The sequence below is a fragment of the Gastrolobium bilobum genome, unplaced genomic scaffold (genome assembly GCF_033153095.1).
Source record: "Gastrolobium bilobum isolate Gb01-03AN ecotype WA unplaced genomic scaffold, APGP_CSIRO_Gbil_v1 utg2122, whole genome shotgun sequence".
NCBI classification, from domain to species: domain Eukaryota; kingdom Viridiplantae; phylum Streptophyta; class Magnoliopsida; order Fabales; family Fabaceae; genus Gastrolobium; species Gastrolobium bilobum.
This window is the reverse complement of record NW_026897715.1, coordinates 809,895-881,983: the sequence shown is the minus strand read 5'-3', so window position 1 is coordinate 881,983 and position 72,089 is coordinate 809,895. Positions and strand designations below refer to the sequence as shown.

The 72,089-nt window shown below is 34.3% G+C and overlaps 6 protein-coding genes across 6 annotated transcripts; 1 reads left to right on the top strand and 5 right to left on the bottom strand.

Annotated features, from left to right (window-relative positions):
- Window positions 1-860: 860 nt before the first annotated feature.
- Window positions 861-3,444, bottom strand: LOC133309486 (uncharacterized). The gene is made up of 3 exons (XM_061510268.1): window positions 3,415-3,444; window positions 1,385-2,699; window positions 861-1,306 (listed from the first exon to the last, which is right to left on the bottom strand). Exons 1-3 carry the CDS (start codon window positions 3,442-3,444, stop codon window positions 861-863), a joined length of 1,791 nt encoding a protein of 596 aa, XP_061366252.1.
- Window positions 3,445-16,655: 13,211 nt separating this feature from the next.
- On the top strand, window positions 16,656-18,225 carry LOC133309455 (transcription factor MYB61-like). Its single transcript, XM_061510236.1, has 3 exons — window positions 16,656-16,788; window positions 16,926-17,055; window positions 17,160-18,225. Exons 1-3 carry the CDS (start codon window positions 16,656-16,658, stop codon window positions 18,181-18,183), a joined length of 1,287 nt encoding a protein of 428 aa, XP_061366220.1. The 3' UTR covers window positions 18,184-18,225.
- Window positions 18,226-31,707: 13,482 nt separating this feature from the next.
- LOC133309425 (pectin acetylesterase 10) lies at window positions 31,708-35,646 on the bottom strand. Its single transcript, XM_061510190.1, has 12 exons — window positions 35,445-35,646; window positions 34,836-34,918; window positions 34,415-34,544; window positions 34,228-34,301; window positions 33,724-33,810; window positions 33,513-33,637; window positions 33,348-33,408; window positions 32,898-32,951; window positions 32,685-32,762; window positions 32,455-32,560; window positions 32,212-32,357; window positions 31,708-31,863 (listed from the first exon to the last, which is right to left on the bottom strand). Exons 1-12 carry the CDS (start codon window positions 35,644-35,646, stop codon window positions 31,756-31,758), a joined length of 1,254 nt encoding a protein of 417 aa, XP_061366174.1. The 3' UTR covers window positions 31,708-31,755.
- Window positions 35,647-49,364: 13,718 nt separating this feature from the next.
- On the bottom strand, window positions 49,365-52,646 carry LOC133309517 (protein NRT1/ PTR FAMILY 4.6-like). Its single transcript, XM_061510301.1, has 6 exons — window positions 52,406-52,646; window positions 52,223-52,310; window positions 51,899-52,116; window positions 51,359-51,781; window positions 51,132-51,250; window positions 49,365-50,291 (listed from the first exon to the last, which is right to left on the bottom strand). Exons 1-6 carry the CDS (start codon window positions 52,406-52,408, stop codon window positions 49,391-49,393), a joined length of 1,752 nt encoding a protein of 583 aa, XP_061366285.1. The 5' UTR covers window positions 52,409-52,646; the 3' UTR covers window positions 49,365-49,390.
- Window positions 52,647-55,938: 3,292 nt separating this feature from the next.
- On the bottom strand, window positions 55,939-56,873 carry LOC133309519 (F-box/kelch-repeat protein At3g06240-like). Its single transcript, XM_061510304.1, has one exon. The coding sequence runs from the start codon at window positions 56,871-56,873 to the stop codon at window positions 56,340-56,342; it is 534 nt and encodes a 177-aa protein (XP_061366288.1). The 3' UTR covers window positions 55,939-56,339.
- Window positions 56,839-57,488, bottom strand: LOC133309518 (F-box/kelch-repeat protein At3g23880-like). Its single transcript, XM_061510303.1, has one exon. It carries the CDS (start codon window positions 57,469-57,471, stop codon window positions 56,839-56,841), a length of 633 nt encoding a protein of 210 aa, XP_061366287.1. The 5' UTR covers window positions 57,472-57,488.
- Window positions 57,489-72,089: the final 14,601 nt, after the last annotated feature.

Below are 72,089 nucleotides of genomic sequence, written 5' to 3'. Positions count from 1 at the left end.
TATGTATAGAAATTAGAAACCAATAAGTATGACATGCATCACGACAATGACAAGGAAAGCATCTAACTAAATTCTGCGAACTTATTCAGTCCATCTCATTACTTGACTTTAATATCACCTTTGGCTTCAGAGGAAATAGTTTTGGAGGTTGGAGATTTCCCAGTAATAGCTTTCTTTGCTCTCACTAGTGATTGTTTAACCTTCGATAAAATGTTATTTGATTGTTTTTGAGTTGGCTTGGCTGGAGTTTCCTTAGGAAGGTCCTTGGATGATTTTGTTGCATCACTTTCCTTGGCCGGTGGCTCTTGAGTTTTAACTTCAGTTTTCACAGTGTCCTCAATTTGTACTTTCTCCAGATTATCCACACCAATTTGAATAGATTCCTCTTCTTTTTCTTCCAATTTAGATGCCAATGTTTCTCTAACTTTTTCACTTACAGCTTTTGCACTTGCATCTTCACCCACCTTTGTCTCAGGTTGTCCTTGTTTCTTGTTATCATCTTTTACACTATCTGCCTAGACACCACCACCTTCTTCTATTGTAGCTGTCATTGCCTCATTCTGTTCATCAACTTTTTTTATTTCCACCTCTGCCTCTCTTGAGGATCCTTTAGCAGCATCAGGTCCGCTTGGTTGCTTCTTATCTTCTTCATTTGCAGCAACCTTTTCATCAATACTGATTGGAGCAGAATATTCTCTTTCTTCTTTGAGGTCAGTTTTAGCTTCTTGATTGATGAAAGATTGTTCGGGATATTTTAAAACGCCAACAACTTCTTTTGATACCCCATCAATTTCATTGGTGCTGCTTGATTCTTTCATGCTATCCCCTTCAACAACTTTCTTTGCAGCTGCAGGAGAAGATTAATCTAGATTTGCAGTGGCTGCTTGAGCTTCCTCATTTAATGAAACTTGTGCACTATTTCTTGTGATACTAGTTTCCTCTACTTTCTCAGTTTTATCTACCTTCAATGATGTTGTCTCCTTACTCTTATCAGTCTCACGTGCAATTTCAGCTGCTTCTAATTGTTCTCTTGGCTTTTCCTCCAATTCAGTAGACACATGTCCTGCCTTATCTGCATTCACAAGCACTGCTTCTAAGTTTGAGTTCACTACCTCAATATCTGAGTCTTGGGGAGGGTGAACTTCAACTATGTCACCTGGTTTCTCTTCTTTCTCAGATTCTGTTTGATGGATAATTGTCTTCAGCTGCTCCTCTTCCTCTTTTTCAAATGATTGCTTTTCTGGTTCACTTGGGTTTTCCTTAATTTCAGTAACCACATGTTCTACTCTCTCTGTTTCTATAGGCCCTGCTTCAGAGTTATTAGTCACCTAGCATAACTCTTCAACAAAATTTGGGTCCCTTTTTTTTTCCTCTCTGATATCACCCAGTTTCTCATTGGTTTCAACTGAGGAATCAGGAATTGCAACTGTTTTTGGTTGCTCAGAGTCTTGTGGTTTTTGTTGGGATTCTTTTTGTGTTTCTGCTGATTTTTCATCAAGTTCTGCAACATTGGGCTCAGGTTTCTCTATGGTATCACTCGGTTCCTCATTGGTTTCAGCTGATGGATCAGAAACTGTAATCGTTTGCTCAGCCTCTTGTGGCTTTTCTTGGGATTCTTTTTCTGTTTCTTCTGAATTTTCATTAACTTCTGTAACTATGGACTCAGGCTTCTCTATGGCATCACTTGTTTTCTCATTGGTTTCAACTGAGGGATCAGAAACTGCAACTGTATTTGATTGCTTAGCCTCTTGTAGTTTTTCTTGGGATTCCTTTACTAGTTCTTTTGGTTTTTCCTGCACTTCTGGAACCTCCGGCTCAGGATTCTCAATGGCATCACTGGCACTCGGTGTCTCATTGGTTTCAGTTGAGGGGTCAGAAATTGCAACTTTGTTTGGTTGCTCAACATACGGTTTCTCATTGGTTTCAACCGAGGGATCAGAAATTGCAACTGTGTTTGGTAACTCAATTTCTTGTGATTTGTCTTGAGATTCCTTCTTTGGTTCTTCTGATTTTTCCTGCACTTCAGTAACTGCAGGCTCAGGGTTAGGCTTGTCTACTTTTTGGGAACTTGTTTCCAAATATTCAGTTTCTTTCACTAACTTTGCTTCTGATTCTAATAGAGGAATAGCTTCAGTTGGATTGCTTATTTCTTCAATGGTTTCAGCAGATGCTTCAGGAATGTTGTCTGTCTTTGGCTGCTTCTCTTCATCTGATTCTATAGATTCAGTGGATTCTGTGGTTGGTGGTTCTTCTGTCTGGCTTTTGGCTGCATCAGGTGCTGGTTCAATGAAACTTTTCTCCTTCAGATTGTCTGCAACAGATGCTTCTGATGACAGAGAACCATCAATCTTTTCTACAAATAGAATACCAGCCTCAGCCTTCTTCTCATCTTCTTGTGCATCCTCAACCTTGTCATGTTTCGTATTATCTTCAGGAAAAGCCTTTAATACTGAAGAATCTTCAGACTTTTCAGCCTCCATCACATCATGCTCAGCCTTCTTTTCATATCCTTCTGTCTTGGACGAAGGGGCAGCTTGACCTTGTGGATCCTCGGCCTTGTCATGTTTTCCTTCATTTTCATTGGACAAAGAAACACTCTTTTGTCCTTTGGCTTCTTCATCTACCTTCTTTTGAAATCCCTTTAATAAAGACGTAAAAGCAATAATAGTTGAATCAACAGTGCAATCTGAAGATACGCACTAACAGTTTAGGCATGAACAAAAAGAATGGAAATAAGTACAAAAAAATGTAACAAGGAAGAATTTTTCCAACATGGTAAAAGTTGAAACCAGCGGAGAATGTAATAAAAGCACAAAGACAGAGTGCATTTGTTGAAGGATTATGGAAACAAAAACAACAAGAGTTCCAATATAGGAGAATTTTTTTTGGTGAATCTTTGGTCTACTGCAGTTCGTTTGTTGAATTCATTCACAATTTACTAGTTTGCAGAAATTCCACTCCACAACAAATATTGTTCATGCTAGAATTTTTCTTTTCTTTTTCCATACTACATAATTCTAACACTCCATCTACCTTGTACAAAAGGTACCTTGTACGGTTATCTCCTTACTTACATTACTATCTAACACAGGTATATCTATATGGAATCAAGAGTTCAGGACAGATATTGATCCTATATATTCTCCACTCATGTATACAGTAATTGAAGTTACATGTCTAACCAGGCCTTTGAAAGAAATAGAGAAAATGAAAATCATCAGCAAAGTTGTTTGATTGCTAGGCAAAAAAAATAATAGATATGTAAGCTTGATTCTCTTAAAAAGCTTTTTCTTTTCTTTAAAAAAAAAAAGATAAGTTAAAAAAAAAAAGTAACTCGAGCTTAAACTTGAGCACAGATAGTATTAAAAGAAGTTCAGGATCATATGATATCTAAAACTTAGAAAAGGAACGAACCTCGTCAGTAGAAGTAGTCTCAGGAAGCATGATGGGAAATTCAAGAGCAAAGGGAACCTTCTAAGTCATTGAGAATTTCAGGTGGAGAAACAAAGAAAGAAAGTTTTAAACGAATGATATGGTTGGTAACAACTCCAGGAAAAAGAAGGAAAGAGAGTTCAACTTTAGGAAGAAGAACACTCAGTTTTGCAAAGAGAAAAGGGAAGAAACCGTGTGCTGTTTGACAGACTGTACCACATAAGTTGGTATGGTCTCAAATCTCAATGATTTAGGATTGTGCTGCCACTAAAGGCTTTCCAATTAAAAACCAAAAACAAAAGTGTAAAAATAGAAAAAGCTGATCATAAATAGCTGTGTGCTGTGGCAAAGTGACAAGGTTAAGTGGAGGGACAACAAGAGAAGATACTCCTTCATTTAACGGTAAAAAATATGAGAGCCCTTTGTGCCAAACTTGATAAGTTGATATCCTTGTGGTTCATAGGATTCCTTTCATCATTAAACTACAACTCATGTTTGAAGTTTACCACTAAATTATGAATCGACAGAGTATATACTAATCCTTATATTCAGACAAAGACAAAAGGAAAATTCATGTAATGTTAAGTAATACGAGTCAACTCGTTTTTAATTAAAATGTTGATTTCTATTTTGTTGAACCGATTTGTTATATCTAATTCTCTCTACATGACATCACTATTGATGTTACTACCAACATCTCCAAAAGCGGCTATAATTAACAAGCGATAAATTTGCGAAAAAAATTCGTATTGAAATCACTTTTTTTATATAAGACTCGATTTCTATGTAAGGACCCACACCCATGTAAATTTTTTGGGCCAAGGATTAGACTAATAAGTTAAGTTGTCCCTGCATTATAAGGACATTTTAAATTTAGTATTTGTGAGTTTTCAAAAAAAATAAATTAGTATCTGTGATAATGATCTTTTTATTAAATAAATAAATATTTAATGAATACTATAATTAGGAGTTTAAAGATAAAATTATGATCAAAATATTTAAAATAAAATTTATAGTTAAAACAATTTTACTGTGAAATAAATCAAGATAAACATAAATATAATGTTATAAATTAAAATCTAAATATGTGGCAAGATATTCTTACACTGGTGTAAGAGTTAGAAGTCTTACACTCTATCTTGACCATTGATCCACTTGTATCCAATGGCTCACCTTACTAAAAAATTTGAGCTAACAGACAAGATTAAGAGTGTAACTTATACTAGTGTAAAATGATCCTGACCTTCTAAATATTCCTACTTTAAGTTTAATAAATAAATGACTTAATTCATGTTTGTAATAGTATTTAATTTTTTTTCAATTTATATATGTATAATTTTTATATTTATTTTAATATGTTATGTGAAATTTTTTTTGGTAAAAAGTTTTGAAACTGAATTAAATTGGTAAATATTTTCTAAAATTTTATTATTTTGATAAATCAGCCCAGTGTTATATGAAACTCACTTTTAAACTTTGATTGCCAAATAAACGTAAACATTTACGACTATTAATTTAATTATTTTTTAACACCCGAACTTTATTAATATTTAGTTGTTTTATTAAAAAATCTATTATTCCATCCAATAAAGTAATTCAACTTCTATTAAAATTTTGAAATTAAAAAAAAAACTTATCTCATCAAGTATTATATAATAAGACAACCTGTTATTATACATATATTTATAAAAATTTAGCGTCTAATATTGTTCGCATAAATAAAATTAAAATATATTATCAAAAAAATTGAAAAAAATAAAGTAAATAAGTATTATATAAATATTTTTCCATTAAAACTTAGAAGAATAGGATTACAGGATAATAGAATTTTTAAAAAAGTATAACACAATACTTAATGCTTACGCATTTTTTTTTCTAATAATATTGAAAAATTAATGGATATCATTGTTGTTTTACATTTATTTTATGTTTCAAAAAAATCTGAACTATATATATATTTGCTGACGTTAATTTTTTTTTTTAAATATCAATTGCTTATATTCTCAAAATAACTATTTTCAAAAGGGAAAGGTTATAGTTACTATCTATTTGTCTTACTACTTCTTACTACTAAATTTTAACCGTTGATTTTCGTTAATCTAACGGTTATAATTTATTGTAAATTAATAATTAATTAATAAGTATGACCCCATAAATTATAACCGTTAAATTGACAGAAATCAACAGTTAAGATTAGGTAGTAAGAAGTAATAAGAAAAATAGGTAGTAATTATAATCTCTCCCTTTTTAAAAAAAATTTAGTTACTCTTTTTTGCTTAAATCTTAAATGCTTGTACTTTTAAATGTATTCTTTTTAATATTTTTACAATAAAATTTACTCTTTCTCTTTAAATTTTAATTGTTTTAGAATATATTAATTTAAGAGTAACAACATTTACTTGTTTTTTTAATGGCTTTAATGTTTCTAAAGTGAATGTAGTTGAGTTATCTACATTCGCTCGCAAAACGACGTCGTTTTTGGTTGAAAAATAAAAAAATTATAATGAAAAAGACTATTGTAACTCTGAAATAAATTATAATTACAAAAATACCTTGATTTCTGCCTCAAGACAACGTCGTTTTGAGTTCAATGTAGATAAGTTATCTACATTCTCTGTAGAAAAAATGAATCCTTTTTTAATAATAGAAAATAGGTAAATGTCGTTACTCTTTTAAGAAAATTGTTGGGTAGTGCTCTTTCATTAAAGCCCAATAGGATCTAGTGTGTAGGAAGAGCTTAAGAAACTTAAAGCTCATTCTGCTTAGAGCTAGGGTTTCACATATATATTCTACTCTTATAGTCACTAGCTGCTCTGGTCTTCACTTGGTGGTTGCAGAGAGAGTGCTCACACACTTCCCATTATCCCTTAAGACAGCCTGAAAGATCTACCACAGTCCAGTTTCAAGAAGGTTGTTCGTAATGCGGTGCTGAGGTTGTTCGTAATGCGGTGCAGAGATTGTTTGTAATGCGATGCTGAGGAGATCAGTTCGTGAGTTTGTGGTGTGACCCAAAAGAATCTAGTTTGTGGAGCATCATCTTAGATCTGCGCTATACATCCAAACCGCAATGGTCAATTGCTCCTTCAATTCTTAACTTTTATTTTTTTAATTTCAATTTCAAATTTTTTGGAATTATTTTTGAAAATATTTTTTTTCAATTTTTTACATTTTACCATTTTTAATTGGGTTCGTTTTTCTGTAGTTAATGCAGATAAGTTATCTGCATTGAGCCCAAAACGACGTCGTTTTAGGTGGAAATCAAAGTGTTTTTGTAATTTTAATTTATTTAATGATTATAATAATTTTTATAATTATAAATTTTTAATATTTCAACATCAAAACGACATCATTTTGAGAGTTAATGCAGATTACTCATAGAAGTTAGTGTAGATTACTTATATGTAGTAACTCAGAAATATTTTTCTGTTTTTAATTAGACATAAACTTTTTATGTGGTTGATATATGTTGTGAAAAGTGAAAAGGATCATTTCACTATATTTTTTCTTTATCGATGTTGTCTTTCTTTCTTCGGCCTTAACCCAATCATATTTATAAAGCCCTCTTTTTTGTTGCAAAAAAGGAAATATAATTATCAAGAATCACGATAGTTGCGCTCTTTTTGCAAAACTATATAGATTGGAGAGGGGGCTGAACCTTTAGCCATCACTGTTCCTCCGCACTCCGGATTAGTCCCATAGCCGGCTCAAAGAGTCGAAACTCGTGGGAATACCGGAGGGAGCCAACTCGTCTCAAAGAGATAATTAGGGTTGGGTAACTCCAAAAAAAAAAAAAACTATATAGATTGGAAACTCTTTTTATGCTTTATTTTTTTTTTTTGGTCAAAAGCTATCACGACTCTATTAATAGAAAGATGCAACGAAAGCCCAATCTATCTATTGGGCTGGCCCTCTTCATCCGTGTCTCAAACTCTTGAAGCGTTAAAAACCAAGGCGATCATTGAGCCTGTTTCAATAGATCATGTATATTGCATTTGTTCTGTTCTTTCATATCGATAGAGAATCTGGGCTTGAATGTGAAGGCCTGAAAGGCCTTCCTTGGTTGAAATCTCTATAGGCCCAATTTGACAAAGGCCTCCAATATAATAACTAGCCATCTTTCACGGTTTGGGTGTCAAAACATTGCAGAGGATGCCCCACGTTCACTAACCATACACATTAACGTCACCTCATGATGAGATGAAATTAAAAACAAATAATAAACAACAACAACAATAATAATCATTATAATAGCTTGGCATTATATTTGAATCAACAACACCCTCGTGAAATTCAATATTGCCGAGTAAGTTAGTACTAATAATGCAAATATCACAATACAAGTAATCAAGAAGATATATTAAGATTGTAAAATACCAAGGAGTAGTATAGTTGCGAGTGCATAACCATAAATCTCTACCGTAAGTCAGAGAGAGAGCTGGCAATGGGAACAAGAAGATGATGACATTATGCGTAGAATGGTGTAAAGGCATGTTGAGGACATAAACATTATGGTTGGCTCCGTATGTATTAAGCTGTGTAGTAAAGTAAGGTCCTAAGGACAGTGAATTATATATAGTGTTGTCTGATGTCTGGCACTAGTGCTCCCGGAAGTTGTGTTCTTTTTGAGTTTGATTAGACCCCTTGTAATCAAAATCTGTTGAGTACTCTCCGATCTCAACACAAGTTCTGAAAATCAGATTGATTGAGAGGACTCAATTCCTGAAGCAAATGCCTATTAGAATCTCACTTTGTTCATGTAGAGGCATAAGCTCTCTCCCAAAATCACAAGTAATGATGTGAATGTAGCAATAAAGTTCACTATCATTTCCCACTATGAAGCAAAAGTGAAATATGTAATTATTTAAGGATAAGGTACAAAGGAACATTTCAACCAGACAAAGCTTTTGATAATTGATGAGGGTTAGGGCTTTCTTTTCTCATGGGATTATATGCCACTAAAAGCTCTTATAATTTCGCCTTGTTATTGAAGTCAATTTCCTCTGTTCTAGATTTTAACTTAATAATGATTATTAATTAGATCTTAATCTTCCATAGGTGGAAAGCAACGTCATTAAAGAGATACTCATGTTTCTGTCATCATCGCTCGTTGCTTTGACACGTCAAAAGATAATTAAGTTGCTCTTAACTAAAACACATGAAATATGCATGTGCTTGTGTTTCCAACAGTTCTTAATGGGCCAACTTAGCAGGATAAGTTAAAGGTCTTCTCTGATTGGAACTTTTGTGAACCTTACTAACTTCAGTTATCCAACAAATCAAAGTGGAAGCTTGCTGGCCACAAATTCTATTCCTAATTACTTAACTAACCAAGATATTATATTCTGATTCTTAAGGAAAAATCACACAAACTATTGAAATCCTAAGTTCGCTCATGAAGTTGTGAAAATATGTTTGCGCTGCTTAATTTGCACTGATAACAATACATTTCTTCTGGAATAATATCCAGGCTTACTGGGCCTTTACTCAAGAAAAGACATTTTACTTTTGGTCTATGCAAAATAATAGTTTATCCAAAGATAAGATAGTGCGGTAAACTTGGCAGTTGTTACACTTTACTATTTCTACAGTTCCATGTTGCTTAGTTTAATCAAATATTTCCAAATTGCTAGCAATTGCAATTGACGTAAGGGAACTGAGCAGGTGTAGGTGAGAGCATGTATTCGATCCTTATCAGAACCGTTTTTGGGAGGTGTTTAAAGCCTTAATTCCGGGACCCGCCTAAAATCGGACTAATTGTGAAGTGATAAACCGATTGAAATATCTCGAAATATAGGTAATCTGTTATGATGAAACTATGAATTATTAACAATTCCTATTTCTTGTCAATTAGTTGCCTGTAGTAGAATTAGATTTGGAAAAGCTGGTATTAAGGATAGTGCAGAGGCATCTCCATTTTTCAAGGGCAAGTGGATTATGTCTCCCTCTATTTCAAATGCTCATTATGATTTTCCAAATATTTCTCTTCATGAATTTCACTTCAGAAATTTCCCATTATTATTATAGTTATTAGCGTTTAAGCTTTTCAAATCACACCTTTTTGCTTTAATTGGATGCGATCGTTCACAATTGTTAAAGTGATGAAAATCGTTTGTGGTACTAATTGTTATTAAAGCCTCCCACATGATAATAAGATAGGCTGTCAGAGAGACATTTTATCAATGAACCTGTTACAATCATATCATATCACTAAAAGCAAAAGAAAACCACTTGAAGTGTTATGGTTGTTACCAATTGTTCTGTACTGCTTGTATTTTGGTTAGTGCCTAAAAGCTTCAGCTCTAGAGTTTCAGTAAAAGATTGAGCTCCACATTTTCTTTTAGATTTGTTGACTCTGTCTTTAACTTTTGAATTTGGAAAGTATCCTGAGGTATTTACCCGATGACTTTCAATATGTCAATACTAGGACTTTGCTGATGCAAGGGAGGGCTCATAGCAAGGACAAGATTATTGCTGTTCTATTTAATTTGACATTAGTAATCAATGATTCTCTGGACAAATTCGAAGAAAAAATTGAATTCAATTTTTATTCTTTAAGAAGGGGACTTTAGTCCTTCTTTAATCTCATATTTATGGCATTATGCATTGGACCTAAATAATAAGGCTTATTTTTAGATATGGCCTACCATAATTAATATCACATATTCCAATTGACCATAATGCCACAGAATTCTTTTCTTATGCAGTCCTCTTTGCTGCAGAATAACTGGGGGACCAGGGGCTCCAGTTACTAAAATTTCAATACTTGTATATTCAAACTTCCCAAAGCAATTCCAGCTCAGCAACTTTGAGACAAAGTGTACAAGTGATTTGGGATTAGATTTGTCACAACCATTGTCTACCCTTATTACTAGGATAGTTCAAGAGAACTTGACATACCAATTGGTTTTTTCCTTCTGTGACTTCATTTAAAAATCTTAAAAAAATGAAAAGAAAAGCAGATACCATGAACCAGTCCTTCCATACAAGCGTGTTTCTTGAACAATTTTATTCTAACAAGAATTAAGGTGCCACCCTACCCTCTAACCTGGCAGCGAATATTTGCCTCTACAGACTAAACTTTTATCATAAGAAAGCAAGTCTATTTATTTATTTATTATTAAAACAATGGTGCTTCATTTGTCCCAGAAAAAAATACTTCAAATTTGATTTCGGGGAAGAAGACGACTAGAAAACATTGGTTTCAATTATGTAGCTGACCAACTTCATATATATTTTGTCACTAATTGAATGACCCAATTGATTGTTTTGCTGTGAATATCCAAAGGACAACGAAGCCGACATATATTATAGACGTATAGAGGCAGCAATAGTAATGTAATGGAGAGTATAGAAACATTTTACAATAAAATGTTTGGAGTTTGACTTTGTTGAACAGCTCATATGGGAAAATATAAGATAAGCCCACAAGCGCATGATGAGGTATGGACTATGGAGATTGCAATTTGCAAGCATCTTCCCGTTGAGGACTTATTTATAATTCAAATGCCCAATTGGATGGCTGAATTAGGACACAGCTTAGGCCGCGGAAGCTCACAATGTCAGAACAAATAGACAGGCTATCACAGAAAGATATCAATATTGATATCACTAATATAAATTTATATTATTGAGAGGTGAAGATACATTTTTGAGTTCAGAACGTGTTCGTGAAAAATTAAGCACTTGAAGACAAATTACTATTTTGGCTGCTTCTGTGTCATGAATAACTTGCAGAGAATAATGTTGTACAATTTGTGCCATCTCAGAAGGACAAAGAAAAAGTTTAATTTATTATGTGTACAATGTCCTATAATGACTTCTGTTACAAGATATGTAATATAATTATTATTTTTTCTATATTAAAAAAGTAGCTCATCCTTTCAATTTACATTACTTTAGTCTTTAGATACATGCTGAGACCCTTATTGCGATTTTTTTTAATTCTTTTGCCGCTTTTTAAAATAAAAATTATTAATATGTCTCCGTTTTTATATTGAAAAACCGTAACCATTGGCTCGATGATCCGAACGGGATAATTTTTTTTATTTCACATAACTTTTTGATATTTATAAGATGAAATGATTATTTTTTAGTATTAAAAAATAAAAATAAGAATAGAAATTAAATAACATCATCCACAAAACTAAAATATGACAAACGGGGCACAAGGAAGCATTTTTTGAATTTTTTTTTTTTGACCAAGTTCCCTTCGGGCACCCAAAGCCAAAGTTATGGTCTTTCGAAGTTTAACAATAAAATATCTTAAATTTAGTGCCGCATTAGGTCTTGTGATACCAGAAAGCCCCTCCTCAAGTCTAATTTTATGAGCATATAATATTACCATAGAAACTCGTTTGATCCAAAAAGTCTCGTAGAAAAAAAACTTATATGGCTTCGTTCCCTGATATAATCGATTAGTGGTGTAATCGATTACATCAATTAATCATGATGTAATTGATTACTTGGATGTTATAATTGATTACATGGTTCACTCAATCGTTAAAAGAGACACTGTATAGTTTTAGTACTGGGCAAAATGGTAAATTTTTATTTAATAAGGGGCACAATGGTGAAAAGATCCCCTTACTGTTGTTAAGTTTTCCTGTTTTGAAATGACTAAAGCTATTGCCCAGGAACTGATTATTTTACTGCTTGATGACTATGTCCCAGGGTAACTAGTTCTCATATAACTAACTATTGAGGGTATTTTCTTTTTCTATTAATTTTTGGATTCCTAAAGTAGCTAAACTCAAAAGGGTGAAAAGTTAAGTTTACAGAATTGCCTCTCATACATATAAGAATTAAAAAATTAGAATTGACTTTAATTTCCTCAGGCACACCCATTATTATTACATATTGAAGAATCCTCCATTGATGTCATTATTCTTAGAGGTTTGAAGCAAAACCATTTAAAATTGACTTTATCTAACGAAAGTCAGAAAGCTCATGAGCTTTTCGGACCTTGTGATCACTCTGCTATGCTTTTGAAATTTGTCCCTAGACAGGGAAAAAGGTACTATTAGCCAAAATCGATGAACATTTTATCTTCAATCTTTGTCTCATAATCATTTGCTTATTTTATATTGTATGCCTATGCAATAGCTACCAACTAGATGAATAATGTGTAGTCATTGTTTGCTGCCATTTTGTAATATTTTTGAAGTGGCACAAACACCTTGTCCTAATGAAATTTTCTCATGGTTTCTAGGACTTTGTGTATCTTCTAATTCAGTAGGCATTTTTTTCTTTTTATTTAAGCGAAGCTAAATGCCTAGTAAGAGAATATTTTTGAACAAACTATACAAACAAGAGCCCAAATAGTCAAATAGTATTGATCAATCGCAGGCGACAATAGTAGTTTTGTTAATCTGAATGTGACAATATAAGTGGTTACTGATATAATACTAATATGTGACATAGTAACACAACAAATTTGATGTATTTACACGTAATTTAAAGTAAGGTTCAACACATAATATAACTCGCTCTTAAAACATTTGTGTTTTATAATTATCAATTAAGGGAAATATTAGTCTCCTTTTACATGATGTAGTTTATCTCATTTTCTCTCATTTCGATTTCCGCACTTCACTTTTTCTTTTCTTTTTTTCTTGTAATGGTGGGACCCACCTAGTTTCTCTGTACAACATAAGATACCTATCTTATGTAAAAGGAGATTAATAAAACCCATCAATTAATTATCCAAAATTATCTGCTTTAATATATTTTTCAGAAGCAGGCTACATAGCAAGGGACATTTACATTATTGTGATTGTTGCATTTGCATAGAGTTGTTTGTTTCTGTTATTAACTCAGGTTTTAGTAGGAGTGTGCAAAAAAAATGGTTCACTTGCCTAGCCCTTGACCTGACTCATAAATACCTATATTTTTGAACTGGTTTAAATACTAACCCACTTTTATTTGGGTCAGTTTTAGACCTGACTTGTTTTAATATTGACTCAAAACTTGACCCACACCAATTATGTGAAAAAAAATAAAAAAAAATTCACAATTACATTAAAAGAAAAGTTTTAACGTAAAACAATTACGTCAAAAATTTTTACGAAAAATATTTTCATCAAAATTTGTGACTACAAATATTTTTGTAAAAAAATTTGACGGAATATTTTTTTTGTCAAATTCTTTTACGGAATCTAAATTTTGTCAAAATATTTCACAAAAAAATATATTCATAAATTTTTTTGACGAAACTCATTTTCATTGAAATTTTTAGACGGAAAGAATTTTCATCAAAATTCTTTACAGATTTCAAATTTTGGCGAAAGTTTTCGACGGAAACATTTTCGTTAAACTTTTTGACAAAAAAAAAAATTTCGTCGAAATTTTTAGCGAAACACATTTCTATCGAAAATTTTTGACTAAATATTTTCGTCAATTTTTTTGATAAAAAATATTTCCATCAAAATTTTCAACGGAGCACATTTCTGTAAAAAATTTTCGAACAATTTTTTGACAAAAAATATTTCGATAAAAAATTTTGACGGAAAAAATATTTTGTCAAAATTCTTTAGAGAATATAAATTTCGTTGAAAGTTTCGAATGAAACATTTCCCTCAAAACAATTTCCATCGAAAATTTCGACGAAACACATTTTCATCAAAAAATTTTGATGGAAAAAAATTTCATCAAAAGTCTTTACAGATTTCAAATTTCGGCGAAAGTTTTCGACGGAAACATTTTCGTTAAATTTTTTGACAAAAAAAAAAAAATTTCGTCGACATTTTTAGCGAAACACATTTCTATCGAAGATTTTTGACTAAATATTTTCGTCAATTTTTTTGATAAAAAATATTTCCATTAAAATTTTCAACGGAACACATTTATGTAAAAAAATTTTGAAATTTTTTTTGACAAAAAATATGTCGATAAAAAATTTTGACGAAAAAAATATTTTATCAAAATTCTTTAGAGAATCTAAATTTCGTTGAAAGTTTCGAATAAAACATTTTCCTCAAAACAATTTCCTTCTAAAATTTCGACGAAACACATTTCCATCAAAAAAATTTGACGGAAAAAAATTTCATTAAAATTCTTTACAGATTTCAAATTTTGGCAAAAGTTTTCGACGAAAAAATTTTCGTTAAATTTTTTGTCAAAAAAAAAAATTTCGTCGAAATTTTTAGTGAAATACATTTCCATCGAAAATTTTCAACTAAATATTTTCGTTAAGTTTTTTGATAAAAAAATATTTCAATTAAAATTTTCAACGAAACACATTTCTGTAAAAAAAATTCGTAAAAATTTTTGACAGAAAATATTCTGTCAAAATTCTTTAGAAAATCTAAATTTCGTCGAAAGTTTCGGATGAAACATTTCCCTCGAAACAATTTCCGTCGAAATTTTCGTCAGAATACATTCCCATCGAAATTTTGAACGAAAAATATTCTGTCAAATTTTTTGACAGAATTCTTTTTTCGTTTAAAATCATTTTCGTTAAAACTTTTGACGGAAACTAAATTTCGATAGAAAATTTATTTTTCTAAAAATTTTCATTAGAGAAAAAATTTCGTTGCTTTTCGACAAAAAATATTTCTACGAAAAAATAATTTTGTGACGAAATTTTCGTCGTTTGCAACGTAGAAATTTTGACGAAATTTTGTGAGGAAACCAAGTCAAAAACGGGTCAGGTCAGATTTGACCCACTTCAGAAACCAAGTCAGACTCACTTTCAAAACCAAGTCAGGTCAGATCCGACCCGGTTCTGAAATAGTTCAACAAAATCCAAACCAAGTCAGACCTGACTTGGATCAAATTAAAGCGGGTAGGGTCAAAATAACTGACCTATAAAAATCAAATTGGGTCGAGTCGGACAAAAACCTGACCCGACCCATGCACAGCCCTAAGTTTTAGTACTCATTACTCAACCTAAAAATACGACGGCTTTAATATCTTTCCACAGAAACACAGAATTTTTATGAAGTCAGAATATTGAAATTGAAGAAATCTACATTTAATTAAAAAGATACGTAATTATCAAATTGCAAAAATGATGAGTCATTGGATAGTTAGTGGAATTGCCAGCAATTTCTATGGGAAGAAATATGACCTTAAGCAGCTGAGATGCATGTCAAAAGTAATTTTGTATTTGTATCCAAATGATGAAACTTTTCCAAACGATAATGATTTTTTTTCAAAATCATCCCTAAAAGCCAAAAAGAAGAGGAGGTCAGTTTTCTACCAAAAAGTATCTGGCATAAAAGTTAGTCAAGAAAAGGAAAAGGTCCATAGAGTTTTCAAAACTTTAAACTATTATCATCAATGGGAATAAAAGAACCTAGAGAAGGTTATGTTATCCTCAATTTAATGCAGTATACTTTGTTTGCTTGGCTTGCCACTCTCAGGCTTAACTTCTTCCTTAGAAATTTTCCTTGTGCTTTTTTTTTGTACTTCATATTACTATTCTCGGAGGGGGCTTCGCCTAGGCTAACCCACTTCTTGAATTTCCATACAAAGTTCTTGGCTCTCTCTCTCTCTCTCTCTTAACTAAGTCATATGGGAATGGACACATTTCGTCACACTATAGAACTTTCAAACTCACGAGATCAAAACTATATGGTCTAAGCAGCATGGTACATAACCACCGAGGTCGGTGAAAATTGAAAACCTTCCTAGCTAGCTTTGCGGCAATTACTTACCAAAAATTGTCATATGGCTATAATAAGAAAACAATAGTATTATTTTGCATATTATATATACTTTACATCATATTTTTTTAACAATAAATCAATAATCAAGAAACGTTACACTTTCTTTTAACTTTATTCTTTCAGCCAAAAGAAAAACTGAAAAAAAAATATATTAAGGCACAAATAAGTAGGACATTCATGTATAAGTCAAAGAATATATATGATCTTCTTTGGTCCTATCTTATCCATCCGATAGATGAGAACAATTGCATCAGGACGGTCCAAATAGATGGTGGGACCCAAACGATTAAGGAATGTCCCGTGAAGAAAGGAGAAGAACCCAATTCTGGAAAGTCAGATATAAATTCAAAATGATGCTGTTCAATGAACACCTCTTTGAGTACCACTATTTATTTGATTCTGTATCAAGCTGCCATTTTATTTGTCCAAACCTCTTATTAAGCTCAAACGCTTTCTCCCTAGAAAATCACATCAAAGCTCCTTTGTTGTTGTTCCTTGCAATCCACGTAGGCTCAAAACACTGAAGGTGAAGGTAGTAGTAGTAATATAGTGCACATGGGAAGACACTCTTGCTGCTATAAGCAGAAGCTTCGTAAAGGCCTTTGGTCTCCAGAGGAAGACGAGAAGCTTTTGAATTACATCACCAAGCATGGACATGGATGTTGGAGCTCGGTTCCAAAATTAGCTGGTACTACTATTATATATATTGTTTCATCACTTAATGATATTGCAGTAAGTGCACAAAAAAAGTACAAGATAAGAGTCATTTTAACATTCTTTCTCTCAAATCTCTCTCTCTCTCTGTGCGTGTGTTATATGTGTCAGGTTTGCAGAGGTGTGGGAAGAGCTGCAGATTGAGGTGGATAAATTACCTAAGGCCTGATTTGAAGAGAGGAGCATTCTCACAGCAGGAAGAGAATTCCATAATTGAACTTCATGCAGTCCTTGGCAACAGGTACTTAATAGTTCAGTTAAGATCACAAGGACCTTCATTAACTCAAGATTGTTGTTCTTATTGTTCCATGGTTTTTATATATGCTTTTGCTGCTTTATTATTAGGTGGTCTCAGATTGCAGCTCAGTTACCGGGAAGAACTGACAATGAGATAAAAAATCTATGGAATTCATGCCTCAAGAAGAAGCTCAGGCAAAGAGGCATTGACCCAAACACCCACCAACCACTCTCTGAGGTTGAGAACGACAAGGACAAGCCAACCATAGCTGAAAAAAGCAATCAGAAAGCCTCTGTGGAATCCAATGAGGTGAGTGTTGTTGAGCCAGCAAAACCAATTCCAACTTGTATGCCTATGGAACGATATCCCCTTGAGGTTTCTTCTACCTCCAAGAATTTGACCAACATGGATAGGTTTGGTACATGTCATGACAACTCCATCAGTACTAGTTGCAAACCTTCTGATATGGTGGGATATTTCTCTTTCCAGCACTTGAATTATGGACCTAACATGGGACTCACTGCAAATCCCAATACCTCACTTTGCTTCATGCCAAGTCCCACTTCTTCACAAATGATTACATCAGAGCTCAATTCCTCAAGTATGACTAATTCCACTATGCTCCATTCTGTGTCAAACTCCAATTTCCCAACACATGTGAAGCCAACTATTAGCCTCCATTCTCACAATCCTTCCATATCCTCTGGTGATATTGATGGGGTTCAAAACTGGGAAAACAGTACCTTCAGTAATAACAATGCAAGCAAAAGCAATGGGAGCAGTAACAGCATCCAATTACAAAGCAACACTAACTTCCTTGATAGCAGCACTCTGACGTGGGGGTTGGCAGAGTCTTGTGCAAAGGCTGATAAAGATGTTCATGTACTACCTTTACAAGCAGAACAAGAAGACATTAAATGGTCTGAGTATCTTAACACCCCGTTTTTTATGGGAAACACAGTGCACAATCAAACCACTCAGTGTATCTACGGTGATGAGAATAAAGCAGAAACAGGTTTCATTACAGACGAAACAAGTACTAATTGGCACCATAGCCAGCATTTTCAACCTTCAGATATATATACCAAAGATCTACAGAGATTTTCAGTGGCTTTTGGACAAACTCTGTAGCACTGTACTTAACACGTGGAAACTTCAACCAAAGAAAAAGATGCCGACATTTCCAATGTGAACTAGGTCAGATATTTGTCGTGAGTTCTGACCACAGGTGTGTGCTGTAAATTTCTTTTCTTTTCTTTTGATATTGTAAATGTGTCTGATACATAAAAAAAAAAAAAAAAAAAAAACCAGCAATCAGCATTATGTTACAGTATAGTATTTGTGATTAATTCAAGATTTTTCTTCTTAGCATTTTGTTATGATTAGCACAGAGGCAGAATAAGGCTTGTCCCAAATTCCCTTCTTACAATCTTCGGTTATATGCTTACTCTGTAACAGTTGCCATTAAGGCCCTGGTGCCTGTGTATGACCCAATAGTTTCAAATATAATATGTTTCAGGGGTTCATCAACCGATTCAAACCGCGGTGACTGAACCGAAAAATCGAAAACCGATTAAAAACCGCAAATTTTAATTGGATTGGATCGGTTTTTGGATGAGTTGATGAAAACCGATCCAATCCAAATATTAATTCCTCTCTACCTATTGGGTCTTTCCCTGATCACAGCCTAAAAATTTCTAAACCTAAGACCCATTAACCCATTAACTAAACCCAAAAAAAAATATAGTCACATCTCATCAACAAAATTTTATCTTTGTAGAGCTTCATATCTCATTACAAAAAAAAAACTATATTATAGTTTATTAATGCTTTTGTATTTGAAAAAAATTAATTTACAAAGCCAATATATACAAAAGATGTTATTTGCACAATAATCATGAAATAAATTTTAGGATTTTTAAAAAACCGAAAACCGATCCAATCCAATCCGAAAAAAATTGAATTGGATCGGATCGGATTTGAAAACAAATCAAAACCGAATGGATAATTATATGATCAAACCGAAGGGATTGAATCAAATGAATTTTGCTTCCAAAACCGATCCAATCCAGACCGCGCACACCCCTAATATCTTTTGTATGTCCAGGATTTGTTCTCTCTCTTTATTTATTTATTTATTTTTTTAAAACAAGCCAGCGTTTCACTTGATAATTTTCTTTCCAAACTGAGAATCCAGAGAGCTAATTTTGTGTGTCAAAGCTCATGGTGCCATTTTTCTTAAATGGGTGTCTATCACTGTCTCCTATAGATAAAGATTGTTTTCACTTTTGGGACAAAACTGAGCTCACTTCCCTTTCCCCTTAATGACTGAAGATAAGAAAGTATACTCTTAAGTCTTCCTTTCATTTACGTTTTTCAAAAGGCCTTATGGTAAACTAAGCATTCAAATACGGTTGATGGTTTTAATTTCCAACTGAACCGTTGTAGTCTGTAGAAAGAGAGGCCAAAACCACCCTGCAAATTTATGGCACGCCACCGACTGGTTAACTTCAACAAAAGCATGTTTGGTGCATATTATAGGATAAATGGTGTGATATTATATAAGATAATATCCTCTAATATTTTAAAAATTAATATATTAAAAAAATTTATTTTAATATATAAATATTGAAATAATATATTAGTTCTTGGGAATTGTACTTCTAATCAATATTAATACATCAACCTCTTATCAGGCCTAATCTACCACTCCTAGGCCGAATTAAGTTATACATCATTTTGACGTATAAAGGAGTCCTGCTGTATAAGCTTATACTATACGATGGTCACACCAAACAACTGAAAATGTCATAATGTATAGTATAAGCTTATACTATCAGGCCTTATACATCACACCAAACAGGTCCTAAAGGCAACAGGAACCTGTTTAAGGACGCAGCAAAGCCAAAACAAAAAATGAAAATGAAAATGGATTCGCGATTAGAAATGAGGATAATATGATTTATTAATAATGTCACTTTCATATAACAAGTTTCTTATATCATTCAAGTAACTTTTACAATCATTATTTATTTTCATTTCTCTCTTTGTTTTAAAAATAAAAATCATATATCCACACTAGTTGTATAGGCAATTAATATGGGATTTATAAGGCATTGAATAGTCTCATCCAATGTTTAAAAACTTGACCCAGCCATGGACCCGGTCACGGGTTCAACCAGGGGTCACATGGTCATTTCGCTGACCCAATTTTATACCTTAAAAAATATAAATATATATCATATATAGAAAATTCAAAAAAATCAAATCATCAATTGTCCAATGGAGTTAACATAATTCAATCAATTACGTCCATTAGGGTGTTCGCGGTCTGGATTGGATCGGTTTTGGAAGCAAAACTCATCCGATCCAATCCCTTCGGTTTGATCATCTAATCATCCATTCGGTTTGGATTTTTTTCAAATCCGATCCGATCCAATCTAATTTTTTTCGGTTTGGATTGGATCGGTTTTCGATTTTTTGAATATCTTAAAATTAGTTTCATGATTATTGTGCAAATAACATCTTTTGTATATATTACCTTTGTAAATTATTTTTTTGAAATACAAAAGTATCAGTAAACGATACTATAGTTTTTTTTTTTTTTTTGCAATGAGATATGAAGCTTTACACATATGAAATTTTGTTGATGAAACGCGACTAGGTTTTTTCTTGGGTTTAGTTGATGAGTCTTGAGTTTAAAAATTTTTGGGCTATGATTGGGGAAAGGACCAAGTAGGTAGAGGAGAATTAATATATTGGATCGGTTTGGATTGGATCGGTTTTCATCAACCCATCCGAAAACCGATCCAATCCAATTAAATTTTGTGGTTTTTTTTTCGGTTTTCGGTTTTTCGGTTTTCGGTTTATTCGGTTATCGGTTTTTCGGTTCGGTTTTCGCGGTTTGAATCGGTTTGGATCGATTGATGAACACCCCTAACGTCCATAAGTCAATATTATTACACAAGATAATCAAATAATCAAACTATTAAATTATAAAACACAAATTCCAATGAAGTTAATTAAAAGTTATATCATCAAACTCAGGCCTCTTTATCCTTCTCATGCACCTATAACAACATGGGAAATGAGATTCCTTACCCAAAAGAGAATGGCAGAAGAGAGGAGGCATCAGGATGAATCAACGGTGAGGAGAGAAGAACAGCTCGGCGGAGGAGAGGGAGAGAGAAGACCGAAAAGGACAGGAGAACCACCACCACGACAGACGAGATCATTGGATGGATCAGGGAAACTGTCTAGGTCTGAGAGAAAAGATCAGAAGAGAAGAGAGAAGAAGAAGAAGACAAATTCAAATTCCAAATCTAATTCTAGATATAGGCGACCAGATTTTGTCTTGTTTTTTGTTTTTACATACCAAATGATGTCGTTTTGTGTATAATTTTTTTTTAAATACAGTAATCTCTCTAACCCGGGAGTCATGAGTTCAACCAGAGGCTTCGAGAGTTAGAGAGGGTTAACATGCATGCAAGATCTAACCCCAAACCTCAAAAGAGGGGGTCAGCGACTCAGTAGAGTCGACCCCGAGATAAAACAGGGTTTTAAAATACTGGTCCCAGCTTTTGAATTAGCTTTTAGCTTGAGCTAGGTTTTGGAATTGAATCAGGTTCTCTGTACCATTTTTTATTTACAACGACAGGATTCTTTGTCAATGTCCTTAGCGTGGGCCTAGGCCTCTACTCTGTTTGCGCCAGAGAATGGGTCCCTAAGTGGGCCTTTACATCTACTGATGCTGAAATAGCAAGAGGAAAAGAAAAGAAAAGCATGGGGTGTTTTTCAAATTACACGACAGAAGAAATGACCGGGAGAAAAATCTGAAAAGGAAAGAAAGCATCCTTCAAATTGATATTGTTATGATTTATGAAGATGCAAGTTTTTCTCTTTTCTCCTTTGGGTGGTCTAGATAGGAAATGGGTTTATACTGCTTTCAAAGTAGTACAACAATAAGGTACTGGGTTAGTCTAGTGGTGTGGTGAAGGGTATGAATAATTACGTAATAGGTTACGTGTTAAATTTCTTAATGTATATTAAAAAAAAGTAATATAACAATATCAGTTCATGGTAACCCAGTTGGCTGAGAAGGGTTTAAAGTTTTAGTACTGAACTTGTCCCGAATTCTGAATTAGTACACAGAAAAATTAGCAGTGTGATAGTATTAAAAAAATAAAAAGGTATTACAACAATTGAGTTCTTTAGGAGGCTTTTGGTAGATGAGATGTTTTTTTTACCGGAAAAAAAATATTTCTTGGAATACGGTGGAGATTTTTTTTTCCCTAGATAAGTTACGAAAATGTGTTTGATAGGTTCAAAAATTTTCCAGAAACGTTGGATTAATTCTACGGATATTATAGAAAAATAAAAATACCTTCTATCAGATGATATTTTCGTTTGGAAATATCATGTGTAAAATGAAATAATGAAAAAAAAAAATTCTTGAAATTATTTTCAGTTTTCTTATACCAAATATTGGAAATAAATCTGCCTCACTCCACTTTCTCATAATTTCTAAAAAAATTTCCGTACCAAACAATCCCTTACGATTGGATCTACATGCAAGCCCAAAAACCGAATTAAGTATACAGAAACATGCAAAGAGAGTCCATATTCACCGTCCGTACCCACAAGGTGAAATTTTTTTACTTTTCAATAGTTGAATGTAATGGTTATGTTGCCCCTCCGTACCTAACAAATTCTCCTCCAAAGAAGTCCAAGTTAATCTGTTTCAAAGCATTCAACTGCAGCGACAGTGACGCCATTTCCCTTTTTTTCCCAATTAACATGGCAAAATATTCAAATTCTACAAGCCATATATTGCCAATAGGAAGAAAAGCAAGCTTCTTACATCATAGAGACTAGAGAGGTTCCCATTATTCAGAAAACCGAATATTTTCAACAACTGCGGTTTGCTTATTCATATATAAGGACAAAATTCTGGAGACATGAGTACTAATACTTAGTCATCCCCTTCATTTATTTCAAACAAAATTCTGGAGCCATGAGTACTAATACTTAGTCTTGACTATTTTTTTTATTTTTATTTTTTTTGTTGGTACAAATTTTCAAACACTAGTTGCTTGTGGTCGCACCCGTGTTATATTATAACCAATGTAAAAACACACACATCCAATTAAGTCCTCTTAGTCATATAAATATTTTGTATCAATCATTGTTTAATTTGCAGGCAATAGTCGTTGTATGTTTAGAATCTCCAAGCATGTGAAACAAATTATTCGCTCTCTTTGCTGGGGCCCTACAATGATCACTGTACCGGAACAGAACAAAAATCTCGGGTAGGAGAATGGGGTTGTGGCTAAGCAATCCCAAGTTTGATCTCCTATAATATATTGTTTTTGTAGTTAAACAAACCCCACGAAATTGCTTGTTTTGAATTCTTTGCATTTATTTAATTGAGTAAGGAACAAAATATATGTAACTGTATCTATATAATATAAGGGCAAGGACATGTAACTAATAAACAAATTGTTGATTATGATAGAGATGAATAACGTTATTTTGATAATGATTGAACTGATAATGGCTGTGTTGATGAAGGTAATATAAAATAACCTCGTCAGAATATTTGTCCCGGGTGAAGGGTAATTTATTCCTAGTTTTAAGAAAGTGAAGGAAAATAATCATAAGGCACAAGTTTAATGCACAGCGCAATGCAGAGCACTAATGTAGGCTCTTTCACAAAAAAAAAAGGTTTTTACCCCTTTAATATATCAATTTGATATTTGATTTCCAATATTTATTAATATGGGTTATTTATTGTCGTGGGGACTCGGGCGACACTAAGTGTCGTCCTCCACCGACACTCATGCGATTGTGTCTAGTGGCATAATTTCATTAGTCCCGTTATCATAAAATTTCGGAAGACCGTAATTTTTGACTCGGATATCCAAATTAGATAAAAAAAATTTTGATTTCATATAAATTTTTGAGATCTACACAATGACACTTCATTTGACATATTTTATCTTCTACAAATATAATTCAAATTTGTAACAATAGTTTCACAATCACAAAAGCATTTAGATTCAAATTCAAATTTGCAACAATAATTCTATCTATTAGAGTTGCAGCAGCACTTGTGTGAGACAATAATTAATTTCAATTTTTGTTTTTGTGAAGAAAACAAAACGAAAAAAAAGTTGGAGCAAAAATAAGGTGTCATTGCCTAAATCTCAGAAATTTATGTAAAATAAAAAAATCATCTAATTTAAATACTTAAGTCAAAAGTTATGATATTTCGAAGTTATATGGTAGCGGGATTAACGAGATTGTGCCAGTTGACATAATCATAAGAGTGTCGCGGGGAAAAGGGGTGACACTCAGTGTTACTGGGTCCTACGACATTAGACAACTTCTGTTGATAAATATCAGGAATCAAATATCAAATTGATAAAATAAAAATTTAAAAATCCTCCATTGCTCAAAAGCCCTGATGTCAATGTCACATCCTCGTTAAAAATTGACTACGTCAAGTCCGTGGAAGGTTATTATTAAACAAATAATTGCAGGTGAACGGTGCAAAATTATGATTCTGCAAGAGTTATTACCTCTCAAGAAGTTAAGGTGAGAATATTCTTAACACATATAGCAAAGATTTGCATCGACATAAGCGGAATACATGGCCATCATGCATAGTTAAAAGAAGAGTAAATATTTTTTTGGTATCAGCAAATTTCACGATGCCTACTTTAGTTTCTAGCAAATGAAAAGGTCCAGTATCTAAATTTTTCAAAATGGATCTTAAAAAATTCAAAATAGACCATTTTAGTTGAAATTGCGGTACTTCACAAATTCAAAAAAACGCATATTAGTCCTTAAAATGACTAAAATGGGTCCATTTTGAATTTTTTTAAGAAGAACGAGGGGTCATTTTATTTGCTAGGGACTAAGGCGGGTATCGTGAAATTTATTGAGGACCAAAAAGATATTTACTCATAAAAGAATTGAATCCTGTTGCCTGTGGAAAATTAGTGGTGGTCGGGTCGGGTAGCTGGACCATAGGGGAATTCTCGGGCCAAGCCCAATCAATGACTTACGAATCAAACTTCAGTTTAGGCCATGAATATCATTATCGTTCGAAAAGCCGAGTCGAAGTATTTTTGCTGCGATATGCGGTAGCAATATTTTCTTTAAAGAAAAATCATATCTTTATAGATTATTATAAAACAACAATGAATATAAATTGTCTCTTACCAATATAATACTATTATGTTTAAAAAACATATTGTTTAGGCCGGCCCATTTTATAGGCCCAATCAGTTGGGTTTAATTTTAAAAGCCTATACCTAAAACCTTTTAGAAGGTATCCATGATGTGCCATTAGAGGTTTATTATTGGAATTTTTTTCCGTATCCCCACACTGCCGCCCTTTGTGCACAGCAAGGCGCATATCTTGTCTTAGTGATAAGACAAGAGTAGGTAGTACAACTCAAGACATTCTCTCTCCCACGCAGGGAGAATTTGTCCTCTCTAAATATCTCCTTCACCATCAAAAAGAAAAGAAAAAGAAATACGAAGATTGAATGGAAAAAAAAAGTAAAGATAGACCCAACCCAACCAATCTCTACAATCAAAAGTTTTAAGCTTAAATCTTAGCCCATTCATTTGTCTCTGTTTTTTTAACATAAATTTTATTAGCTCTAAATCTTAATAGACATCAACTATTCCTGAAATTCAATCTTCATCAAGTGGAGGAGAATCTCACGGGATTTTTCATATTTTTTTGTAAAGTAAAAGTGGCCAACTTTAGATCAAATAGACATCGACAGAGGTGAATTTTTGATCGATTAAACTCTACAATTATACAATATTTTAAAATATCTTTTTGTGGTGTTTATTTTTTTTTAATTATCATTATCGATTATTTCTTTAAAAACTTTGGTTGATTTACCAAAGCTTTACTTTAGGAGTGGAAGCAAAAATCATGATTTTTTTTTTTTTAAATTCGGGGATGCCACCTCCGAACCTCGACTTGTAAATGCGCAGAGATAATTTTTTTTTCTGGGTCCGCAAATTACACCCGAGGATACATCTATGAACTCGCTTTCCAAGCCCCTGTACATAATTTTTTCTTAGATATTTTTTCCCTTTTGATTTATATTACATTTGAATATAAAAATACCGGTAAATATATGAAATTCTTTCCAGTTTCATACCTCTTTCTCCCGAGATAACACCGACAAGACATCTTTGGTGCAACTTACACCTATAACCATAGTAGTTAAAATTGAGATTTTACCTAAAATTGGAAGGAGATTAAAAATCCTAAAACGTAAAATCGTAACGTAAAAAAAATTGTAAAAATGTAAAAACATTTAAAATTTTGATGAAATCGTTTTGATTAAACAAAATCGTAAAATTGTAGATTTAAATCGGAATTTTAATTACCATGCCTATAACTAATGTAAAATATAAATATTCCTCATATGATTTACAATCACAAAATTTGTACCGCTTTTTTTTTGTTTTTTTTTTCAGTAAACAAATTTGTACCGCTTTTATAACTGAATGTCTGTATCAAATAATAACAATCTGTTGTAAATAATATTGATTTAGTTATTATTTAGTTTTTATTTAGTCATTTATTGTTGTATTGGGTCAAGTCCTTTGTTGTATTGGGCCAAAGCCCATTAGGTTAAAAGTAGGTCAAATATTCTCTATAAATAGAGAACCCTTTGTACAGATTATTTACAATTCTATAATATATCAGAATACCCTTTTTCAAGTTGGTATCAGAGCTCTCGATCTGAGGGCTTTGCTTCCGCACATATTATCTTCTTTTTTAACAAAACCCTAATTTCTTTGCCTCTTGCCGCTACCGGAAAATTTTTCCGGGGACCTTTTGGACCAAGGGGACCATTGTTGACCTTATTTTTCCTCCGATCTATCATTCTACGCAGTGTTCCTCCGCCACAAACGACTGAAACACCTCCGATCGCCTCCAATCAGATCTGTCTTCACCGTTTGGACCACTTTCCGGCGACTTTTCAACCGCGACCACCCACAGACAGGTGTGCGCTCACCGGACGACCACACCATAAAAATCTCAGCCGGCGAAGCCCATCCACGCGCTCTCACGCGCCGCCCCTTTCCCGGCGAGTGAATCCCACGCGCAGCTCCTTTCTCCGGCGCGTGGAGGCGCGTGCGGCCGTGTTTTTGGACCGGACCACCACCATTCTTCTCATCTTCTTGTCTTCTGTCTGGATCTATAATTATTTTTCTGATCAGAGGTCATTTGATATTCTGTTTGGTTGATTTTATCGCTGGTTGTTAACTTTTTTTGTTAAAGAATGGCTGAGCATGATAGTTCTTCGATCTTATCTGGTAAGAGCACACGTTCTATATCTCTTCTTGCTTCTTGCACTGATTTTAAAACCTCATGGATTTTGGATTCTGGTGCAACTGATCATATGGCTTGTCGTACTGAGTTATTTTGTTCTTGTCATCCTACTGTTGGTAGTCATACTATATCCGTAGCTGATGGATCCCATAAATCAGTTATTGGTTCTGGTAACATTCAAATTCAACCTTCCTTGTTTCTTAAAAATGTTCTTTATGTTCCTCAGCTTTCTACTAATCTTATCTCCACTCAAAAACTTACAACTGATTTGAATTGTTCTATCACATTTTTTCCTTCTCATTGTCTTATTCAGGATCTTACCACGAAGAAGACAATTGGAGTTGCTAATGAACAGGATGGGTTGTATCATCTCCTTCCAGACCATGCTAGCAAAAATCAGTTATTAATGACACGTCATCCTTCTACTGCAGAGTCTATGATTTGGCTCCATCACAAGTGTCTCGGGCATCCACCATTTAGTCTTTTGAAGTCTATGTTCCCCTCTCTGTTTCTCAATAAGTCGGTTGAGACCTTTCATTGTGATGTTTGTGAATTTGCAAAACACCATCGAGTGTCATTTCCTTCTAGCACTATTAAAAGCAGAGAACCTTTTTCTCTTATCCATTCTGATGTTTGGGGCCCTTCTAAAGTGCACAGTGTTTCAGGTGCTAGATGGTTTGTTTCTTTTATTGACGATTGTACTCGGATAACATGGATATACTTGATGAAAGACAAGTCTGAAGTACCAGAGATATTTATTCGGTTTCATCACATGGTTGAGACTCAGTTTGGTAAGGGTATTAAAAGACTCAGATCTGATAATGGTACTGAGTACGTCAATCAACGCCTGTCACAATTCATTTCAGACAGAGGTATGATTCATGAGCTCACATGTGTTGATACCCATCAACAAAACGGGGTTGCTGAAAGGAAAAATCGTCACCTTCTTGAAGTTGCTAGAGCACTACTTTTTCAGACATCTGTTCCTAGTTCTTATTGGGGAGAAGCAGTATTAGCTGCAACTTTTTTGATCAACCGTTTACCTTCACGGGTCCTTAACAATATCAGTCATATTCATTCCATGACTTCCTTCTTTCCTTCTGTTCCCATATTGCAGAGCCTTCCACCAAGAGTGTTTGGATGTGTTGCCTTTGTCCATGTTCATAAACAACATCAGAGTAAGTTGGATCCTAGGGCTCTTAAGTGTGTCTTCCTTGGTTATAACCCTTATAAAAAAGGGTACAAGTGTTATCATCCACCAAGTCGGGAATTTTTTGTTTCTATGGATGTCACCTTTCAAGAATCTGAATCTTATTTCCTGGGTCCTCATCATCAGGGGGAGAATAGTTCTTCAGAAGACTCGTCCCCTTCCTTCTTTGAGTCTAGATCAATCTTCTCTCTTCCTAGTGTGTCTGCTCCTGGTGTGTCAGAACCTTCAAATACACCTGAGATACAACCCATACTGTCTCACCAGCAACCTCAATCGTCTGAACCATTGGTAAGTCCTGAATCTCCTATTTCTTCTGAATCTCCTGTTTCTGATTCTAATATTATTTCCTCTCATGATTTGTCTATTTCTTCTGATATCTCTAATGACTTACCCATTGCTTCTACTTCTGATGACTTACCTATTGCTCTTAGAAAAGGAAAAAGATCTTGTCACAAGAAAACTTGTTCCTCCTGTCCCTCTTGTACTCAATACCCTATCTCCCACTTTGTTTCCTCTGCTAATCTTTCTGTGCAGCACAAAAGCTTTGTTTCAGCACTAGATTCTATTGCAATCCCAAAATCAGTACATGAAGCCTTGAAAGATAGGAATTGGGCTCAAGCCATGCAAGAGGAGATGAATGCTTTGGAGAAAAATAAAACATGGGAGGTTATTGATAGACCCAACGGAAAGAAAGCAGTAGGGTGCAGATGGGTTTATACCCTGAAATATAATTCTGATGGCACTCTTGAGAGATATAAGGCTCGATTAGTGGCCAAAGGTTACACTCAAACCTATGGCATTGATTATGAAGAAACCTTTGCTCCAGTTGCAAAGATGAATACAGTGAGAATCTTGTTATCCCTTGCTGCCCATTACAATTGGGATATAAATCAATTTGATGTGAAAAATGCTTTCCTCAATGGTGAGTTAGAAGAAGAAGTCTACATGGAAATCCCGCCTGGTTTTGATTCTGTGAAGGGGGAAAATAAAGTTTGTAGATTAAAAAAGGCCTTGTATGGATTGAAGCAGTCACCTCGTGCTTGGTTTGGAAGATTTACTAAGGTTATGATGACCTTAGGATACAGACAGAGCCAAGGAGATCACACTCTTTTCTTCAAGCACTCCCAAAATGGGAAGCTTACTGTGCTCCTTGTATATGTTGATGATATTATTATCACAGGTGATGATTTTGTGGAGAGACAGATTCTGCAAACACGGCTTGCCTCTGAGTTTGAAATCAAAGACCTTGGGAAACTGAGATATTTCCTAGGGATAGAAGTAGCTCATTCAAGCAAAGGAATTTTTATCAGCCAGAGGAAATATGTTCTTGATCTTCTCAAAGAAGCAGGAAAGCTCGGGTGTAAACCCTCTAATACTCCTATTGAGCAGAATCACAAGATGGGCTATGAAGAAGAGAGTCCTCCAGTTGATAAAGGACAATATCAACGGCTAGTTGGGAAATTGATATATCTGGCTCATACTAGACCAGACCTAGCTTATGCTGTTAGTGTTGTCAGTCAGTTTATGCACGATCCAAAAGAAAAACACATGCAGGCAGTAGAGAGAATTCTTCAGTATCTTAAAGGTACTCCTGGTAAAGGATTGTTATTCCGACGTATATATCTGGCCCATACTAGACCAGACCTAGCTTATGCTGTTAGTGTTGTCAGTCAGATTATGCACGATCCAAAAGAAAAACACATGCAGGCAGTAGAGAGAATTCTTCAGTATCTTAAAGGTACTCCTGGTAAAGGATTGTTATTCCGACGTGATGGCAATCTATCTTTAGAAGTCTACACAGATGCTGATTATGCTGGATCCGTGACTGACCGTCGTTCTACCACTGGTTATTGCATGTTTCTTTGCGGTAACTTGGTGACATGGAGAAGTAAGAAACAAGATGTGGTTGCCAGATCAAGTGCAGAAGCTGAATTTCGAGCTATGACTCAAGGCATTTGTGAGTTACTGTGGCTGAAAATTGTTCTTGATCATCTCAAAATAAAATGTGAGGGACCTATGAAGCTGCTATGTGATAATAAGTCCGCTATTTGTATAGCTCATAATCCAGTTCAACATGATCGGACTAAACATATTGAGGTTGACCGCCATTTCATCAAAGAGAAACTTGATAGCGGGTTGATTACCACTCCATACATTCCCACTAGGCGTCAATTGGCTGATCTATTAACAAAGGGGCTTCCTTCAGACAGATTTCAAGAACTTACTAGCAAGCTGGGAATGATAAATATTTATTCCTCAGCTTGAGGGGGAGTGTTGTAAATAATATTGATTTAGTTATTATTTAGTTTTTATTTAGTCATTTATTGTTGTATTGGGCCAAGCCCTTTGTTGTATTGGGCCAAAGCCCATTAGGTTAAAAGTAGGTCAAATATTCTCTATAAATAGAGAACCCTTTGTACAGATTATTTACAATTCTATAATATATCAGAATACCCTTTTTCAAGTCAATCTATCTTTTGATAAACTCACGTAAATTGATCGTGACATTAACATATTTAAGGGGACAATGAAAAAATAATTTTACTTTAAATAATGTTTTGATTTAATTATAAAAACTTCAATCACTGGAAAATGAGCAACACTACAACACAAAAGAGAGGTCTGAACAAGTAAACTCATTTTTTTTATTAGTTCTTTTGGTAGACATCCTTTTTAAGCCAGCTAAAAGGGAAATACGAAGTGATGACATTCGATCACTGCCATGGGAATAAAAGGATTTGCCTCAGCATTCCCAAATAGTTAATGAGTTTATCATCTATCATTTAACATGACTACAAAAATTTTTCTACACACACAACATTTTGTGGGGCCCGCAGCAAAAAAAAAAAAAAAAAAACTTTGGCACGCAAAACGAATCTCTATAACATAACACAATCATTTTTCCTACAACATAACTCTTATAAAACCCATACTTAATTTATCCATAAAAAGTACTTTAACCAACTACTAAATCATGGTTGCGTTGACTGATTAAATTTGCATTTTTCAGCAACATATTTTTTATTTTTCTTTATTGTTATCTGTAACTTAATTGAATAGCACAACACTCTATTGATGAGAAGAAGCGTAAGAATGAAGGAGATGATGGATGGAATTTGGCTTATCGGAAAGTCAGATGATGACACGTATTATCACAAGGGTAAGGACAATCAATGGCCTTAACACGTGCTCGGTCGAAATACCAGTCTCCAACAGCCACAGCAATTCCCTGCATAATGTCAATAACTACATGTTAGATACATAAATATCTTTAAATCAAAGATATTATCAGAAGGGAATTACAAATACTGACCACAGCAATGTTATATTAGCAAACAATCACCATTAAGTAGCATATTCCAAAATCAAGCATATATATATATATATATATATATAGAGAGAGAGGTAGGATCCTTTGACACCAGTGTCAAATTTAAAGTTTGACACCTCATCTGAGAGTCGTTAGATCAAAAAATATCAATGGTGTCACATGCTTACGAATTAGAGTCGTTGATATTTTTTGATCTAACATGTCACATTTTCAACTGATACTGCATTAGTAAAGTGCCAGATTCACCTTGTTCCTAATAACTGGAGAATTTTCAGCGAACCATGTATCCTGCCTCTCGGTTTGGCAGTGAGCAAAACATGAATTAATAAACAATCCATTTCGGTTTGATCTTGAGAAGTCTTTAATAGCATTCAGCATGTGATTCCTGAATCCTGTATTAAAGAGACTGAAATGTCTTAATCAACTGAATAATTTATTCAAGACCTCTCTCTACTTGTAATGAATGTTATTTCTCATACATCATATCACCTTGCAGAAATTGAATTTGTGATCTAGTGCATTTAGCATGGTTTAATCTGCATTCATGCCAATAGCCATGGGGATCTGCTGATGGAGGAGCTATACTGGCCTGGATCTGATGACAGGCAAGAAAATGTAATTGTTTAGTCGAATCTGTCAACAATTAATTTAATGACCACTACTGGCAGAGCTAATATAATATGATTAAAACTACCAGTTGATAAAATCAGACAATTCACCTGCCATGAATCATAAGCAGCATTAAGAATGAATAGCGGGGTTCTAACACTGGCAATCAAGTTCTGAGGGAAGAAGCACTGAAAAGGGATAAAAAAACCACTCATTGAAAGTTCAATTAAGGGCAGGCAACAGTGATAGATCCATTTTCTGCATATTCTTTCAAATGAAATTCATATTCCTAAAACTTTCACATAAGAGAATTCGATGATTACCGAGATGGGGTCAAGGTGATTAGTACAGATATGTGGCAGATTATTCTGTGCTCTCTGCAATGATTAAACAAATATTTATCAGCACGCTATAAAAAGTTATGACCATGTCAAATGAACAAGTTTTCAAACCATAGAAACTATTTGGCATGGGCTAGATACAGTTTACATTAAAGAAAGGTTCAAAATTAACTGCTAAAAATGAGTTCCTACTCAGGTTAAGCAAAAAAATCATGTGAAAGATCAATGACCAAACAGGATATGTCCACCATGATGCTTGAGTAAAACTGACATTTCATTTAACATCAGCTTTTGGTTCTGAAGTTGTTGAACCACATACTGTAAGTCAATTGTCAAGAGATGACAATGAAATATAGAAGTGCTTTCTTAATACATTTTGCTTTCAGACTATAATACTATAATAAATTGGCAGCCTGATAACCAATGTGGTACCTGCAATCCTACGACACCACTGTATAAATTCCTGAGGGTATGCCCGCCAGATACATCAATCCTATAATGCCAAAGGGAACAACAATTAACAACTAATTTAAGAAAGTTCTGTGAAGATGGTGGAAATGGCATTGAAAGCATGAAATACTGCAGTTTGTCACTTACGCATCAAGAAACAATCCAGCATCACTTAGACACTTCACTTTGGTAGTCATGGGAAAGAGACCTCGAAATTCATCACAGTGTATGATAGTAGCCAGGCCACCGGCTGAGCATCCCGAAAGAAGAGCCTGAAGCAAAATTAGTTGTACATAACATGAGAAGAAAGATTATTAAAATAGCATTATATATGTGTATGTACAAATGTGTCTACAACCTGGTTGGCAAAACGCATTCCCTTTGACATTAAATCTTCCATTGCAGCTGCCCAAATACGCTGTCCTCTAAATTGCAGTTCTGCAGTCTATCTCAACAGACAATTTATGCAAGTAAACCTAGTTGAATAACCCCCATTTCTTCATATGAATGTCAAATAAATTCAAGTTATGAATGTCAAATAAATTCAAGTCTATATCTGGCAATGAAGTCATCTGTCCATTTATATTTGGTTGACTAGCGGTGTATGGAATCTTATACTGTCAGTAAACCATATGGTACCACCAGTTTGAATTTTTTTTTTAAATCTTTTACTTCAAATGTAAAAGCATGACGTGAAACTTTCAAATTTAAACTCCTTCACTTGAACCTCTAAATTGAGCAGGTCACAAATCTTATTTAGCATATTATACTAAATTTGTAAGCCAACAACTTTTGTTAATTCATCTTCTTGCAATTAAAGTAGAATTAAGTATCATTTCAAGATCAAGATATCAAAATCTACCCGATCTTCGCCATCCCCAGAAAATGAGGCACCATCACAATAACGAAGCTTTACTCTGTTCCAATTGAAAAAATCTGCAAATATGAGGAACAATAACTTGAGCAAAACGGGTAATGCCTATAACAAGAAAAAGAGAAGAGCAAAACTTGAGCACTCCAGAATCCAGATAGTTCAATTGAATGGAAACCTGGATTTTCTTCAGCATTATTGCTTAGTATTCCCGTAAAAGGTATCTCCTTTTCCATGAATGCTGATGATCCGCGCCGTGTTTTCTTGCGATAAACACATGTTCTAATATTATTACACCATCCACCTCCCTGCCACAGTATTTTTCACTTGAATATCACTATAAATTTCTAGGCTAGCATCTTGATCAACACATAATGCTTCAAAATGAAATCAATGACATTTGTGGAACCTAAAGCTTTAGTCATGTCATGCCACAAAAATGGGATTCCCACAACACATTCACAAGAAAGGCTCTTGAAGTGCCAAAAGAAAGACTTATCAACCTTAATACCATATTCTTTAAAGTTACAAGACATTTTATGTAGTATACAAATCTATCATAGAAAATAAGCAGAACAATTAGAAAGATCAACTGATACCTCTAAATTAATAACCCAACTGTTTGCTCCTGATCCATATCCCCGATGCAAATGATAACCAGGTAAGGTTCCATCCAAGCAGACTGCCAGAGCAAAAGAAAGGAACTATATTTAGCCAAAGGCCAAATAATTATTAATTGGCATATTTTTCCATAAATATATTTCAGATTCTTTATGTAGAAACGTTCATATTTAAGTTAGTTAATAATTATTTGACATACGCAAGGATAATGTAACAGAGAGACAGGATCAAGGATTAAGTACCAGTAGTAAGAAAGGGGAACAAAACAGAATAGGTCGACATATTGGTCAAATTAACCAAATTGAATAATATTAATAACGAGATTAACGGATTTGTATTGAATAACATGCAACACATTTATAAATACACACGAGCAAAACGGGAAGAAATAAATTGAGTGCATTGTAAGTAACAATCTATTATTAAAATGAGAAAAGAAAGAAATTATATATCCATTTGTTTCAAGAGCTATTTTCCTCATAAGATAAAAAAATAAAATAAAATAAAAACATAAAATTAAGAAGTTAGAGATAGAGAGAAAAATAAAGAGTTGACAGGAAATGAGAAAGGTTGCAATTAAATTGTACCTGCTCCTTTAGCAGCAGCACTATGAATAAGGGTGAGTCCTACCAGCAGAGGATTCCTCCCGAGCAAGGATAAGGATGCTTCATGAGACTCCAACAAAGAAAGCTCCGTTTCATTGAAGTGATATTCATAGCCTACAAATCCATCAACCCAGTTGCTTAAAACAATTCCTATTGCAATGCCAACCCAGAAAAGTCTCGCCATGCCTCTTCTTTATTTGGGAGAAACAACACTAAGCTCTACACTTTGCTGGGGTACTCACAAATCACAATGCACAGCCAAATCTGACATTAGCAACAAAAGAAAAACCTTTTTATTCAGTATGTTTCGCCCCTCATAAATTTCTTAAATTTCGGAGCTAATTAAGGAAGACTTACGAGGTAATAAGAGAGATAAAGAAGGAGATTTATACAAACAAGTGTTTGCCGGGCTTTTTTAAGGATTTCATTTTGGTACGTTTGGAATCTTACAAAGTTTAAGATTTTAAAGGGAAAGCTAAATAAACAGCTGGTGAACACCGTTCGTGTCACAGACATTCGTTGCACATCTTTGTTGCATTTATTACGGGGTTTAATGTTTCTCGTTATATAAATTTATTTTTTACATATATATAGGGTTCTTCTAATTTATGTTGTATGAGAGAAGAAAATCTTTCGTATTATAGACACAGATATGGTGGAATCCATCATTTACAACAAAAAAAATGTCACAATTTTCAATGGATGATAAAACTATTTTTATGTTACACAAGAGTAATTTTTTCCATATATAAAAGTATATCAGATTCAAATGAGATTTAGAGATAAAAAGAGAAAGAAAAAATAATAGACCTTGTATATTTTTGGTTTTAATTTTTTTACATTGAATATAGATAAGTTATTTATATTTACTCTCGAAATAATGTTATTTTGGGTTGAAAGATTAAAAATTTATAATGAGAAAAATTATTATAACCCTGAAATAAATTATAATTGCAAATATATCTTGATTTTCGCCCAAAACAATGTCGTTTTGAGTTCAATGTAGATAATTTATCTATATTTTTTGATATATATTTTTAGGTTTATATAGAAGATAAATTTATTTCCTATAACGTTAAAAATATTAAATCTTTTATTTTAATCTACTTTTTGGAGTTACCCAACCCTAATTATCTCTTTGAGACGAGTTGGCTCCCTCCGGTATCCCCACGAGCTTCGACTCTTTGAGTCGGCTATGAGACTAATCCGGAGTGCGGGGGAATAGTGATGGCTAAAGGTTATTATTTTAATCTACTAATAATATTCAATGAAGCTATACAATTAAAAAATCTTTTATGATAACTAATATATAAAAAATTAAATTTTTATAACATATCAATAAGTAATCAAATGATGATATAAACAAACTTTCTTTGGGATAATAAATCAAAATTATATTTTTCCTTAATTTTGCACAATTTAAATAATCATGTAATGTATAAAAAAAATCATGTAAACTTAAAATTAAATATATATTAAAAAATTAGTGCCACAAATATCAATTAACATATTCGTGGCAAAAGAAAAGGAAAAATAAAATAAAAATCGAAACTAAAAGGGCACTCTGAATTTACTGAGAGCACGGGACATGGCGGTGAGCGGTGGTTGTATTTGTATGACCGTTGGGTAGTTCTTCCTCGTTTTCTTATTAATTGATCTCCGGTGTTTGCTAAGATATTTTTTATTTTGTCCTCGTGGACATCCGATCAAATTGAAAAGATACAGAGATATTTTTTATTTTATTTTATTTTGGCTAATGATCTTCTCGTCAGCCTGAGAAAACAATAAAATATGTGATAACTAAGAGGAAAAACTATTGTTATCTCACATCATATAAATTTTTTCTCCTACACATCCTTTGATTACTGTGTCACTTTTTTCTTTTCTTTTCTTTTATTTTTTCAGGTAGTGGAGCTCACTAGTTTATTTCTATTACATGAGATAACTATCTCCTTTGACATGAGATTAATAAAACCCTAACTAAAAATATATGGAAAAAAGATGTGACATTTTAAATGACACATCTTATATCTTTTTACTCTCTCAAAAAAGTGGGACTCACAACTTTAAAACTTCCCCTCACTCTCATGATTTATCTCTTTCTTTCACTTAAAATGATCCAATTTTGTGTCCTTGAAAATAATACACAATTTTCTCAAAATATATATAGTGTTATACATTTGGCGTAATATTTTATAAAATTAAAATTATTGAAATTTTTCTTATTATTTCCTCTGCATTTAGTTAGTGATCCTTTCACATGATCTATATGATGTGAGATCATCAGTTTATTTAATTGTCCTAAAATAAACTGAAAACATCTCTCAAAATCTTTGGCTTACATAAATTAGGAGAAGATTATAGTTACTACTAATTAAGTTTATTATTTCTTATTATTAAATTTTAACAGTTGATTTTCGTTAATCTAACGATTATAATTTAGTAAAAATTAAAAATTAATTAATAAATTATAACCATCATATTAGCAAAAATTAACGATTAAAATTAATGATAAGAAATGGTAAATTTAATTAGTGATAAATATAATCTTTGTCAACTAATTAATGCCTAATTATCATTTCCATAATTTCAATCCAAGAAAGTTCCAAATTTAGGTTGAGTTATCGGTTAATTGAGCAATAATTTTGAATAACATAATTAGCTAAACATCACAATAATTAGACGTAGTTCCCAGTTCAGAACCGCCGCAAGAGCAAAGAAATAAAAATTGAAAATTGAAGCTCGAATTCCATATGCGGATCCATTTTATTACTCTCTTTAATATATTTATATATAATAAATTATAGTTTTCACTCTTAAAAATAAAATATTCCTTTATACATTTTTTCCCGGTAAACAAAGCCTTATATACATTTTTTATTAAACACATGTTATTTCTTTTACTTTAATAATTTTTTATATTCAATACTCTCTGTTTATTTTTTTTGTTTTTTTTTTGTTTATTCTCTTTATTATTTATAAAATAAAAAATATTTATTCTTTATTAATGTATTCAATTAAACATTAATTAATTATGCATGTATCTTTTTTTTTTTTTTGGAGATTATTATGCATGTATCTTTATTTTATAATCTAAAGTTTTATTTTCAAAAATTCTTTCCATTTACATTTTTTACATTCTACGTAAATTTAAAAATACTTATAAAAAATAATACTAGTAAGATGCAAAGCAAGTGTGGAACCCTGGAAAAGAACAAATTGCTTTTTAATTTTTAATTTTCATTCGGCCATGGGTACCAAACTTTTTTTGCTTAGGGGGATCAAATATGCGTTACTTTTCAATGTCCATTTCGAATTAGTATTTTTATTTTGACTACTTGAAGTGCAACAATAAACACCAGCCACCATCGCGCTACCCAAGTTAGTATCTTCGTTGCGTGTACGCAACTTCTCCGTATCTACGCTACCCCTTTTCTCCCATTTTCACTTTTGCCTATCAGTTTTTGTTTTTTGTTCTACACCTAAAACATACCTTTTTTTACTCAAACTAGCACCCCTTCTCCAACCTTAATTAATTCCATCATTTTGCATGGAGCTGCGAGTGAGCCACATGTTAGTGTCAAGTACTAAAGTAGTTCTTCTTGATGTGTATATCTTAATAATTATTGTTAAGTAACTTTCATGGAAGGGTGGACTATTTAAAGTACGAAAATGACTCTCATTAACCCATTTCATTTCTTGTTTTTATTTAAATTTTCTCATCAATATGTAGCGTGATGGTCAAATTATAAATCATAACGTTGTCCCGATCACGTGCACTAGACATAAAGATTAATGGTGAACCCCAATTCATGATCCCGAATAATGATACTCACAACAACTAATAAAAAAGAAAGGGTAAGATAGCGGGGGTGCATGTGACTCTGTGAGTGCTTCATGTCCCGAAGTCACATGCGCGCGATGCATCTTTTAGGCAAATGCCACACACTGCTACCTATCCCATGATGTTGCTGTCATGCACAAACAATTCAGCTAACACTAATTTAGGCAAGCTAAAAGGCAGCGAAATATATTAGATGGGGCAAAAAATGTAGGTCTCTATGGCATTCATCTAGCAAGACTTGATCTTTATGTACATTATAAAACACACCATGTTATTCTCCGCATTGCAGAAGTACTATAATGCACAAAACTTATTATATTTATTCTCAGTGGCTTACAGCCCCCAATAGCAAATCACGAATAATATACTAGGAGGGTACTTTAGTTCTCTGGCAAATGGTAATCCCTCCCTGATGGTATTTGAATTCTCTATGTTAGTTTGTATATTGTAAAGTTTTGTTCATTGTGTATATTAACATTGGGAAAAGTGTGTATCCTTTTAAAGGATACACACTTATATCCTTTTAGGAGAGATAAAGATATTAGAGTAGCATTAATTTGTTAGGATCCTGATTGTAACTATCACGGTTTGTTACCTTGTATATTAAAATAGATTAGCTTGATTTATGCTTTCTGTTCCTTAGTTTTAGCTGATTTCCTGATGTAAATAGATTAGCTTGATTTATGCTTTCTGTTCCTTAAGTTTAGCTGATTTCCTGATGTAAATAGATTAGCTTGATTTATGCTTTCTGTTCCTTAAGTTTAGCTGATTTCCTGATGTAACCAATTGTAAATCTTGGTCTATATAATAGACCCAATTTGATATATCATCAAGCTGCGAATGACAGCAACTTCTGTTATGGTATCAGAGCTTGACGATCAACAAGCCTTCATTTTTTTTTTTTTTCATCATGACTTCCGCACCTAAAACCTTCAAGGTTTCTGATTCTAAGTCACCCTTTTACCTGCACCCATCCGACAATCCTGGTGCTGTTCTCACCACGGTCATCCTCCGTGGACAATCCAATTATGAAAATTGGGCTGCTCATACTTCTCTGCCTTCGGTTCCTTCTGAGCCGTCATCAGCATCCATCTCCATGGCAGATTTTACACCAGAAGTTCTACAACATCTCATGTCCTTGGCTGTCTCTTCTGCCCCTCCAGTTGATAAACTTACGGGTAAGATTTTACACCCATCTTGGATCATCGACAGTGGTGCATCCCAACACATGACGGGCACACTCTCCTATCTATCCAATGTGCATTCTATTTCTCCTTGTTCTGTGGGACTGCCGAATGGAGTTCATGATATTGCTACGCAATGTGGCAGCATTACTTTGGGCTCTTCTCTTCATCTCTCCAATGTTCTTTATGTCCCTTCGTTGGCTTGTAATTTGATTTCTGTATCTCAGCTTCTGCGCCAGTCTTGCTTGGCATTGTTTGTTAATTCTGTTTGTTTGATACAGGACCTAAAGCAGAAGAGGACGATTGGAACGGGTGTTGAACGAGAAGGGGTGTATATATTGTGTGCATCATCAGCTTCTGCTCATGTTGCCAGTACGTCAGATTCTGCAGCACTATGGCATCGTCGTCTAGGACATCCATCTTCCCGTTATTTATCTTTGTTACCTTTTATTTCCAATGCAAACAATTTGGCTCCTTGTGACGTTTGTTGTAAAGCCAAACAACCACGAAGTCCTTTTCCTATTAATAATAAACGTTGTTTACATCCTTTTGATTTACTTCACTGTGATATATGGGGGCCATATCATATGGCATCTACAACTGGTGCCCGCTATTTTTTTAACTGTAGTCGATGATTTTAGTAGACATGTTTGGATTTTTTTGATGCGCAATAAAACTGAAACTTCCACATGTTTACTTCGGTTTCTCCACTTGGTTCGCACCCAATATGATGCATCTGTTAAGCGAATTCAGAGTGATAATGGGACTGAATTTTTGTCATCTGTAGTCCAAGAGGCTCTCTCATCCTACGGTATTCATCATCAATTATCATGCACTTACACCCCACAGCAAAATGGACGCGTTGAACGTCGTCATCGTCACATCCTCAACGTGGCTCGTGCTTTGCGTTTTGATGGTCACTTACCTATATCTCTTTGGGGAGAATGCATCTTGACCGCTGCTCACCTCATCAACAGGACACCGACTCCACTCCTTGGTGGTCAGTGTCCCTATGAAGTTTTGCATGGCACTCCACCAAAGTATGATCACTTACGGGTCTTTGGGAGTTTATGTTACACTACTGTTTTACCCAAACCACATGACAAGTTCGCTCCTCGCTCCCGTAAGTGTGTGTTTGTTGGCTACCCTTTCAACAAAAAAGGATGGAAGGTCATGGATATCTCCACTCATGAAATATTTGTTTCTCGTGATGTTTTATTTCATGAAACTATTTTTCCATTGGCTGCAACTTCATCTGCACCTTCTGTCCATGTACCGTCACCACAAGCTGTCTTCACCGATTATGATGTGGCACCTGTTACTGCTATTGATACTCCCACAGCGGAGCTTGATGACAGGGGGAGTTCGTCCTCCCCAGTTCCGGGTTCTATTACTTCATCCACAGATGTCCCTGGTTCACCGGTTCCGTTGACAGAACCCAACACTGCATCTGTGGCAGATATTCGTGAACAGCGTGCCAGACGTCCCCCATCTCATTTAAAGGATTATGTATGCAACACAATGACTACACCCTTTCCTCGTCTCTCCACTTCTCCAATCGACTCAGGTATTCAATATTCCATTGATCATTATGTTTCTAATGCATTATTTTCTTCGCACCATCAGATTTTTCTTGCCGCCGTGGATAGTAACCTGGAACCCAAATCATTTAAAGAGGCTATGCAATATCCTCATTGGCAGAAAGCCATGCAAGCCGAAATTGATGCATTGGAAGCCAATCATACTTGGCAAATTCAACCTCTCCCTTCTGGTAAGAAAGCTATTCCATGTAAGTGGGTGTACCGCATCAAGTACAATTCTGATGGAACCATTGAACGCTATAAAGCGCGTCTGGTTATTGCTGGGAACAATCAGATCGAAGGAGAAGATTACACTGAGACTTTTGCACCGGTGGCTAAAATGACAAGTGTGCGTACATTTTTATCTGTAGCTGTAGCTCGAAAATGGAGCATTTTTCAGCTGGATGTTCAAAATGCCTTTCTCCATGGCGATTTGGATGAAGAAGTCTTTATGCGTTTTCCTCCCGGTTTCTCCCAAACCAAGTCTGGTCACGCCTGTAAGCTTCAACGTTCACTTTATGGTCTCAAGCAATCCCCACGAAATTGGTTTGCTAAGCTTCGTAGTTCTCTCCTCAGTTTCGGCTTTGTTCAGTCTCGTGCTGATTATACGTTGTTCACTTACTCGACTGGTTCCCATTATGTTGCTATACTTGTCTATGTAGATGATATTTTGTTGGCAGGTAGTGATCCTTCTCTCTGTGACCGTGTCAAAGCTCATTTACAAACCTGGTTTAAAATCAAAGATCTTGGTCCCCTCAAGTATTTTCTTGGCATTGAATTTGCTCGAAGCAAGACCGGTTTGTTTCTTACTCAACGCAAATTTGCTTTGGATATTCTTAAGGAATGTGGACTTCAAAGTTGTAAACCGGTTGCTTATCCTATGGATCCCAATCACAAGCTTGCTCTTGCTGAAGGACCTCCGTTTGATGATCCTAAACGTTATAGACGTATTGTTGGCCGTCTTGTATATCTCACGATTACACGACCAGAACTTAGTTATGCAGTTCACACACTTTCTCAGTTTTTGCAGCATCCTATGCAGATACATTACGATGCGGCTATTCGTGTTCTTCGGTACATTAAGTCCAATCCTGGCCAAGGACTCCTTCTTCGATCTGACAGTGATCTTCTTCTTCGTGCCTATTGTGATTCGGATTGGGCTAGTTGTCCCTTGACTCGAAAATCAGTCACTGGTTATTTTGTTACTCTTGGACATTCTCCTATTTCTTGGAAAACCAAGAAGCAAAACACAATATCCCGCTCCTCTGCTGAAGCTGAATACCGTGCCATGGCAGCTGCGACTTCTGAGCTTATTTGGTTAAAGTCTTTTCTCAGCTCTCTTGATATTCCTCATGCAGCCCCTATGCAACTGTTTTGTGACAGTCAGTCTGCTATTCATATTGCTTCTAATCCAGTGTTCCATGAGCGTACCAAGCATATCGAGTTAGATTGCCATTTTGTTCGGGACTATCTTCTCAGCAAGACTATTTCTACTCAACATATCCCCACTAGTTCTCAACCCGCAGATATTATGACCAAAGCACTTGGATCCAAACAATTCGATTTTTTGACTTCCAAGTTGGGCATCTCCTCCCTCCATGCTCCACCTTGAGGGGGAGTATTAGAGTAGCATTAATTTGTTAGGATCCTGATTGTAACTATCACGGTTTGTTACCTTGTATATTAAAATAGATTAGCTTGATTTATGCTTTCTGTTCCTTAGTTTTAGCTGATTTCCTGATGTAAATAGATTAGCTTGATTTATGCTTTCTGTTCCTTAAGTTTAGCTGATTTCCTGATGTAAATAGATTAGCTTGATTTATGCTTTCTGTTCCTTAAGTTTAGCTGATTTCCTGATGTAACCAATTGTAAATCTTGGTCTATATAATAGACCCAATTTGATATATCATCAAGCTGCGAATGACAGCAACTTCTGTTAAAAGAAACAAATTTGGGAAAAAGAGAGGGGAGAGAAAAATTTATAATTTAAAATTTGAAAAAGCGCACTTCATTCATCTAAAAAGACCATCATTTTGAAGGACAAACAATAAATCCATTAACATTTTTCTTACTGTAGTAGTGCAACATATAATGTCTCTAGGGCAAACAGGCCTGCTTTTTAAATATTTCCAAACGTTTTGGCATGTTTATAATCAAATTTTTTTATTTTGTTAGTTTATGTATTTTTAATTAATTTTAAAATTAAACCATTATAATTTAAAGATTATAATTGAATCCATTCTGTAACCGGATATCATATATTGACTATCACTCCCCCCCTAAGCCAAATTATAAAAAAATAAAACACAGTCACAGAATAGTGTTTTGACTTTTGACATGTATGAATTGAATGCTCTATTGTTGAATTGGCTTGCGAATTACAATTCCTTACCTCAACGCAAAATTATAATTGGCTTACGATTTTGTATAACCTTGAAAATAAGTTTAAAATTTATGCATTAATAATAATAAGGTTTAAAACATCAGGGCTGGCTCGCTCTGTTAAGTGGGTCGATGATGAGCTGTTCATCTAGAGACTTATCCAACGAGTTCTGATACATTGTCTTGTCTTCTCCTCTATGCTCTTTCGTCCTACTTTTCGGCCCAATTCCAATAATGTTTTCACATTAATCATGATATCAAAGGAAACAAGCATTATTTAATTGCCACAACACAATGCAAGCCTGGCTTCCTGAAAGGGAAATACACTTTAAAAAAAGAAGACAAAAATTAAAACTCTAAAAATGTTATCTGTAAAAAATAAGCTAACTTCATCTTTCCGTGCTTGTAAATTAAAAATATCGTTAAAAAAATAAATATCGAACGAAAGATTCAAAATGTAAGGAAATTATCATAGTATCCTAGTGAGTACAATACCTAAGTAACTTAACATATTTATTAAATACTAATTAATAATGAAGAGGGATATTCTTACTACCAAAATTTTCCACCACCAATTTACTACCTATCTAATCACCATTAGATTAACATTTTCTCTTTCTTCAAAAACTTTTTAAGATTCTCTCTCTTTGATCCAATGGTGATGTGACGAGTAGTAAGTTAGTAATGAAATTGTTTGGTAGTTAAAATATCCTTACTTATTAATAATATATAAAAGTTATATAATATAATCAGCACTTCAGTCACAATGCATAAAACGCAATTTCACTGTTATTAAAACCTGTCCGAATGGCCAAAAATCAGGTTTAACCAGTATTAACTCAATATCGATTTTATGATCGAATCAGTTTTTGAAAAATTTCATTAAGTCAAAAATATTTTGGTAAAGTATTCCACCACAATTACACTTTTAGGAGCTGTTTGGTAGAGGGATAAATTTTATATTCTTAGAAAACTCACATTGAGAATTCTATTTATCCACGTCTTATATGGGAAAATGAGATTTCTGAAAATTAAAATTGAGATAAGAATCCCATAAAATAATACCACAAAGTGAGCGGTATTCTTGAATTCCTACCTGGTGAGAAATTTTTATATAATTTATAGGACATAAATAATCATGTTTTAATATTTTCATAACTAAATACACTCTCTTGTTAAAGTTCTAGCCGTGATACTCCGATCATGGTTTTTATTTCCTCTCTGCTTCAAGCCACTTCACTCTAGTGACCCCAACGCTATGATCATCTAGTTCCGACATTATCAACAACCACGATCTCTGCTTCACGTCGCTTTTTGATTTTTTTTGTGACATATCAGAAAAAATTTCCAAAATTTATCAAAAGTTAATTTTATAAAATTAGCCCACATTTCCATGAATTATTGACAATTAACCAAAATTAGAATCAGAAAACGCGAGCTAATATTTTTACAAATATTTTAGTCTATTAAATAACTTTTTGATAAGCTTAATGAAAAATTTACTATCTCATCATATTCTACTCTATTCTTTAGGATTTAAAATTGACATAAAAGGGAAAGGGAGTGAAATAGTAAACACTAAACTAAATTACTTTGGTTCTTATATTATTTTTATGAGAAAAGTGTTTGTCATTTTAAATGATGTCATTTTAAGAGAGAGATAGATACAAAATAAATTTTTTATTTAAATTTTAAATTAAAAAAAACCACCAACTTTTTCTCTCCCATGATTTCTATTTTCGGTGTCTATCTCTCTTTTAAAATGACATAACTTATAGACAAACTATTTTTATTTATATATTTTTAGAAAAATTTAATCTAAGCGTTCAACAATGACCACCGGTTAAATCAATAACTGAACTATTTCAACAGAGTCGATGACCGGTTTGATTTAATAGCAGCGTGTAAATGTTATCATTCTCTGCCTTTACTTGTGAAGCTGCAAAGCTACGATGATGGTGACCGTGAAGACTGAAGATTGACAAGTGATCACACCTGCGCAGCGTCACTGGGTTGGGAACGGAAAAGACGAGCTTGGTCACTTCATTTTCAAAATCATTTCTGGTGGAACGCCTTGTCACTCGCCATCAACCACCCACGACCAAACATCTTTTTTCTGTTTCCTTTTCTCTTTTTCATGTTCGCCCTTGGTTCTAGAAAGGGCCAACTTTTTATTATAATTAGTTTTTTTTTTAAGTAACATCCTTAAAGCATCGGTTAACAAAATTTTAATAAAATGTATTAAATAAAAATAAAACACTTATTATGTTAAAATATTTAATAAAGAAATCCCAAAGATAGCTGATTTGGCAAGTGGATGCCTACGGGATTGCCTTGATCAAGGATTTAAATTTTTGGCTTAAGTAATTCCCTGGAATTCTTCCGGAGCCAAAGACAAACCGTTTTTCTTAAACCTTAAACCGCATCCTCGGGTGAACCCGGTCTAATACACCGTTTGATTCGAGGAAGAGCTAGTCTTAAGGTCGTACTTTGAAGATAAAATGGCCGAAGAAGATTGAGTGGAAATACGTTAAGGTTACATACTAAAAAAAAAATTAATAAAGAGTTCTAAAATATTCCATAACCAATATCATGCAAAACCCTTATTATTTTATGAAATATATGTATCTTCAGCTACAGGAAAGAGAAGTTATATGCAGCAGTCACATATTTTTTCAAGATACGAAACTGTATTATGATAATGATATGTCAGTTGGAGATAACTTCTCTACAGCAACAGAAGATTAATAGCGCCCTTATTTTATTTATGCCAAAAGTATAGTTATGTGTTTTTGCCAACACAAAACATAGCATTAATGATATTGACTTTTAGGATAGACACAGTTGGCTAAGAATTTGGTCTATATCCCACAAGGGCATGAGTTCAAATCTCACTGGCCGATATGAGGACTTTAATGGTAGATGATATGTAATTTCTTCTTAAAATCCTCGAAGAAGTTGAGGGATCTTCTCTGACCTTAGTGAGATAGTGATATCTAACTTCACTTAAACCTTCTCATTACAAAAAAAAAAAATGATATTGACTTCTTCTTCTTCTTTTGATAAATTACAGTTATATTTTATAGAAAATAATTCTGTTCTGGAAAAGTCCAAAATTAGGGCTTTTGACCCTAGTAATCTCTTTCTTACAAAATTTGATCGGAATAATTTCTTAATCAAATGTATTATCAAAATAATGCATGACGACGCGGTACTTACCTGTAGTATCGATTTATGTGTAAATCAACCCACTCATTCACACTTAAATCAGTGTCAGACAAAACCAAAAAAAGTTGAAAATTGAGTACACCAAGACGCGGCCCTGCTCCAACCGCGTTTGACGGACGTGACATTAGCAGTACCGCGTCTGTCTTAAATCTTTTACTCTCTGGACTGAATTCTTATAAAATCCCACCCATGTTGCTATGCAACCCCAAAGCTGATCCGTGTGAGAGGGAGCTTATTTTTCAATTTTTTTTTTTTTTTTTCATTTTGTCCAGAATCCTTGTGTGTGAGATTGTTTCCAACCTTTTTTCCGTTGTATCTGAGGATAAAACTCCATACTCACTTGTGCGTTCTTTTGCATGGTGTTTTTGACCTCATCTTGCAACTAACTATTATTTAAAATTTTTGTTATATAATTTGATCAAATTATAGGTTAACCCAAAAATTATCATGTTATATATTTAACTTCTTATAGGATTTATTAAAACCTTAGATTATTAGCCTTAAATTTTATTAATCATATTTTACAAAAAAAATTATGTGCTATATTTATTTTGTTAAAATTTTGGATTAGTGGATTTAAATTTTAGTAATGCTATATTTATATTATTAGTGTAGGGTTTAGGGAGTAAAATTTTATTAATTATATTATTTAAATCTTAGTTTAGTGACCAATGTTAATTCGCACAGTATTTTTACGTATTTGGTTACTTTTTTGGATTTTTAAAATGTTGCAGTAAATAAAATTGATGTTGAGAAAAGTAAATCTTTTTTAACTATTTACTAAGAATAACGGGTTTTAAAAATTTTAAATTCATACTTATATTCATATTATTGTTAAATTCATACTCTTTACTTAAATTCACTCTCAGCTAAATATTGGGAGAATTTTGAGTTGACAGCAGCATAGATGAGGTTTTATAAGAATTCATTTTGACTGGATTTAAGACAGACGCGGTACTGTTAATGTCACGTCCGTGCCAAACGCGGTTGGAGCAGGGTCGTGTCTCAGTGTACTCAATTATGGGTGATTTACGCATAAATTGGATAATTTACGCATAAATCGGCACTACATATACCGCGTCTTAACGCGGTCACTTCAGTGTCGCGTCGTCATACATTATTTTGGTAATACATTTGATTAAGAAATTATTCTGGTCAAATTTTGTAAGAAAGAGATTACTAGGATCAAAAGCCCCCAAAATTAAGACTTTAAACTCTTAGTACCGAAGAAAATCGAACGTATACTTTCACCGTCGCTTTCTCAATCTCATACGTCAAGTGAGCTAGCATGTGTCTGTTCTCTCAACACGTTTTGCTAGTAACTCATATACCCATTCATCGCAAAAAATTATCATCCACGATGTTAGTTACGAACTGCTAGTAACTCATATACCCATTCAACACGTATTGTAGGTTCTTTCATTTGACTAATTAACATCGCTTAACATGCAATTACAAAATGCAGGTCAATAAACTTACATGAAAAAGGAGCAAATTAAAAAAAGAAAACCTTTAAACTCTGGATACACAGATCGTGCCAGAGCCAACATTAACAATCAATCATACAAGCACACATGTACCATAACACAGATTCCAACCACTACCTATTTCCACATCCCAAGCCTAATACATATTATTCTATAGTTCTGAACATCCACTGATTCATTCATGTCATGACCCCGTGCTTCCATTATCTACAGTTTGTTTCCATTAGTCATGGCTGTTAGCATCACCCTTGGATTCCCAATCTTGTTTCCTCTCAATCATTTTGAGAGGCATTTCAGCTGAAGCCTTCAAATCTGTGCTTGAATTGCTGTCTTCAGATTTGTACTTGTAACGCGAGGCCCAGTAAAGATAGTTGAAAAAATTAAGGCAGCTAAGGGTGGCCAAGAACCAATAAAACAGATTGAGATTATTTTGATTTAAGTCAAATCCATGCAACCATCCTTGTTTGCCAGGAGTGATCCTTTTGGTAACAGCATTTATGACATTCACAAATACGGTGCTCAAGAAGTAACCAAGAGACATTGATAACCAAGTGAAAGAAGTTGAGAGTGATTTCATGCTTGCAGGTGATTCCCTGTAAAAAAATTCCAAGAGTCCAACAAGGGTGAACATATCTGCTATTCCAAATATACCATATTGGAAGGACAACCAAAATAGACTTATGGGCTTAGAAGGGTCTCTCTTTCCTTGGTCCCTTCTTTTTACTTCTATAATCCCAGCCACTCCCATTGATATGGCTGAGAGTACTAGTCCCACACCTACCCTTTGAAGTTGTGTAATGCCTGAAGGGTTGTGAGTGATCTTTCGTGCGAATGGCACAAAGAAGAATTCATATATGGGAACCAGGATGGTTATAAAAACAAGTGGGATAACAGGAATGGATGGAGCAGGAACTGTAAGATAACCAAGTTTCAGGTTCATCACATTCCCTTGTTGAACCGAGAATGTTTGAAGCTGTGCCATACAAGTGTTCAATATAATTGTACTGCCCACTATTGGTAACATTCTGGTTAGGATCTTGACTTCTTCAACTTGTGTCACTGTGCAAACCTTCCATGGCTGGGGTTTTGAGTTTTCTTGGAGAATAGCCGCTTTATCTAGAAACCTGATTCGACAACCAACAATAACTTTTTTAACATGCATGCATGTGTGTGAGCAAAAGAGAAAGGGAAATGTGTATCCAGAAAAAAAAAAAAAAAAAACAGAGAAGGGATATGAATGTCTCAACGTTAATCTTGTCATCAATTATTTTTCAATTATTGTAAATGGTAAGACTATGATTTTAGCAACCCAATAATTTGTAGGAGATAATTTTATCTCTTAAACATACAAAAAAGTGTGTGGACCTATGTGAGATGATGTGAATTGAAGAGAACAAAGAGAAAATAAAAAAAGATCCTACTATTTTTATAGTAACCTAAGGTAGAAGATAAAATTATTTTCTAAATAATGTGAAATCCTAATCTCATAATTAAATATAGATAAAGAAGAAAATCATTGAGCTTGGCTGAACTGATGACATTTTCTCCCAATAAAGTAGTAGCGGAGCCCAATTTATGCACCAGCCCCAAACAAAAACAAAAACAAAAACAAAAACAAAAAAACAACCATTGACTGCAGCAGGTACTGTTCTTTAAAGACCTCTGACTAGACCCTAGCTATGTCAGAATACTTTTATTTTTATCTTGTGTTTTGCAGTTTGCACACGGAATAGATATTTTTTTAGCTTCCATGATCATTCTCCGTATCTCTGCTACTCCTAAACGTGGATAGGTGTTAGTGGGCCCAGAGGCCTTGGCGCTACCTGCTACGACGTACATGAAAAAGAATCCTAACATGCCCAATTAGCTGGCCCCGATTTTTGTTTAATTGTCCTATCATTTGCAGAAAATTATTAGCCTTGATTTTGTGTATGCAGGTTGTTAACTATGAGTTTTTGAGTCACCTCATCTGGTTGGTGTGGGCAATCTTCTCTAATGTAGCATCTTTATCACTGATTTCATATAGTTCTTCATGTGACTCTGGCAGTGACAGCTTCCGGTTCTTAAAAGCCACAACAATAACCTGTATGTAACAACAACAAAAAAAACAAAACAAAATGGTTTTCTGATCATCATAGGTTGTATTGTATGTGCTTATCAAGAAGAAGGGAAGGCAAATAGAGATGCAGACCTGAGCAATCCTCAAAGTGGAGCTATCTCCAGGAGTTTTGATGCGGTAGAATGGCTTACCAAGAGCAAGTGTCACAAAACCAATAGTGGCAGCTATGGTTATTATGAAAAAGCCCCAATGCCAAGCTCTTTGGGTGCTAACCCACACAACACCTGTAACTCCTGTAATTCCTCCAAGAGTTGAACTGAGCAAAAGCCAATTGAAAAAGCTTGCAAGAGCTTTTGCTTCAATTGGATCCTTTTCATCAAATTGGTCAGCACCAAATGCAGTCATAGATCCTCTTACCCCTCCCATACCCAATGCCAACAGACTCAGTGATGTGTAAAACATGACTGCTATGCCACCTTTGACACAGCTTGACTTGCCACATGCTTCTGGATGTAAATGATTTGAAGCAGCTTGAACCGTGAGCATTGCCAAAGCCTACAAGTGTTAAATCAGATACAAACTACTAAACCTTTTTCAACTAATTGATTTCTCTATTTGTGCAAGCCATTGGGATTTGGAATATTTCATATATACTATTGTTTTACCACTTACCAGAACCTCTAGTGATCCAAAAAGCAAGCATGTGGTGAATCTGTTTAGGTAAGTATCTGAGATGAAGCCTCCAACAAGGGATAACAAGAAAGTTGAACCCATAAAGTTTGTGAGAGTATTGGCAGAACTGGACAGATCAAAATGCATCACCCCATAAAAGTATAGGACTAAGCTAACCATGTTTGCCACAAATCCCATGTTGTCCAATGCTGACAAGACTACATAAACGAGGAAGAAAAGGTGGGGAAAAGAAGAAGCTCAATATAACTTGGTAGCAAAGAACAGAACAAACAAAAGAGTTTCATCTCCTTTCCTTTCCCTTACCGAAAATAAACATGGAAGCTCTGAATCCACCTTTCCTTCTCTTCCATTCGGTGATGAGCTTGTGTTCATCTTTTTCCTCTTGTTCTGCCTGTATGACCCAGATTTGAAACTCATCAATATATATACATAAAGAGAAGATAAGGAGAGAGATAGAGGAGGGTTGAGTTGAATGACAAGGCTTACCATTATCGAGATATTGAGAGTTCTGTTTTATACAGGAATGGGGCAGTTCAGAGGAAATGGTGTTTGTGAATATATAGCCCCAAAAGGAAGCTTTTGAGAAAAGCTATAGTTCAGACAAGGATGATAAAGAGAGCAACTTGGAGCATAAAATGCGTAAGAGGGCCTAGTTTATGATTTCCATGGCCTTAAAATTCGATTGCCTCTATCTTTCAGCAATTGTCCTCCATGCTACTTATCATGCTCTCTGTCTCCTCTTTTTCAAGGTCTCTTAGCTCAACAGTTTGGCATTTTCAAATCCAAAACATAAATCAAATTCTGAATTGTATTATTGGGCAGAGCATAACATGTTGATTTGGAAGCACAAGTGGTTTAAGGTTGCTAATTATATGGATGCTTAATCAATCAATTATCTTAATCAACCCAACATCTATGCCCCACACCAACGATATATATGCTTGTCTTCGCTGAACAATCCATTGCTGGCATTGTATAAATTTCCTAAACCAGAAGCTATCAGAAAAAGTCATGGGTCAAATTGAAAGGAAAAGACTGCATACTGAAATTGGGTAGACTTTTCCTTGCTTGATACATAGCATCATTTGATTAAGTGGTCATTTCACATATCAAGTTCATCAACTGTTTGTTAACTTTAAAGCTGTATCATACATACATCACGTGGTTTCCTAATCATGTTGCTCTTTGATTATGTCATAAGAATATCCTTGATAGGCCCTAACGAAGATTTTTAATAATTTTGAAGAAGTTGAGTGAGTGAAATCAGAAATGTGAACTCTTGTTATTGCTAGTTAAAGTTACTAGCAACTTAGTCTCAAAGGTTGGATTATTAATTCACATGATACATAAGAAAGGACTAAGTTTGAAACTTGTCCTTTTGGTTAGACAGCTTTGTCAGAGGGAAAATGATCTTATATTTTCCTTGCTACTGGGAAAAAAAAAAAAAAAAAAAAAAACCACATGTAGCCCAAAAATTTCCATGCGCACGAAGGCAACACATAAAGTTACCCATTTCGCCAAAGGTGAGTCCTTACATCCCCCAGGGCTGTAAAAAAATATTGGATAAAAAACTGAAATCCTAGGTCAAATAACCAAAGTTCAAATTATGGGTCACATGGTACAGCTCATATGGTTGTCCTCCATGTCCTTTAGAGCTCCATTGTTTGATAAAAGTCCATGAATGTCACTTTCCCCCTCCTATCATGCATATCACAGAAATTCAGAGTTTTTGCCTTTTGCTTTTAACTTGTGATCTCATTCTACTGATAAAGTCCATTTTATATTTGAACTGGCTCTTTCAATTTGCAGTCTAACTTCTAGTGTCTCAATCATGCTAAATCTTTTTTGTTTGAAAATCACTATCGACTGAAAACACTATCTTGAGTGTTCCATCCAAGCAAATATGTGTTGGTATTGGTATCATCCCTTCCCCAAGGACCTTTCACCTTTCATGTGAATCACTTTTGAAGCATCGGCAGTAAATGAGCATATCAATATCTGTATTCAATTTACAGTATGTCAAAAAGAGAATGCACAGGATAATAATCCAAATCATTTTCATTACATTAGAGGGACATATCAAAACACCTGATGCAATAAATGTCCTACTTTAGAGATGAAGAATACAAGCTATATTTATACAACTAAAAATAATCAGGAATAATTCCAAGTTTAAACTTCAGAGTTCGGAATGGAGCAAGTGTCAAAAAAATAATAGTAATAATTATTTATTTTAATTGCTTACCTCGATGAAACAAGGGAATTACTCATTAATCATCAATAGCGGCTATGACAGAAGAAACAAAAAATTTTATTGCCCTGTTGGGTACTCATCAATAACTGCTTCTAACAGAGGTTATTAATTGCTCATGAAAATTTTGTTACTTATCAATTTGAGTCTATATCATGCATGACTTTTGTTGTGGGGGTGGATTCCTCTTAACAACTAGACTTTCATAGAGGCTAACGATGATGGTTCTCTATCTTTAATTCATAGACATAATGTTACTGTCTTTAATTCATAGATGTTGTTTTTCATAAAGCTTGATTTATTAACCCCACCTTCCATGCCATATGCTTTTTCACTAACACCCATTCTTATCACTTTGCCCACAAATATGTTCATGCTTTTCCAAAGTGCTTGAGTGATTGAGTTCTCTCAAATATCTTCTGGGCTTCTTGTTGTGTCCCTCTACTTTATTTTAAACAACCATTCTTATCAGTTATCCCTTTCCCCATAAACATACACCGTGTAACAGTTGTTTTCAACCTTAGCAGTTCTATTATTGTTATTTCTTGTTCGTTGGATCTTTTAGGGTGTAGAGACCTCAGTTGGAAGCATACTTTTTGGGGCTATCTTGTTTTTGTAATTGGCATAAAATATGTACGTGCTGCATAGTGCCTTAGTCTAAAATATGATTATATTATAACTGCACAATTATTTATTATTTATTATTTATTACCAAGCCAAGTTCGGATGGATTGTGATGGACTAGGCCAAATTTAACTTTGACCAATTATTTTTAGCTCAACTCAACCAAACAAGCAACGGATTGGACACTGCTTGAGAACTCTACTTATGGACATATGGAGATGTTTGATTGTGTTTTAATTTTTTTTATAAAAATTATTCTGTTGAGTAAAAGAATTTGTTTGATGACATTGTTTTGAAAATAGTTTTAAAAATTAATGAACAATAAAATCTGTTTTGTTAAATTTGTTCTTAAAATGTAATTTTAAAACAAAAAAACAAAACTTGTTTGCATAACTATAATTTGTTAATTGCTATGACTCCATTGTTATCCATTTCTATCTCGATAAACAACACCAAAGCATCCCTTCCCAATTAGATTTCACAATGCATCAATACGTTATTTAAATGTAACAAGAACTGTACCGTGTACATGTTCATATAATCAAGAAACAAGGCAACCACACTTTAACGTAAGCGTAACTCAATGATCCAGAATATGAGGGTTTGGCGGCACCCATCATTCACAGTGCTATGTGATTAACGGCTAATGGGCCACTTGAAATTTAATATCCATACGGAAGATTGATTGTGGGCAAGTCGGAAGAAATTAAAGGCCCACGATAATGGATTTCTATATATCAGCAATTAGCACTGACAAATCTACTTATAAATTAACGTATCAATTTTCTTAAATGTTAAGAGTTCACATTAACACTCTGTATTCATATTTCATCGTGACTGACAGTTGTGACTAAACTACTCTCCTTCAAAGTTGGTTGGCGTGGCCGAATGATTTATTTTTACATCAGTAATCCCTTTATCCCAAACTACTTGAGGTCTACTGATTTATTCCTACATCTTATCAGAAACACTATTTGAACTTGTTTTGTAGTTGCGAGTTGTTCCTTCAAACTACATTTCGCAAGGTGTGGCTTCCCAGTCATACGAACAATATTATCCATCAGATGATTAATATCAACAATATCTCCATAAGTTCATATGAAAATGAGAGACATCACATTATATTATAGAAAATAAAGGCCCCTAAAATCTAAATACATCAAAGTAACTACGCCTTGAAGCTGCAAATGTAAGCGATGGAAGAAAAAGTAAACTGCATACATTGGAATAACAATGAGACGAAATAAGATAAATATGCCAAAGATAATGTACTAACTCCAGCTATCATTTACTAAATTGAAACACAACTAATTATAGTATGTGAAACAATCAAACCTTGCTGAAATCATCATCAAAACGAAGACTAATTCTGCACTGGCATGACATTTCAGATAAGCATATGATTGATCACTAAAATAGCATTTGTTTATTTTGAAGAAGCAAGACATTGATTATTTTCTCAAAGCATAGGTAAACTCGATCCACCACCAAACATCATCAATCTCATATTGCATCTATAATGTAAGTTATTGATGAACAAAATGGTCAAAAGGAATGGAGAACATTACTTTCCCTAATTCTCTTCTTATCTGTTTTTGTTGGTTGTGTTTCCATGTTTCCACAACAGTCACCGGGGAGTGACAGTAGACTCTCTGTATAGAAAGCTGGCTTGCGCCAAATCATATGATCAGATATTTCCAGCAATTCTCCTTTGTCATTAAATTTCATCAATCCAGTACCATTAAATGCAACAAGTTCACCACCTTTGGCGAAGCAAAGGGGGGAGAGTCTCCGTGCAGGAATCTCAAACATAGTCCAAGATGACTGCACTTTATATTCTTTCATCAACCACACCTGAGTTTTATGTACACTCCGATACCATACACTGAGACATCCACCCATGATTATCAAATCTCCAACCAAAATGTTCTTGAAATCACCAGCGGGAATAGATATCTCTGATAGTTGTTTTTCAATCAAATCAAAGACAATAATTGCTCGATCAATTCCATGACGAGGGAAAACCAACCAATGAATAGCCCCATTAAAGAACAATCCATGATAACTGTAGAAATACATACGGGGAATATGGGAAACCTGGATTTTTTTTCCATAAATTGGTTCTCAAAGAGAAAAGCACCATGTGGGTTTCCTCCTCCTCAAGCCATAAAACAACTACCAAGTAATCATCAGTGGATGAGTCATACCCAAAACCAATTAGAAGCGTACGATTATGGGAACGACGTAACTTTCGTATAAAATCAGAGAATGATAGGTGTCGTCTGTGAAAACCATTTGATGGATTCCATATATAGAGATTTGAGTCTCTCCCAATGAAAAGAACAAACCCTCTGCAGGAACCCAAAACCTGAAAACCATAAGGAAACATAGCAGACTCTGGAAGCGGATGAACGAGTCTCACAAAAGCAGAATCATCGTGAAACGACGCGTCCACATCGTTGGAATGAGCTTCGGAACCATAACGTGTTTTGAAGAGAAGTCTATGGGAGGGAGCAGCAGATAGTTCAAAATGCGAATTTGCAAAAGAGGGATCAGAGATGAGAGAAAGCCATGACTTACATACACATTTGAATCGAACAAGAGATTTCACAGGTGACCTCAACAGGATTTCCTGCACCAACTCATCAGGGAGAGGGATGTTAATGTTAATCTCCATGCTTCCCCTTCTTTTCCTGTTTTTAGGGTTCCGTATGTTGTATGGTATGGTATTGAATTTTTCCTAAAATAAAATTAATTATATTTTAAGATTTTCTGCAGATTTTGCGAGACAAAATTGCAGCTTCCAAAATTTATTAAATAAATTTATTAATATGCTATTTTAAAAATTCCATATCTAAATTTGCCAAAGAAGATTGAATTCAAAGAATTAATCCATCAACCCAACCTAACTCACCTTGTATCGTAGATGTGTTCATTAATCGATCCAAACTGTGATAACTGAACCAAACAATTGATAACTGAATAAACTGAAAAATTGAAAAAAAAAAATCGCAAATTTTAATTGAATTAGATCGGTTTTCGAATTGATTGATGAAATATCCAATCCAAACCGATCCAATATATTAATTTTCCTCTACCTACTTAGGTCTTCCATCAATCATAGCTCAAAAATTTCTAAACCCAAGATCCATTAACTCATCAACTAAACTAAAAAAAAACCTAGTCACGTCTCATCAACAAAATTTCATCTGTATAGAGCTTCATATCTTATTGCCCAAAAAAAAATTTATATTATCATTTTCTGATACTTTTGTATTTCAATTTTTTTTTACAAAGTCAATATATACAAAAGATGTTATGTTATTTGTATAATAATCAGAAAACAAATTTTAGGATTTTAAAAAAAATAAAAAATCAATCATGTTATGGACCTAGGAAAGGCCCATGCCAGCAAGAAACTCAACCAACACAAGCCCAAAAGTAAATTCTATAAATAGGAGCTAAAGACCACAGGTATGATGATCTCTCTAACCCTATTTCATTCAAACACGACAGTGCACACACACACCCCTTCTGGCTCAGGCCATCATATAGTGTGTAGTGATTTGGTGTCCCCAAGATACCTAATTCATAGGTATCTAGAGAAAAAGCTACAGATCCAATATCAAACATCCGACCTACGGTCGGATACATCTGCACAAGGCAGAACAGATCTAATTCAAACCGAAAAAAATTGAATTGAATTGGATCAGATTTAAAAAAAAATTCAAACTGAAAAGATATGATCCAACTGAAGGGATTAGATCAGATGATTTTTGCTTCCAAAACCGATCCAATCAAGATTAATAACACCCCTATTGTATTGTATATATAACGAGGTTAAATCGAGTTAGGGTTGAGTATGTCAATTCCTATATTATCAGTTTTACTTTTATTTTATTTTTAAATATTAAATGTTAGATTATAATTTTGTTTATTTGTGTTACTAGTTATTATTATAATATTTTTATTCTATTGGGGAGTGTAACGCCCCTCGTGTGCAATTTTATTTCAATTAAAGGGGTTGTTGGATAGTTTTCCAAAAGTTAGGGGCAACTTTTGAATTTCCGAAAGGCTAGGTGCTGAAATGCAAATTTCTTTTTAAAATATAGAGTGAGGGTTAAAATCCTATGGGGCTGAAGTGTACCCTAGTTATTTTGGATCAAAATTTCCAGCCACACGATCAGAGTGCATGTATAGGTTGCAATATCCATATCACAAGGTGGGTTTCATGAAATTCTTCTAAAACTTTCACCAACTCTCTGCCCAAAAATCAGAATAATCATGGTGGGGGACACTCCCATTTCTTAAGCGCTAGCTGCACCTGTGAATGTTTTACAAGATAGGCTAAAAGGGAGAAGCAACTAAAGGGGAGGTGCGGATCAAGAAAAAGAATTAAGGGACGGTGACGGTCCTAAACAAAGTGGGAAGGAGAGGTATACCCAACTTCTTTGGTTCTTTGCCCCGTTTTGTTTCGGGCAAAGGCAATTTTATTACATAAGTGGAATGTTATGTGAGAGAGGTTTTGTACTGGCTGTCAAGTTGTCATGATTGAATGTCTTGAAATGCCTCATTTATAAATTAAGGAAAAAATGTGTGCCATTTTAAATAATGTAAAGTTGTGTCATTTTAATAGAGAGAAAGAAATAGATAAAGGAAGAGAGAAAGTTGACAAAAAAAATAAAGGTGTGAGTCCCACCTCTTTGTGAGAGTGAAAGAATATAAGTTGTGTCATTTAAATGGATAAACACTTTTTCAATAAATTAAACTCTTAGAATGTGTGAGATGCTTTATGCTTCAAGAAAGGTAGGACTTTCATAAACCCATATAATAGAATGTGTTATGTCACTAACGGAAATTTATACGATGGCATATACTATGTTAAGTGGACAACCTAAATGTTTTAAAATTATTTATATGTGAAAAATCCATGATTCCATATATCAATATGTGAGATGGGTCTTGTGATGAGGATGTATCACTATGTATCATGTGAATATGTACATGGGTGTGGCCTTTGTGTACTCCTTTGATGGGTGAATGCCAATGTCTATGTTCCATGGTTACAAATATTGATGAATGCTTAAATTCAATGGAATTACAACTTTGAAACTTACTTATACGTGGGAATGTAAACGCTTCCTTCTTAGCTCTTATTCCTATTATGCTTCGGATAAGGCCAAAGTGGCCTTAATTAATTCTCTCTTTCTATTTTCTAAGATGAAGTAATTGGGAAAAATATTATTTGCTTGTCTTCCGTTTCTTTTATTCTGAGTCACAGGCCATGAAAAAGGCCGCCTTACATTGAATATGTAAGTGCTACAAATTATTAGAACGAATAATTGTTAAGAGACTTAGAATAAATGCGTGTTTTTCTGTTTTGTGCATGTGTGTATGTATGTTGAGATATGAATATATGTGATGAGTAATTTGATGCTGTTACGAGATATTCTCTTGGTTGGTTATAGTTGCAAATTAAATTAATACTATATGTAATGTGATACAAAATATGAGATTCCAACTTTGAGAAAGAGATGAATGTGTTATGTGGCCGTCCTTGTATCTCTTGTGATATTTTAATGAAGCTATGATCTCATAAATTTATGATATGGAAGATATGCTGTCAACTATATAATTCTATGACGTATCATGAATGTGAAAACAGTACTAGTAATACCAATGTGACCATGTCTTGAAATACATTGATTATCACTACAACAAAAGAGGTATACGAAGGTGGTTCATAAGTCATTTCACGACGGTTTGAACCGCCTCCAAATGCAAATTTCGGCCGTTAACCAACCGTCGTAGTTACTATCGTCGAGAGGCAATTCAACGACGGTTTGACTAAACTGTTGGAATAACCGTCGAAACAGAATTCAACGACGGTTGCAGAGGCGGTTATCATCGCCTGAAAATATCCTCAAAAAAATCGATGAATATTCAAAAGCGGTTTCCTAACCGTCGTGGAATTCCACATGACGTCATTTATTTAACCATCGCGGAATAAGTATTTTAAGGCGGTTGTATAAAAGTCGTTGAATAAGAATTCAAAGGCGGTTGACAACCGTCGTGGAATTCCACATGACGTCATTTATTTAACCGTCGCGGAATAAGTATTCTAAGGCGGTTGTATAAGAGTCGTTGAATAAGAATTCCAAGGCAGTTTATAAAGCGTTGTGGATTAATAAATCTTAGGCAATTTTTGTAACCGTCGCAGAATAAGATATCGAAGACGGTTATCTAAGGGTCGTGAAATAAGAATTTAAAGGCGGTTTAATTATGTCGTTGAATTATACAAATTTTTATTATAATTAAATAATATGTAATTTTTTAAGAATTTTATAAAAAATTAATGCAATATTCTCTGTTGTCAAAATAAATATAATAATTTTTTTAAAAAAAATTAAACATTAAACCTAAACATTTATTTTTTGAACACAGTTATATATATATATATATATATTTAATTATTACGAATGGAAAATTGGAGAAAGATTGAAGTTTTAATTTTTTTTAATTCAATATAACTTTGTAAATAAATTAAAAATTATGCTTTTCATCCATAATTAAAGTTAGAATCAGTAGACTTTTCTAAACACATGCACCAAATTCTAATAGTTATAAAATTGACACCAAATTCTAATAATTTTAAACCTAAATATAACTGAGAAGTGTAATTGTCAATATTGTCATAACATTAATTCTCCCTGGCAAATAGACACCAAAATATAAAAGTTAACTAACAAAAAGTCATTACAAAAAGCCATCACCAAAATGTCATGGGGTTATTGTTCTGAGAAACATAAAAAAGAGGACTATGGAGGAGATGGGTGTCCTTGATTATGAGGTTCAGGTGAATTTGGTCCTTATGCATTTGGTACATGGCTAGCAGAAGAAGAAGGCATGAGTCCGTTAGGAGAGCCCAAATCTTGAGGCTGCATCAAAAATTTAATAAAAAAACTAAATGTCAAATGCATAACATCAAATAAAAAATTAAAAAATAGGTGAAAACATCACCAGTAACAATTTTAAAGCAATTAAAAACATAAGACAAGTATGAAGGAAATAAAAGGAAATTTCATCATAATATGCATTAAGACTTCTAATCAAGCATTAAGTTTCTAAGTTAGTTTGTTGAGAAGGCCACATGGGGATATGGTAGCTAGCTTTCCAAAATACAAAAGAAAAGGGATGGAAAATGCCATAAATGTTAGAAAAGGTTCACAAGAAGAACTACCAGATATGTATGAAAATGTATTCACCATGATTTATGACAGAAGTGGAGGCTGTTTTTGCCTCTTTGCATGTAAGATTGTTCCCTAGATCAACTAGCTAGTGTTAATGGCATAAAGGTGTTTCTATCATTGGAGCATTGTGTCAATGATAAACCTCAGTGACATGTCATGATTTCAAATCAACTGAAAAAGTATTTAAGTGCTCTTGCTTAGCAAGGACAGATATAAAAAGAAAAGAATAATGTTATTATAGGTAAACTGAGAGCAAAGTAATGTCATACGTATTAATTGAGTGCCCTTGCTGAGCACACACTTTTTTCTATTTATTATTGCTTAAAAGTTTCTATTAAAAAAATCATTTTTGTTTACTTGAGATGAAGATGTGTCCTAAACTTTCTGGAATTTACCACGAAAAATCCAGAGGGAACTCAGCTAATTTAGAAAGACCCATATATCATATGTATCTGTTTAATTGTTTATATCCATAGTCTAAGTCTTAGACTAAAGAGTATTATTTTGAAGAAAGCAATACTAACAATGTCAACAATGACCAGAATAATAGTCAGAGTCCTACAAAACACTATGATTAAAGGTAGACATAAAGAAAAGTACACCCAGCAATGTAATAGGTTCAAGATGCAGCAGTCACTCATGAAACAAAAAACATAAGTTCCAATCATAATCTCAAATAGAAAATACAAGAACAATTTGGTAAATATTGTATTATATACCTGTTGCAATCCATTTGATACAAGACCAGGGGGCATTTGACCCCCAAAGTTACGTACAAAGAAAGTCAATGCTTCCTCCAAATATTGAACCTTAGATTTCAAGGAGTTAATTTCATTGGATGTAGACGTTGAGGAAGATGATCCAGAACTAGAACCACGTTTAAAAACTTGGGAAGGGCAAACCCCAAATCCCATACCCCGTACACGTCCAGGGTGCTCCTTCCCAAACACATGAACATAAGCATCTTCTTCGGATAAAGTTCCATCATTGTGTGCAGCTAGTAACAATTCCTACAAAATTTGATCCAACAACCAATTTAAAAATAGTAACATTGTCATATAGGAATACAAGTAAACAACTATTAGATGGCATAATACTGCCAAAAAGAGTAATGATGAATTAAATCATGTCAATAAAATTTTTAATAAAATCAGAATCAAATTTTACTGCATAAAAGCCAATTAGTGGAGAGAACTCAATCTGTGAGGCACTTTAAAATTTTTGCCCAGATGTAATGGTGAGAATCCATGGTTCAACCATCAACATATTTAGAGTGGTACCAATCGCCATTACACACGCTCAAAATCATACACGAATGCATTTTAATACAAATGTTCATGAGATAACCCAGCATATGCATGAATAAATATTGTCTAAGTGCCTGGAATTAAGTTCATGGGGTCAATCTTCTAAGCTAGATTTATGATGGTCCTTTAACGAAATAACTGTTCTGGGCTGTAAAAAATTAAAAATTGTATCACCGAAAAAAAAGGTGTAAATATATAATAAAAAAGCACAATCAGCATGGGTAAGTTGACAAAGGTAACTTCAAGGAACCAGAATCCAAAGGTAACTTCAATTGCTCTATTCTAAAATTACATAGGGCTTTGAGAATTCAATTCAAGTGAACACACAATTTTATATACATGCTTTTTTTCAAATCTAAATGTGCATAAGCGCCAGCATAGAAGATAATGAGAAGCATCAATGCAGAAACTATTGCAAAAACTTACCCTTCCTCGTTCAAGCAAAATAGCAGAGACCCCACAGATAATGCATAGACAGCTTCAAATGCAAAAGTTGACAAAGGTCGTAAGTTGCTGTTGCGGCAAAGGAACCCTGACAGTAATGTAATCCATTACAAAATAAACCCAAAATTGAGAAAAACAAAAACACCAAAAAAAGAAAAAGTAACACAAAAAAGTATACAAAAACACAAAATTACAATTAAAGAAACTCCATTTCATAAATAAATTGTAGTTTGGAGATATAATAGCCCATCTTAATTAATTAGTAAATCAAGTGTAATTAATTAATTAAACATGTTTTAGTGAGTGAAATTAAGTATAAGGCTTAATTAGATGAATCTGAGTCACTTTGGAGTTAAAAAGTGTACTCAGTGAAAATTAAGGGGTATAAATGGGTACTGGCAAAAGTACCCAAAATATAAAAATAAAAATAGTAATATTCCTAGAATAATATTCCAGACTTTTGGGTAAAGTTTGGTAATTATTGGAGTTGAATAGATAGACGAACCAATACTCGCTTAAAGCCACTTAACCTATGTTAAGTGACTAAAAGCCAAAATGAACCCAAACCCCCCAAGCAACCCGTCGAGCATCAGAGAAGAGGAAAGGAAGAAGGAGAAAGAAGAAGAAGGGAAAGGAGGGAGGAAGAGAGAGTGAGAGCAAATCTTAACCGATTGGAGTGATTCAAAAGCCTAAATCACTCTAAATCTTCCCCTCTTTCATAATCCTAGCTTTGTTTTGAGTGGGGAGCATTGTGGAGAGAGATATTACCTCTCAAAAATTCGGCCCTTTGGTGAAAATTGGGGTTTTGAGAGTTTCTACCTCCATTGAAGCTTGAGGAGCCATCAATCCTTGGTTGTGTGACCATTGGTGGTAAGATTCTAACCCTTGAACCTCATGATTCCTTGAAATTTGCATGAGTTAGGGTTTGTGAATAGTAAATTGGGATTTTTATGAAATGTAGTTGAATTAGCTATGTTCTAGGAAGAATGGAGTTTAGAGCATGTTGGGAAAAATGCTAGGAACGACATTTAATCGGTGGAAATGAGCCTAGATAGTCATTTGATAATTGTTCATAATATTGGAAAATTCATGCTTGGATTGGTTAGTATTCTAGCATGTTGAACAATTAGTGAGTTGAATGATTGATCGGATCCTTGTGATGTCTAGGATTGAGACATTTGGACCAACCGTGAGTGATCAACCATTGGAGCAAGCTATGGAGCTTGAATAGCTCATTGGAATTGGTAAGCTCATACTTGTGTTGTGCTTTGAATTGAGTAATTGATGGTTGATTGTGAAATACTCTTGGATGCAATGTGTTGATTGCATTACACCATGTGTAGGTGTATGTTTGTAAAAGTTGATTGCTGAAACTGTTGGTGAAGAACAAAGGTTGACTGAAGCATTGAGGTAAGCCTTCGGACCTTGGGTGTAATTCCCTTGACTGTTCTACCAAGCCCTGGAAGGGTGGAGGTTGGGATGGTGTATATAAATGCAATAAAATAGTGTAATGCTTTGTTATACGTATGCGTATGCATTTGGTGTGGCATAGGATGGTGTTTCCCTATGTGGGTATGTTGCATGGCGATGCGTAAATCATACATGGTAGTTAGCTGGCCAGTAGGACTATTTGCATCTGAGTTTCCTTAGGACAGCTTGAGAGCTCGAGAGATTTCTCCTGGAGATGTATTGCACTTTGCATAGATATGTATTTACTGCATTATTATTGTTATTGCTATTACACTGGTATGGAACTGTGGGGTGGAGAGATGCTCCAAGGACCCCTGGTTTACTGGATATATTCGTATATCTCACCCCGTGTTGTGGGGACCCCCTTTCAGGTAAGGATGCTGCAGGAGCCTCTGGTGGCAAGTGGCCATATCTGGATTATGCATGAAATGTGGCATTTCTTTTGAGTTTATGCATGCCTTTTGTAGTTGACATGTATAGGATTTTATTTTGAAAGCCCATGGTCATTTGTATATCTTGATTCATTGGATGAACTTAGCCTATGCTCATGCCTTTGGTTACACCTTTTGTTGATGGGAGCCAAGGGAATGATCATAGTGTTTTGTAAGCTAAGTTCTATGATTTGTAAAGGATATGTAATGTAAATGATGCCTACTTGAAATTCAATATATGCATGCTTGTTATGTATTGAGTTGTTGAATTGGTTGGGCTGAAAATCAATTAGGTACCCTTTTGTTTAAACTGGTAAACGATGAGAAAACAAAGGTCATGCTGCCCAAATTCTAGCTAAATCTCATGAGGAGAGGTTGGATGAGTGCTAGGATTTAGTTTTGGGGCATGGACAATTGGGGTTTGTAATGGGGATGCATTTTCCCCTAGGCTTGGACTTGAGAAATCAGGGAATTGGAATTCCCTGGCAGCGCGCTTAAGCGCCCAGGAGCGCGCCCAAGCGCCCTGCTGCCCCTGCGAGTGCCAATGCATTCTGCCTCCTCGCGCTGGAGCGCCCAAGTGGGGGCTTAAGCGACCAGGATTGCGCGCTGGAGCGCCCTGGCGTGCGCTTAAGCGCCCTTTGCTGCAGAAAGTTGGGAGGCTTACTGCCCCCTCGTGTTTTAGCGCCCAGGGTGGGGCTTAAGCGCCCAGGGTTGCGCGCTTGAGCGCCCTGGTCCGCGCTTAAGCGCCCTTAGCCACTGTAGGAGGAGATACTTCTGTCTCTGCGCGCTAAAACGTCCCCGTGGGAGCTTGAGCGCCCAGGATAGCGCGCCTGAGCGCCCTGTTGCGCGCTTAAGCGCCCATCCACACTGGAATGCCTGATGCTTACTGCCTCCGTGCGCTTAAGCGCCCAGATGGAGGCTTTAGCGCCCGATAGCGCCCGATAGCGCGCGCTTGAGCGCCCGGTAGCGCGCTGAAGCGCGCGGGGCCTGTGACCAACACTCTCTTGTGTTGCTTCAAATTGTCCTAACTTGGGCTACAGTGCTCCGATTTGAGCACGGTTTGAAGCCACAGGTAGCTAATGAAGAAACCTACAATATAGTAGAAGTTGTGAATTAAATAAGAAGTAAATTAATGGTTTAAAAAGGGAAAATGAACATGATGTTAAGCTTAATTTATCTGTTTCCGCAAGGTAATATGGTTATGATCACGATATTGGGTATTATAAGTTCGGTATGTTTTAAAATGAAAAATTTATCCGGATTTTAATTGAACCCATGTGATTGTAACTGCTCTTAATATCATAATGCGATGTTAACAAACCGGTTCTAGAACGGGGTGTTACAGGAGATAAAGCACAGACCTTTTTCTGTCAAAATAACACTGAAAAAAGTCATGATCGAACTCAGATACATGCAGCCCCTAAAACAACTTTGAAACGAAGGAAGAAGTAGCATTTAAAAATTCAACTTCAGTAAAAACAGAAAATCCTCTAAAGCACAACGAAGCTGAGGCAAAGGTGACTCATTTTCCTTTGCCAAAGAAAAGGGGACTCATTTTCAAAAAAAAAAATACAAAAAATTAACATATATGCAAGCCTTCAGAAAAACAAAATCTTTACAAAAAGTAGCCTTAGAAAACACAGCATTTTCAAAAAAAAAAATACCATTTTAAAACAGTGTGGCTGAGATGAGACCAAATAAGCAGAACCCTAATCCCCTAAACCGAATCAAAATGAAGATGTGGTGATGAAATTTAAAAAAAAAAAAAAAAACTTACCTGCTCTGAGACGAGGAGATGAAGAGATGAAAAAAGAGAGTGAATGGTGTAAGTCAACGTTGAACAACTGATGTTGCAATACACGTGGATGGGAAACACAAAGGTGATTAAGCGAAAAGGGGAAAGGAAATGGAAAGAACAGATGTTGGAATACAGAGGTGATGAAGAACTGGAAGTGAAAGGGAAAAGAAAAGGGAAGCGAAAAGTTGAAAGATGAAGCGATGATTACGTGGGGAGATGAAGCGGTGATTACGCGGCTAGATGAAACGTTGTGGGTTAATGAATACACGCGGGTAAGCGAAAACCCTAGGGGAGTGTTAAAATAAAAAGTGGGAAAAGAAAAAGGGTTAAATTTTGGGCTTTTGGGTTTGAAAAAAATTTAGGAATTGGATAAATATTTGGAAGGGGTTATTAAATTTTCAAATAAAATGGGAATTATCAAAATGATCCGTACAATAATAATTTTGTTAATATATGATAATAATTGATTTTTTATTTAATTAAAATATTAACTATATTTATTTATTTTACATTTTTCACTAAGATACATTTTATTTATGATATAAATTATAAGTAATATTTTTTTAACTTAAAATTTTCATTATTTATAATATTATGCATCATTTATTTTATTTATAGTATTCATTACAATTTCTTTTTTTTATAATTATTAAATATAATTTCTTTAACCTAAGACCTTAATTATAATTTCTATCGTATTTGTTATTTTTTAATACTTATTTAATATAATATTTATTATAATTTTTAATTACAATATTATTTATAATTATTTATTATAATATTAATTATAATTTTTTAATTTTAATTTTAATTTTTTATATGTATAATATTATTCTTCGTGTTTTTTTACATGAACTGATTTTGTTACTTTCCTTTTGATATAGTACGCCAACCTATAACACATCATTTTCTCTAAGTCCTACACGTTTGATCCTGTAGAACCTGACCCATTTTTTCTAGGGTTGGCAAAGCGGGCCAACCTGGCTCAAACTGACCCATACTATAAAAAAGGTTCTTAATGCACTGTTTTGGACTTATTGACAGCTGCAAGGTATTTTCGTTTGGGTCTTTGGAATTGAGTTTTTAGGTTTTAGCTTTCCACTTTACCTTCATTAATTTTTATACTTTTATATTTAAAAAAAACCATAACCCGCGAGCCAACCCAATTGATCCGTGGGTTGGCTCGGTTTTTTTCAAGCGGAAACGAGTCGGGTTGACTCGAGTTACTAACTCATTTTCCCTAACCCAACCCGACTCCTTTTAGCCGGGTTACGAGCCAACTTGATGGGTTGACTCATTTTTGTCAAGCCTAATTTTTTCATTGAGTGAGCGGTACGAAATAAATTACATTGATTTTTTGATCAAATATGTGAAATCTTCGGTTTGATCTCCAAATTATACTATATCAATTAAGTTTTCATCATTCCAATGGTTTCCGCCGACATATTGGGGCACATATAGAAATTATGTAACCATCATTCAATTTCGATGCTTCATGTCTAAATTATGTAATATATATTAATAATAATAATATATTATAAGGAATTCAATGACATAGTGGTTGTTGTCATTTAGTTCCTCCAATGCATTTTGTGTTCAAATCTTTTTAACTTCCATTACGTTTAAAGATTTTAGTCAGTTAGGGTAATTGTCGTGAAATTATATATTCTGGGTCGGTTGTAACCGTCTTGAAATGATATATTCTGAGTCGGTTAGACAATCGTCATGAAATTTTATATTCTGGGTCGGTTGTAACCGTCTTGAAATGATATATTCTGAGTCGGTTATACAACCGTCGTGAAATTGTACATTCTGGGTCGGTTATAACCGTCTTGAAATGATATATTATGGGTCGGTTAGACAACCGTCGTGAAATTTTGTATTCTGAGTCAGTTGTAATCGTCTTTAAATGATATATTCTGCGTCGGTTAAACAACTGTCTTGAAATTGTATATTCTGGGTCGGTTACAACCGTCGTGAAATGATATATTCTGAGGCGGTTACAAACCGACTCTGATATCCATCGTAGAATACTTGTATTCAACGACGGTTCATTACAGCGTCGTAGCAACGGTCGTGATAATGTATTCCACGACGGTTTGCATCTGACCGTCGTTGATATTCAGTCGCGAAATACACATTTTCTTGTAGTGTATGTGTGGTTGTACTTTGTTCCAATTTGTTGTCCTAAACAATATGAGATATGTGTAATTAGAGGATTGAATTCATGATGTATGTAAATTATATGTTTTTGGTTGAGAATGGATAGCATTATGTCAATCAAGAAAGCAACTATGAATGTGTTTAAGACTGTCCATGATGTTCTATGTTAAATTTGTTGGGATATTCAAGTGTGATGAGTCTCACATTGGTTGGTAATGAGCTAAGTGAAGAGTATATAAGTGGAAGGACCCATGAACCCAATGCCTTAAGGTTTTGGGTTGAGACATGGTGTCGGATCCACTTGTTACGGTTGGTGTAGCCTTAGCTCATTGGTGGTGGCCCCCCGCCACGGGCTGTCCCTGGACACGCCTGACATTGGTATCAGAGCCGGATTGGGCTCGAGCTAGCCTAGTGATTGGCTAGGAGGCGGGTCGAGTACTTTGCGCTTCGGATACTCGGTTGAGGGGGAACATACCAATGGTGGGTTTCACACTTGAGGGGGGAGATTGTTGGGATATTCAAGTGTGATGAGTCCCACATTGGTTGGTAATGAGCTAAGTGAAGAGTATATAAGTGGAAGGACCCATGAACCCAATATCTTAAGGTTTTGGGCGGTTGGTGTAGCCAAAAAAAAGATGACACAGTTATCGAAAAGTGTGTAAGAGGAAAAAATTATCTAATCTAACATAAGAATAGTTTTTTCCATTTAATAAAGAACTAAAGGAGTATAAACTAACCCAAAAAACAAATGTCATTTCTTCATAATTTTGTATAAAGAGCACATGAACAGTTGGAGGGAAGTGAGGAGTAATGCCGTCTCTGCATCTACATTTTTTATTTGGTTTCTAAAAGGGTAAATAGATCATTTTTATGCAACCTTGTTGGTGTTTTGATTTGTCAACAGAATTCGTTTTTGGGAGGGGTTTAAAGCCTTGATCCCGAAATCTGCTCCGAATTGAATTAGTGGCTAAGGATGAACCGATTGTAACATTTAAAAAAAAAAAACCGTAGAAAAACTGATTTGATAATCTAACAATAAGTTATCCGAATGTAATAAGAAGTTAACCGTCTGAAATATACCAAAGTGTAAAAGGGAAGGTAAGAAATATTTTTGACATGGCTTAAAGTAAGAATTTGCGGTTATGTAAATATCACCATTTGACAGGGTCATCGTTCCATGTTGCTAGCATCTTATGAGGAAAGCAATAATGCAAGGTTCACAAGCAGATGATTGTTTTTAATTCGGTTAGAAGGTAAGAGAAAAGAAATAAATAAGGTAAGCGCCAATATATTGATGTTTCGCTGTTCTCTGTCCACCCCAAAATATACTAGCTTCTTCATATAAACTTAAGAATATTGTTACTTGCATGTTCACAAAATGAAGCTCAATAAATTTGCAAATTTCATACTAAGTGCCAGTTGGTTATGGAATCAAATGAAACAAACGGCCTCCAAATTTTATTTGCAAGAATATCGATGTCATCCGCTTGAAGACAAACCACATATAGTAATATAAGTTAAAATGAAATAGAAACCGAAGTGGAGCAGGCTCTTACCGGAGAAGACACGGTCTATAGAAAATAAATATGGGGAATAGTTATAGGCAAGTAATGCAAGCATTTGAGTTGAAGTAAACATGCATCCTCATTTGGATATTGTTTTGCACAAGTAAGATAACCTTGATTAGCTAGTCCAAATGGCTGCCCATGTCTCCCACGCATGCTTGACTTTTACACATTAGGAGTTATGCAACTTAGGGCCTGTTTGGTGTGACGTATAAGTCATGATAGTATAAGCTTATACTATACGTTATGACATTTTCAGTTGTTTGGTGTGACCATCGTATAGTATAAGCTTATACAGCATAATCCCTTAATATATCAAAACGATGTATAACTTAATCTGGCCTAAGAGTGAGGGATAATGTATGATAAGAGATTGGTGTATTAACACCGTTGACCAATGTAATTCTCAAAAATTAATATATTATTTTAATATTAATCTATAAAAATAAAAATTAATTTTTCAAAATATTAATTTTTAAAAATTGAATCTTTTTATTTTTATAAAAATTAATTGATATTTGGGACACACTGATCAATAATTTTTTATAAAATTTAATATCATATGACATTTTTTAAAGAATTATATAAATTCTTTATTAAAGGATATTTTTATTAAATTTTTTTATTTTTATCATATATAGTATTATACAGTGCATTACCAAATACTCGATGATATTATCTTATACAATATATTATTATTTTACAATACCGTGTCAAACGCTGGATAATATTGAAATTCAATCATGTCTTATACAATCAGACCTTATCCTATACTATGCACTAAACATGCCCTTGGGTAGTTCAAATGGTTGCCCGATAAGGCCACAATCACTTAACGCGTAGAGCATATGATTTTTTTTATACACG

Coding starts and splice junctions, on each gene's coding strand:
- LOC133309486 (XM_061510268.1), bottom strand. CDS start 3,444: ATGCTTCCTGAGACTACTTCTACTGACGAG. Junction 2,700..3,414: donor AGACTACTTCTACTGACGAG/GTTCGTTCCTTT, acceptor CTAAACTGTTAG/TGCGTATCTTCAGATTGCAC. Junction 1,307..1,384: donor TGAAACCAATGAGAAACTGG/GTGATATCAGAG, acceptor ACTCTGAAGCAG/GGCCTATAGAAACAGAGAGA.
- LOC133309455 (XM_061510236.1), top strand. CDS start 16,656: ATGGGAAGACACTCTTGCTGCTATAAGCAGAAGCTTCGTAAAGGCCTT. Junction 16,789..16,925: donor CTCGGTTCCAAAATTAGCTG/GTACTACTATTA, acceptor TATATGTGTCAG/GTTTGCAGAGGTGTGGGAAG. Junction 17,056..17,159: donor CATGCAGTCCTTGGCAACAG/GTACTTAATAGT, acceptor CTTTATTATTAG/GTGGTCTCAGATTGCAGCTC.
- LOC133309425 (XM_061510190.1), bottom strand. CDS start 35,646: ATGGCGAGACTTTTCTGGGTTGGCATTGCAATAGGAATTGTTTTAAGC. Junction 34,919..35,444: donor TGCTGCTGCTAAAGGAGCAG/GTACAATTTAAT, acceptor TTGCTCTGGCAG/TCTGCTTGGATGGAACCTTA. Junction 33,811..34,227: donor CTGGGGATGGCGAAGATCGG/GTAGATTTTGAT, acceptor CTGTTGAGATAG/ACTGCAGAACTGCAATTTAG.
- LOC133309517 (XM_061510301.1), bottom strand. Junction 52,117..52,222: donor AGCTTCCATGTTTATTTTCG/GTAAGGGAAAGG, acceptor TCGTTTATGTAG/TCTTGTCAGCATTGGACAAC. Junction 51,251..51,358: donor CCACTTTGAGGATTGCTCAG/GTCTGCATCTCT, acceptor TGTTACATACAG/GTTATTGTTGTGGCTTTTAA.
- LOC133309519 (XM_061510304.1), bottom strand. CDS start 56,873: ATGTATTTCTACAGTTATCATGGATTGTTCTTTAATGGGGCTATTCAT.
- LOC133309518 (XM_061510303.1), bottom strand. CDS start 57,471: ATGGAGATTAACATTAACATCCCTCTCCCTGATGAGTTGGTGCAGGAA.